This window comes from Mytilus californianus, unplaced genomic scaffold (genome assembly GCF_021869535.1).
Source record: "Mytilus californianus isolate M0D057914Y unplaced genomic scaffold, xbMytCali1.0.p SCAF_6, whole genome shotgun sequence".
Taxonomy (NCBI): domain Eukaryota; kingdom Metazoa; phylum Mollusca; class Bivalvia; order Mytilida; family Mytilidae; genus Mytilus; species Mytilus californianus.
Window position 1 is genome coordinate 104,104,905 of NW_026262712.1, and position 72,089 is coordinate 104,176,993.

At 31.7% G+C, this 72,089-nt stretch overlaps 1 protein-coding gene and 1 long non-coding RNA gene across 2 annotated transcripts; one reads left to right on the forward strand and one right to left on the reverse strand.

Annotated features, from left to right (window-relative positions):
* Window positions 1-3,838: 3,838 nt before the first annotated feature.
* On the forward strand, window positions 3,839-10,437 carry LOC127706263 (uncharacterized). The gene is made up of 2 exons (XR_007984343.1): window positions 3,839-4,071; window positions 9,830-10,437. It is a non-coding gene; the product is annotated as an uncharacterized LOC127706263 (long non-coding RNA).
* Window positions 10,438-27,005: 16,568 nt separating this feature from the next.
* Window positions 27,006-37,025, reverse strand: LOC127706256 (uncharacterized). The gene is made up of 7 exons (XM_052210762.1): window positions 36,959-37,025; window positions 33,972-34,219; window positions 30,527-30,582; window positions 29,916-29,972; window positions 28,802-28,973; window positions 27,549-27,598; window positions 27,006-27,217 (listed from the first exon to the last, which is right to left on the reverse strand). Exons 1-7 carry the CDS (start codon window positions 36,961-36,963, stop codon window positions 27,173-27,175), a joined length of 633 nt encoding a protein of 210 aa, XP_052066722.1. The 5' UTR covers window positions 36,964-37,025; the 3' UTR covers window positions 27,006-27,172.
* Between the last annotated feature and the right edge of the window lie 35,064 nt (window positions 37,026-72,089).

The following is a 72,089-nucleotide window of genomic DNA, read 5'->3' on the forward strand; positions in this document are numbered from 1 at the left end:
AAAAAATCATATACAGTATAGGTTAAGAAACGTACCGTATTCCGGTAAAAAAACAAAAATTATGTGGAATTGTTCTAATGTATTGATCTGTATTAATATAACTTACTTTATAGATATACTTTATTGAATATCTTTCCCTAGATATTCAATAACTAATTTAAAGGGATACTTAATTGAAGCTGTAGATTGAGTAAATTGTTAACAGCAAAGGTGCAATAAAATTGATTAATTAAAAAAAAAAAAAAACTTTCATTGAGTGAGATGCTCTTAAATGTAGTTTGTATGGATACTGAAACTAACGCAACATGTCCAAGTGATGTTTCAGAGAACCTAGTTCTTAAAAATTTTAACTCTAGCTCTTCATACACTCGAAATTGTTTTTGTTTTTTCTTGTTTATATGAATGGGGTGTGTGGATGGCGGCGAACGATTCATCATCATTTGAACTTTTACTGAATGTTGAATTAACATCAAAATGATTTCTGTTTTCATTTTTTTATGATTGTTTTTTTTATGTAATTGAGAATATACATATTTCATACTATTGACAGAGTGCTTTGTCTTGCATTAAAAAGATACATTAAATGTCGATAACTTCTTTTTTCCAAATCAAATCAGAAGACATATTTGTGTAGCCATAAGGAAGTCAAATCAACTCTAATATCTGATTTACAGAACTACCTTCTATTGATAAAAATGAAAACAAACTATGACATAATTTATTATATGTAACGTACCTGCTGTTCTGGTAGGGGTAGTACAACTGAATCCTCTTTCCTCAGGCAACTTTTGACATACCAATCGACAACAAAAGCAAACAAGTATAACACACACAATCACTATTGTCAGAAATGTGATTATTAAGGCTTCTAACCACGGCTCCATCTGCTATTTCAACATATGTACTTGCTAATGTCATGCTCACACATATTAAGGCATCATTTTATACTCCGAACTACGTCACTAATTAGCACCTCGGTTGAATAAAGAAGTGTTAACAAAAATACCGACCACCAAGGTAAATTCAATAAGGGGAAGTCCATAAAACTGACAAAATCAAACATTAGACTACTGTATTTATTTGGAAGTCCTTTTATAAACATTCATTCAACACAAAACAAGCAGTAATACTGTCGAATATTTGTTTATTTTACATAATGACGGCCATGAAGACAGTTGCCATATGAAAGAAAGGCTAAGGACGAGTATGATGTGATTGTTCTGGATACAAAGGATATGTCAAAGGAACAAGCCGTTATCTGTTGTTTTATTTGTTTATTCATCAAAGTAAAGGGACTTGTTTATAGAAGCTCTCCTAGTATCTGCCCGAAGACATATCATAGGAATAAATCATGAAAGATATTATTAGGACCTACTTGCGGCAGTTCTGAGCATGCAGGTTGGAGCTATCTTAGGACTATCTAAGCTAGGATTTCGAAATGTTGTCCCAATTTCTGGCGTTAAAAATAAAAGGAAATACAAAATAGGAAATGTTATTTAAAAATAAAAAATGTATCGAATTTAACCAAATATGATAATATAAGATTGATAATTAAATTTATTATAAGTATCTTTATAAAGGTAATAAATAATATTTACCCAAAAATTGTGCACTTAAACTTGACGGAAAAAACAAAAATATAACTACGTTTTCTAAAACAATTAACACATTATTTGTAAATAGTGACAACTTAATTTGTACGAATTTCCCCCCAGCAGTGCTATAAAAAAATGTACATTAATGGGTGTTACACGGACTCTTTTTATGAATAGAGTCATGCGTACATTCAGTGATTTCATAAGCATTTTATCGTACACCTTGTAACAATTATGACAAGTCTGATAAACCAATATTGGACAGAGATATGTCCTAGAGCATCCTAAGATGTCTTAGTCCTTCGAACGCTTCGATAAACTGGCCCTAATGCGAAAACAACATGTAAAGGAAAATATAATTTACTACAAAAGTAAGAAATACTTAAAAATCAGACTAAGTATTAATGTGGGAGTGATTAAGCGCTCGTTCCAGAACAAAGAAACCTCTCTGTAGGTGAATGGTAAGTGTCAGTTGATGAGATGGGCAAGTGTTTGGATGGAAGCAGGTGGTGATACAACATCGTAAAATTCTTTACCAAAAATTGAAGCAGGCACTGTCTTTACGCTCTCCACCATGAACACCCAACAAAACTCTATACTAATAATATCATGTTGTTGAGCAAACTTTCGAATATTGGCCTCAAAATTAAAGCTGAAACAAATCCATAAGGATCTGGTCCGAAAAGTCTGAGCGATGATCGACTCTCGTGCGAACAGTCTATGGAGCATCATTCGGTCATTAAGACCTTTTGTTAATTCCCAAAGAGGGTTGTAGCATTTAAAATTAAGTAATATTTCTCCCTCATGCAAAGCTCCGATTCCTTGCCCGGCTTTGGCTATACATTTTTGTCCATTTTGGCATATATGCTCTTCATTTTTTTTACTAAGGTTTGGATTTTCAAATATTTTGGCCTCGAGCATCACTGAAGAGATATGTATTGTCGAAATGCGCATCTGGTGCAGAAAAAATTGGTACCGTTTATGTTATTGACTTATTCAACATATAGACTGCTTAACATTCAAGTTAGCTGTTTTGAAGATGTTTACTTCAAACCGTAAAATGCAGTTTTATTGACGGTTTTAGTCTTGTTTTGTATGTTATTCCTTAACAACACATAACAGATTTAATGACCAACTGGAAATTTCAACAACAATAATAAATACTTGTGACACTTGCATACCTGTCTGTGACACCTGCTTACCTGTCTGTGACTAAAAAGGAAAATAAAATCAGGAAACAAGAAACCAAGCAATAAAATTATTGTATTGTATTCTATTCAACACCAACACATACAAAACAACTAATAAAAATGTTGACAGTTATCAAAGATGCCTTAAATAAAGGAAACGTGCAGATGGAATGTAATATTTTTGAAATTTTATAAACATAAACATGCAAAAAAATAAATGCGATGACTTGAGGTTTGGCAGGAACTAATTATATGATTATCAACAATTTATAACGAAAATATAAAACACATGAAATAAACTACCACGGTAGAAGTATTGAAGATTTGAACAAAAGGAGCTCGACCTGAAATGATTTCAATATATATATATATATATAATGTAAAAAAAAACTGTTTTGAAAAGTCAAATAATATGTTTATAATATTTTCAGCATTGGAGATAAAGTAATATGTGTATAAACATGGGCATTAAGTAATGTAAACTACTGTGAAAAAAAATAATTTCACTAAAAAATTGTATTTGAGTGGTTGTTTTTTAATTTAATTTATTTGTCGATATGTACAACATCTGAGCATCATTGGTGTTTTACTTTAATGGTTCGAACATATCTCTTTCTGTTCGATATGACCCTCGTTTGAATTATTTAAAAACAATAATAGTAATAGTGATTGACAACTAGAGGGTAAGTTTTTTTTACAGAAGCTTGCAGAACATTTTTTTACAATCAACCATAGTTTTAGCAGGAATCTTTACAAACCATATTCTATAGCTGTGACAATATCTATTTATTATTCACATCTAGTCTAGGATGCGGGCGATTTAGAGTTTGACATAAGTTGTAGATATTTACTACTTTAACTTCGAAAGGCATTGTTTTTCGAATTGTTTGAATACTGTTTCATTGATGTATACCCAACAGTTTATTGTGTCCAAATCCTTCCTGATATGTTCTTTTTATGCCTGTTCATACAAATAATATAAAATAATGTAGATTATTTATACCTCTCTAAATATAGCTGACACAAAACAAATGCGCATGCTTATCAGTTTTAAGTTTATCATGTACAAGGATGTTTTTATGAAAAATTAAAATGTGTGATCCTATATATATCAGTTTTATTGGAGAGAAAGCAGTTGGTAAGAGCTCTATCATTGCTACCTATGAGTCTGGAAATTACAATCCTGATTTGTATGCAACAGAGAGTGTGGAGACGCATATCATAAATGCCACTTCTGTTGGGAGTTTAAGAGTTTACATACATGACATGGCAGGAGAGACACGTGAGTAAGTGCAAATATTTACCTTATATAGAAAATGTATTTCAAACAATCGTAACATAATATTTACTATTAGAGATTTACAATAAGTGTATGACTCCGACCCGACCCAGAGTTTATTATAGTATTTATCTAATTTTGACTATAATGCAATCGTACAACAACATATAGTAATTGGCTTATGACATGTCATGCAATGTCCAATATTCGCTAAAAACATGTTCAACGGAGACTTGGTATTTCGTTATGGGATTGATGAGTTTCTTATACTCTTTTTTTCGTGCTATCTATTAAATCAAACAAGTAACAACACCATATTATTCATTTCGAATAATTAGTCTAGACATGATAACAGTTTGTATATATTTTATACCCGAGTGAATATATTTTGATCGATGAAGGAAGGTTTTGAATAGCCAAAGAAATTCATTCACTTTTGAACCATATTCTTTTAACCCAATTTCGTCGCTTCTGAACAGAACATGTATTGTTTTGTTAATCATACATTACGTTACTCTCAAGTGTTCTTGATTGGAGAGGGAGGAATTGACATAGTATCAACATATCGTTAACTACACTTAGTTAACTAGTAAGCTGAATTATAGTTGGAACTATCTTTATCAGGTGTATGGTTGTAATTCAATATAATTGGATATTCCAAATAATTTCAACGGTCAACTTAGCGGTTTTTTTTTAAATTTGAAAAAATGCCGTTTAAAATAATGCAAAAAAGATGATAGTTAGAAAATACCAAATTTCAAGGAAAGTTGAAAACGGAAAGTCCCTTATCAAATGGCAAAATTTAAACACATCAAACGAATGGAAAACAATTGTCATATTCCTGACAAAAATATTTTGATGAGAGGAACCAAAACAAATATGTTTGTAAGTTTTTAACATATAATGAATGTTGTGAGATTCTGAAAAAAGAGCGTGCGTGCGTGAACAAAGTAACGCCTTCCCCCAACAAAAATCGAATCATTGGAAAAAAGATGCTGAATCCTCCATTTAAATAAGTTAATCATATCCCTATTAAAGAATCCAATTCCGAAACAGAAATTAAGCATGGTTAAATTACTAAGCCTCAATAAAATTTGAGATCGCCCCTATTGTTAACCTGTATGATAGGAACTCTTAGCCGTACTCGAATTCCGAGTCCGACATTTATTGTAAATCTCTAATATTCTTGTTGTGCATGTTATTCTTTTATTATATTCACCGAGAGAAAGTTGGAGTATTGCCGAATAAAAAGTCATCCAGAAATCATCTGTCGCTATTTATTCCAATCCGGAAAAGTTCTAAAATTACACAACTCTTTCAAACCAGTTGAGTCTATCTGGGGCCCTGTTTAAACAATGAACTGTGCTTAAATTTTTTCAAAGAGTTATGTTTAAACCATTGTAAATACTTCAAACAAACCAGTTTTCTTACTTCAATTTATGTTTAAAGAATTGGACCATAAACTATACAAATTTCAAAATGTTCACTTTCTACACGTTTTCCTCCCTCAGCTCATTACTGATGACCTTTCTTCTTTCGTCACCTGACCCAAACAGGAAGTTGTCTAAGTGACTGTTTTTTCCGGATTGGACTAAATAGCAATAAGGTGTATCATCTCTCATCAATATATGGAAAAAAAGGTTAAGAAGCTGAAAAAATCCGGAGCCGATATTCAAATTATTCCGAACCTCTTAGAATAGAAAATGCCTGTACCAAGTCAGAAATATGACAGCTGTTATCCATTCGTTTGATGTGTTTGAGCTTTTGATTTTGCCATTTGATTAGGGACTTTCCGTTTTGAATTTTCCTCGGGGTTCAGTATTTTTGTGATTTTACTTTTTGGATCTGTTTTTGTTTACAGCATAAACGAAACATAATTTATCCGAAAAGTATATCAGACAGCCATCAAAAAATCATCTATCGTTTTCAGCATGTTTAACTATTCTCTATCATCGATATATGGAAAAAATGTTATGAAGCTGAATTAATTTCGACGCCGATAGTCAAATCATATTGAACTTCTTTGATCGGTGTCTTTTAACTATTTGTTAGTCCTTTTTGTGCTTCTTTCCAATCTGATGAGCCAACGAATCTTTACGGTTTTTTCTTATGTTGTGCTGTAACCCTACTGTTCCAGGTTATGATGCTGGTTCAACTCTCTCAAACATGTTAAATCCCGCCACATTCAGTGTTTGCCTTTCATAAGTCAGAAGTCTGTAATTCAGTGGCTGTCATTGATCGCTAGCTGCCATATTGTTTTGTATGTTGTCATTAAGCCTAAAAATGTACCCGGCCCTCTATTTTGAATCATGCCATTTCATGACATCATGTTGTTCTGTTTTTCTTCGAAATGAATTTTAGGAAAACTATATGGATATTTTAAGGGACAGCTACGATATTACATCTTGTTATCATAAATGAACAAGGATATGAATCATGAATTATACCTATTTCTTCTAGAAAAATATGTTGTCTAATAACTCTAAGACGGGTATCAGGGGCCTGTTTATCGAAGCATTCTTAGGATTAGACATGTCTTAATACCATATTAGGACATATCTTTGTTCTAAATGGGTTTATCAAACGTGCCGCTATTTAGGATTTTTTCCTAGAAATTGTCCCAAGTTTCGGAAACCAATTTAGGTATCTTAAGATGGTTATACATTGCAACTTCATGATATAGACCGATTTAGGACACATTGGATAAACAGGCCCCAGATTTTTTTTATAAAACAAATATAGCGAAAGCAAGACTGAGTGAGATAATTTGCTATGGTTTTTTTTCTGTCAAATATATAACCTGAAAAACACTGATTTTAATATATTTAGGTTTATATGTAGTTATAAAAAAATATGATCTTCGGTATACGTTTATACGTCTATACAAACCAAACGGGTTAAAAAAAAGCCCCCGACTTCTAGGTATCTTACTTTTATGTGACTTTACAAGTCTATGAACTAAGAATTTACCTGAATGAATTTTGTAATTGAATCATTATGAATTACTTCACTTCACTAGAGTTTTCGACTTAAAATAAGTATTTATATCCGTTCAAGTTACGTTTATATTTCAATTTAGAAATAACAACATTGTAAATAATGCTTTACTGAAATTTGTTTTTACATTTCTGAATATGTCTTTTAGACATATTTCACTCACCACATGCGCCTTTAAGTTATGTTGGTGGTGTCCATATCATAGCTGTTTTACAGAAGACCTATAGGTAAACTCTATTTTCATTGATGAGAAATTGATTATATAAGTCAGTCATTTTAAAGTGATTTGGTTGATAGTTGAATTATTGACAATATAACCTTATTATCTAGATTTTGAGGTGAAGTTAAAGTAAACGGACTTTATTAACAGCAATAAGTGTCCTTTCCTAGAATAAGTCATTTCAGTTTTACATCAGAACACCAGAAACTCTACAAAAAAATTTACGACGGAAGGGATGATTTCTATTTCCCTATTGTTCTTTTCCTTTTTTTGTTTATTTTTCTTTTTTGGACGGTGATATTCCTCTGGTACCATCTTACGGTGTTTATATATCCCAACTCGTTTGTAATGCCCGTATGAAGTGACGTTTTGGATTTAAATGAGCGTAATCTATGTATCACTGGTAAATTATTAAGTCATGGATTTCGTTACCACAAATTACTTAAAACCTTTACTAAATACTTCCATAGATACAAAGATTTGGTTTGCAAGTTTGGCTGTACCTGTAAAAAACTGATTTCAGACGGAATAGCTAAAAATTTTACGGTGATGTTGTTTTCTTAAATTAAAATCATACTAAATAGTTTTGTTATACACATATGCATTTTAAAGTTACTACAATCTTTCGATACCTTTATTTTGGCATTGCACAAGGTCATCTTTTTCTCTGACTGTTAATTACGTCTTTACACTCAATTCATTTTGATGTTGGATGTGTACTGATTGATATTTTAGTCTTAGATACATGATTTTTTTTTATTAGTTGTTATTGGCTTTGAACTAGCTGTCAGTAACTGCGAGTACTCTTAGATCTGTACTTAGTGTCCTTTTTGTTGTTAGGGATGAGGGATGGATAACTACCTGAAACGTCCGGTCTGTGTTTATGTTTGATGTTTTTCTGCTTTGTATCGATCTGATGAGTTAAGTCTTTTTCCACTTGAATTTTATAGTTTGTTTTCTTATGTCGTGCTGTTACACCACTGTCCCAGGTTAGGGGAGGGTTGAGTGCTCACAAACATGTTTAACCCCGCCATATTCTTTATCTGCCTGTCCCAAGTCAGGAGCCTGTAGTTCAGTGGTTGTCGTTGGTTGACGTCTGTCATATTTGTTTTCCGTAAATTGTTTTGTTATAAATTAGGCTGCTAGTTTTCTCAGTTAAATTGTTTCATATTTATCATGTCGCGGCCTTTTATAGAAGAAAGTAAAATAACAAAAATACCAAACTCCAAGGAAAATTCAAATCGGAAAGTCCCTTATAAAATGGCAAAATCAAAAGCCCAAACACATCAAACGACTGGAAAACAACTGTCATATTCCTGACTCGGTACAGGCATTTCTTTATGTAGAAAATGGTGGATTAAACCTGGTTATATAGCTATCTTAACCTATCACTTGTATGACAGTCGAGACTATACGGTTTTTCTCATTGTTGAAGGCCGCCCGGCTGTCTGTAATTGTTTACATCCACTTTATTTGAACTATGGTGGATAGTTGTCTCATTGGCAATCATACATACCTCATCTCCTTATTTCTATATTTGTCAAAAAATTTGGTTCGTTGAACAATGACTGAAAATCGGAAAACAAATTTATCAGTCGTTTGCATTTTCTGAAATATTACTGATTGAATTCTTTCAAAATAACCGAACATTTGTTACAAATCAAGCCGCAAAATCACCCGAAACATGCAGAGAAATATATCACTACTCACAGCTTACACTTAAGAAGTTAGACTGGCATCCCATTCATGTACACCCAGCACAAACTTCAAAGACTGCATAGGCGACACAGACTGCAATCAGTAGTTTTTCCCGTATTTGAAATATAAATGCAATAGGCCTGTTCCCTTATTTTAGCAACTGAATTGATTAAAACCGTACTGTCTAAATAATTACATATGGTTTGATGTATAAATATATAGATATAATATAAATATGATTATTTATAATGGGAGTTTTTTTTTATGTCGCATTGCATTTCCCCCGACAAATGAGATTCTGTAACAATGAGGGGACCCCGAAGTTGCTTCTCTGGATAATTAAGGGTTTATGTAACAGGTGATTATGAATAAAAGATGTTTAAAATTGAAAAAAATCGTATTTCAAACGGATTTCATACACTGCAACACGTAATCGACAAACATTTTTCTTGAAAGCGCTGAAAGGTGAGGAAGAGGTGGGGTACCAATGAAGAGGGACAAGGGATGGTGATATGCATATAAGATAAACCTTTAAAATGAAATGCTGATGTCGACCTGGTTTACCCATAAACTAACGATTTGATTCAGTTAAAAAATATATTGTTGGAATGAGATCTGTTCATGTCTTTTGTCCTTACTTCATGCATTAGTAATCAAGAATGCTGAAGTATGTAGTTATTTTTTTATTGAAATTTTCCACTGATTCGCCAATTAGAAAATGCATAGTAAATATCATGTTACATGCAAAATGTATGAATGTGAAATGTCAATGTTATTTTGATGTGTTCATTTTATAAGCTACAGCAAACTTTAAGTGGTATTTTCCTAAGTTTTGTTTTCTATTTCATAGGGCGACAGTTATAGCGTTATGTGCCACATGTAACGTAATTGTTCTTGTTTACGACAAGACTTATAGACAAAGTTTCGGTAAGATTGACGATTTCCACAAAATCATTATACAACATATAGATTCAGAGAAGGTAGTTGTTGTTCTGTTGGGAAACAAAATAGACGAAACACACAAAGAAGAGGTGACCACAGACGAAGGTTATAATAAACACAAATATCTGAAGACAGACTTTTTCATAGAAACATCAGCAAAGACAGGACACAACATAAATGTACTTTTCAAAACAATTGAGGAAGAAGTAAAAAACAAGCGGGAAAAGACCATAGAAGTTTTCCAGAAAGAGGAAACTGAATATTTGATAGACCCTCAAATTCAAACTTACATTTGCCCTTGTACATGTAAATGCATTTGTCCATCTCGCCCGTGCTTGTTTTCATGCCATTGTTGTGTATGTACATTATTGTAGACAGTGATATGAATGATATAAAAACAATAGATGAAATATGTGAATATTAAACACACACTTTTCTGATCTCATTCAGCTGCAGCAAATGATGTGAAGCACTGCATCTTGAAGTTTATTTATCAAATAAAGATAAATATTGTAACTGTTGTTTGAAGTTTTGCATATATTTGGTTTAAATTAATGCAATTAATTGTCGTTCCTCTAACTCCAAGCATTTTCCCATATATTGTATATAAGATTTAAAATCAGTATATGGTATTTCACATTTAGATATTGGTTCGTTTAGGACATTCTTTGCTTCCTGGTCTAAAACTGTGTTTCCGTGGACGCCGGTATGACTTGACACCCATAGAAATATAATTTCTTTATTGAGAATTTTCAAATGTCTCATTACGTAAAGGATTTTTAGAATTAACTGGTTTTTAATTTTGGTATTTTATATTGCTCGAAGACATGATAGCAAATCCAAACATATGACAAACTTCTCAGAAGTAGCAAAAAACTGCAAGGCCAGAATTATTGCCTTAGGTTATGCAGTGAAGATGGATGCAGCAGGAGGCAAGCAAAGAGCAACAAAGACAGCAACAGACGACACCCTGTCTCTATCCCTCGATCCATCAGTATAAACAGTTGAAAAATCAGATTTGCTGGACTTTATTTCAGCAAAATTTTGCTAAATCAAAAGAGGATTTGATTTGGGGACATTTTCAAGTTTGAACTGAGTCAACAGATTTCAAGTCAAAGGTAGTTAAAAGTGGTTTTAAAAGAATGCCTAATGGATGAATTTTATTTTCATAAATGGGATTGAAAACACAGTTGTAGGCAGGGTTGTCTGGAAATGCTTTTAGCTTGACAGCATACTGAAGATCAAGCTTCAAACGTCTATGAGAGAGTGAAAGCTCGCCGGCGTCTACATATAAACTCAACTGGCGAGGTTATTTTAAAGGCACAAAGACATAGACGAAGACCTTGGTTATGCACAGTAACTAGAATTTCTATTTGTTTTCATCAACCATTTTAATCTGGTTTCCGTTTAAGTAAAGGATCAAGATGCAATTTCCGTTTGTCGCAGAAATGCATCCCGACGGTTTTTGAAGCAGAAAATTTATAACCATTTTCAGAAGCCCATTTTTCAATTCTACCAAAACTTTATTGTAATTTACGTTCTATATCACTCATATTTTGGCCTCTGTAACAGATTAAGAAATCATCACGTACACAGCACAGAACCTTCCATATTGCTTTTTAAAACTTCAACATGACTGTTAATTTTCAAACTGAACAATATTACAGAAAAATACTCACCTGAGAGACACCCATTTCCTGATCATAAAGATCAGACATGGTTGAATTTACTCTCTCTGTTAGAGCGAAAATTCGAAATGAAAAACTTCAAGCGAGGTATCTGGTAATTAAGTGTTTTAACAGTTGATAGCGGATATTATCAGGACCACAAGCTGTATCATGGGCCTGCTTTATATAAAGATGTTTTAAGTTCTTCCAACGAAAAGAGTTTATTGTAATTTTCTCCATTTTTCGATTTAAAGTTCAATTTTCTTTTTTCTTTTTAAATTTCTTAAAATCTTCTTTGCAATTGTCAGAGGAAAAAGATTTCGAAAAAGTTTCTCCTAGCTTGTTGGCAATATCTTTTTCCGATGTTCATAAAGTATTGCCTTCCTTTTTTGATCATTTGAATCAAGTTCCATACTTTTGTCATTGGAGTGCGAGATTTCATTCCCGAGACAAACTTTTGCCAAGAAGAACGCCGAGCTTGTTTGCATATCCGTTGTGCCTTTGCACGAAAAATACGAAATCGCTAAGGTTTTCCGAAGAAGGCTGTTTATTAAACCGTATTTCAGATTTGTTTACGTAAATCATATAAGCCGATAACAGTCCATTCTGTTAAATATTGGACAGGTCTGAGGCCGCAGACCGAAGACCTGTGTCCAATATTTTACTTAATGGACTGTTAGAGGCTTATATCTTACTTAAAACATTGTTTAAGGCGTCAAAAAAGGTAAAAAAAAAACCCAAACAAATACAAACTTGTGTTTAGATTTATTTTTATAAAGTGTGTAAATTGTTTTGTGAATTAATTTTATTTACATTATCCTACATGTTGGCAGTATGACGCAGGCCCCCTCCTTCCTTCTTTGTTCACCAAAATTTATCTTGACTCGGTGGTTGTCTTGCAAGAGACGGTTATTGTTTACCCAAACCCGAATATCCCCCCTTTTTCTGTTTTTTTTTCTGCAAGGTCGTGGTGCTCTTTTTTTGTTTATTTGTATTGATTTGATGTCCCTTGTGGGTTGTTTTTAATGTTACCGAAACATAATTTTGTCTCTCGATTTCCCTTTGCAAAACAGGTGATCATATCTTTGTTCTGTGCTAAATGTATAATAATTGACCTCAATCAATTTTACCTCTGAGATCTAAACTAAAGTGAAGTGTCTGAAACTGTTTGGAAAGAAGCAATTGAATTAGTATTTTGGTGTTATATTACATTGTATATATACAAGACAAATATTTTTATTTATCCCCCCATTTTCAATCAATTCGATGCAGTAAAGGGTTTTATGTTCAAATTTATATAACACAATCACAAACTTTCTAAAACTTATTTATCAAACATATTATTAAATCTAGCACCTACGTTTATTTAATTTCAAGATAGTACATCGGTTTAAAAATAACGATCACTACGAACAAAGTGCGAATATGACACATGATGATTGATTTGTTTAACATATAACCTGCGGGAACGTGTTCCTTTATTCTGCTTCCCATATTCATCGTTGTTGATAAGCGATGTGTTGCATTATATTCATATTCAAGTAATAATATCAGATTTAAAAAAACTTGTTAATAAACGCCGACATCTGAAAATTATAAAAAAAAACTATTGTAGTCCCGTAGTTTATGAAGTAAGGTCTCGATTTGCACTTTGTACACATGTTTTGGGTTTAGGTTGTTAATCAAGTTCTTGATTAGCTATTTTGGCCAAGGAACAATATGTGTCTTGCACATCAACACTTTGTAAAACACTTACTTCAGATGAACGATTTTCTCTTGATTATCATTATACAATCATTTTACTTCTGGTCCTTGTATTGCGGCATGATATATCAAGCGTTAGAAGCACTATTTAATTTTTATTTTTCATTTTAATTGTAGCTGAATATGATGTTAGGAAGAAAAAGAGCAACACCGGAGTTCGATTATGATATCCAAAGACGGACAAGGACAAATCTTTTGAAAAAAGAAATACATTTCAAAGCAACAAAATCAAAACTTACAACGAGCATTATCAACCAAATTGGTGCAAAAGGATACAACCAAAACATGAGAAAAATGGCTATGAAATAAGTATTGGCAGTGTTAAAAATCAATTTGAAAGTGATTTGTTTCTCAACCGTCTTGATGAGTGCCAAAATTATTGTAATGGAAGGTGACTTTAATAAAAAATATTTTTGTGTTATTGTCATTTTTTTCACACGAAGAAAACAATTGTGGGAATTGATTGATTTTTTCAATTTTGAATTATCATTTACCTGTAAGTATCAATTATGCTACCTTAAGCTGTCCAATATTTTTAAGAAAGAGGAGGGTTATTCTTAAAATATTGGACAGTTGAAGGTAACATAATGGTTTCTTCCAGGTAAATGACTGTAATCACTTAAGTAAAGAACAACATTAGAATGACGTCACAACAATGTTTTAAGGTTATTTATGTATTGACCACAGTCGTCATAAAACCATGGTTTAGTGGGATTTTTCGGATTTGCAAAGGTCTTAGGAATTGTTCTGTCAGTGATTGACGTTAAAATTGTATTAAAAGTTAGAGTTGGATCGTTAACAGCGTCATACATCTTCGAATGTAATTCATCTGCACACAGAGTCTCAAACAAAGATCAATCAGCCTTGTCCAGTTTCCAACGAGGGAATCTGTTGAGCAGAAGTAAAGAGATGCTCAAGTACTATTGGAAAGTGATCACTTCCACAAAGATCATTGTGTACACGCCGTGAAAAATCTAGTAGAAGAGAAGGATCGCATATAGTTAAATCAATAGAACAATAGGCACCGTTTCCAGGATGAAGATAAGTATCAGATCCATCATTAAAAATGCACAAGGCTTCTTGAGACACAAAGTCTTATATAATTTTGTCCTTGTCATTCAAGGATTTGCTACCCATATTGGATTATATGCTTAGAAATCCCCCATCAGAATATAAGGTGAGTGTAACAGTTCAGTTTAATTTTTAAGTTTTGATTTATCAATTGTAGAACTAGGAGGAATATAAATTGAACATAAATTAATTGGTTTGTCCAAAGATAAACAAACAGCAACTGCATGCAGGTCTGTGGTGAGTTAGACCGTACTATGAATGACGTCAACTTCACAACAACTGCTGATCCTCCAGTAGAACGTTCATCTTCCTTTGAAAAAGTACTACTAGTATACATGGTATATCCCTTTAAAGAGAAATTGTTACTTTCTTTTAAGTGAGTTTCTTGAAGACAAAATACAACAGGCAAAGAAGACTGAACTAAAAGTGTTAACTCATGAATATTTATTTTAAGATCGCGGCAATTCCATTGGATAAGATTAGTCACGAACGACGAGAAGGGCGAATGTGATCAATAGATATAAGATGTGGTATGAGTGCCAATGAGACCACTCTCCATCCAAGTCACAATTTATAAAAGTAAACGATTATAGGTCACAGTACGGTCTTCAACACGGAGCCTTGGCTCACACCGAACAGCAAGCTGTAAAGGGCCCCCAAAATAACTGGTGTTAAACCATTCAAACAGGAAAACAAACGGTCTAATTTATATAAAAAACGAGAAACGAGAAACAATTTTGAACCACATCAACAAACGACAACTACTGAACATCAGATTCCTGACTTAGGACAAGTGTAAACAATTGCAGCGGGTTTAAACGTTTTAATGGTACCAAACCTTCACCCTTATCTGAAACAATAGTGTAACATCACAACATAGAAAGACATACTATAAAATATCAATTGAAATGGCTTAACTCAACCAAAAGACATATTAACACAAGTGAACATACACTGAATGAATAAATTTGATCTATGATACAATGTAAATACAAAATCAATTAAATAAGGGGTGAATAATTAAAGTAACAATATAATACCGCTGTGAAATGTGAAACAATTTCAGAAAAACAACAATAACATTGAACAAAAATCCGCCATCTACAATAATATTATACACAGGTAAATGAAAATAATTCTGTAGTTAGGTATACAGTTTAAATGGAGAAAGAAAATATTTAAGTTTGTCAGCATGTTTCCTTCGATCACCATGTGATTGTGTTTTTTCTGATTGAACAACATATTTGCATTCCATCTGCGAGTCCTCTAACGCAGCAAACTTATTTTGGAGAGAATAATTTCTCTCCTTGACTCGATTTTCTAGAGGATGTTTTCCCTCCTCGCGCGTCCAAAATTCAAAACGTATTGAATTATTAGTATATAGTTAAGCAAAAATATTGTTTCACCCCAACTTCAAAATCTAGGAAAAATAAGTTTTTTACATTTACTTATTGGTAAATAAACTACATCTTTACGCATTTCATGCAAAATGCTGGTGATTGACACTTGTCGTTGACGAAGTTGTGACAAAGTTTTATTATTTTATTATTCATTTATGATGCACAGGTGAATATACTTAAAATATTTTATTCAATAGTTTATTTTATGATTATTTATGATGAAACATACATATCAATAAGAATTCAAAATATTAATCTTTGTAAATCATGATACTATTGAGTAGTTTTTGTTTTATGTATATTTGGTTTTGAACAACATTATCACTGTTACTTATAGGTTTAAACATTCTGAAATGATGGAAATTGATAGTACGACTTTTCATCCTTCTACGAATATATGAGATTATATTTGAAAACGTACAAGAAAAAAAAAAGCCACAGTTTCAAACATTACTTACAGATTTTTCTTCTTACTCATTAAAATCCACACTTCGTTCATACTATAGCTCTGAATTCTTTATTTAAGAAAAACACGGGGTCTATGATGCTATCCTAACTTTAGGCGGCCTTCGGTAACCTACCTTTAGACTATGAAATGGCATAAGACCATCCTAAGACAGCTTTTTTTAATGACCCACGGGAACAACTTCAATAAACAGGTACCAGGTCTTCAGGTCTGTCTTTTAATAAATCATGAAATTAGGAAAGTGGTTTACATGTATATGTTCCCTATTCTCGTAATTCTCATCTAATAATAATAAAAGTGACAATACATTTTAATATGTTTATATTTTTATAGTTGATACATTTGCTATGAAATAGTCATTATCATATAATGCAAATGTCTAGTACAATTTTATAGAAAAGACAAAATATTTTTTTTTTAACGTAACTAATATATTTTATTGCACACTATTGCTGTTAACAATTTACTTATTGTACAGCATTGCACTAAGTATCCCTGATATATTAGTTATAAGGTATCCAGGGAGAATATCTAATAAGAGTGAATTGATATTACCTTACAATATTACAATATTTTAAATAATTTCAAGAATATTCCACTTCTATCCGATAATGGTTTTTGTCGAGCCTTCGACTTTTGTCGAAAAAGTGAGACATAGCGATCCTACATTCCGTCGGCGTCGTCGTCGTCGTCGGCGGCGTCCACAAATATTCACTCTGTGGTTAAAGTTTTTGAAATTTTAATAACTTTCTTAAACTATCCTGGATTTCTACCAAACTTGGACAGAAGCTTGTTTATGATCATAAGATTATATTCAAAAGTAGATTTTGTAAAAAAAAAATTCCATTTTTTCCGTATTTTACTTATAAATGGACTTAGTTTTTCTTCCAGTCAACATTACATACATTCTGCAGTTTAAGTTTTTAAAACATTTATTAGATTCATAAATTATCCTGGATTTTTACCAAACTTGGACAGAAGCTACTTACAATCAAAAGATAGTATAGAGAGGAATATTTTTATTAATTTTTTTCCTTTATTTGTTGAGCCTGCGATTAACACCAAAAGTAGGCGAGACACTGGGTTCCAAGGAACCCTTACGAATTTTTCTTATTAGTTAATATACAGCGTGTTGCAGTCATCATCTTTGATTTGATGTTCTTGATTATTTTAACCGAATTTGAATAACTACGGAATATAATATTTAGACAACTTGTCCTTTGTTAACAGGTAAGTTGACCATAATCTTCTTGTTTTTTGTATCATAAGCAAATTTTGCACTTATTTGAACTTTGTGCAGTTCTGACTAAAATATAAACAAACTACTCAGGTAGACATGATTATACACAACATCAGAATATACAACACAAAGTTACAAAAAAAGAAAAAGAAACAAAAAAGAAGAAAACAAAAAGTGTGTATTATACAACAATATGTATATCTTTTAAACATGTGTTAGGTATGGGAAAGAACGTAAAAGTCACCTGATCATGACATGCTCGCGTCATGTGACTTCAAGGATATTGGTTGGGTATTATGTAAATATGTTTTGGTATGTTTAAAGTTAAAACTTTTATGATTGTTTTATATGGTTGAGGGTTTTGATAATTAATTTGCTATTTTTTCTTTTAATAACATTATTGACTTCAACAATATACTGTACTTCTGCTTTAAATATTCTTTTTGATTCAGAGATATAATATGATTTATAGATAGACAAAAATATTATAGTCAAAAGGTAGTTAATTTCATAGTAAGCTTCATCGTTTATTTTATATCCTACAGACTACAAGATTTTACATATTTAGAATGCTTTCATTGAAACCTAAGAAGTTAAGTAGGCTTAATATTTTTGATATAAAATCATTGTTGTAGCTGCAAGAGAGAAAAAAATGTTCATAATCCTCCTTTATACTACAATGATTACATTTATTATCTGAGAGTATTTTACTAATAAATCATTGCATGGAAGAATAAAATGAATTAATTTCCACCTAAACATTTTCAGTTTATTGTCAGGTAAGTAGTGAAAGATAAAGTTAAAACAATTTTCTAGTTTAAAATATAAGTTTTTGGCAAACAATTTTTCCCAAGTTATAACTCCTATTGGTTTATCTGGTTTATTGTCATTTATAATAATGTTATATGATTTCTTTGTTAAGCATGATTTTTAGACTTTTTGTTTTTATGAATATTAACTTTGGTTTTAATTGAATTATCTTGACTTATTATGGTAAGCCAATGATTTGGTATTGCTTTTTTAATGCAAGATATCTGCCTGATCCAATTTTATTTATTTTTTAGTTTAGAAAGTATATATGTTTCTGAAATTTGACCTCTATCATCTATGATATCATTTATGCTTTTTACCCATTCTTCTAAAAATAAACATTTTCCATTTTGTCTGATAAAATTATTTCCCCATATAAACTGTTTTTTTATTTGCAGAAAGTCTTGTGGGTATGTAGATCCACCTCCTTTCACACAAATCCAAGTTTTAATTAATTCTTGGTAAAATTCTGTTAGACTTTTGAAAATTGTTTTATCTAGATCATTTATATTTTTTAGATTCATTTTAAAAATTATCAAACTATTACCTAATTTATTTAAATAAAATCTTGGGATAACTGTCCAATTGTCATTTTCAGTATCAAATAATTTTGTTATCCAACCTATGTGTATGGATTTTATAAACATATCAATGTCTATCATTTTAAGTCCCCCTTTATTAAACTCGTTGTAAGTGTTGATCTTTTAATTTTATCTCTTTTACCATTCCATATAAAATTGTATATGAGGATTTGAATTTTTGTAACAAATCTTTTGGTATGACAGTATATGATACTATGTATGTTAAGTTTGGTAGAATTAAAGATTTAGTTATTACTATTCTTCCTAATATACTTAGTTTTCTTTTCCTCCAGTTAGCTATTATTTTTTTCACATTTCAGTATTTGTTTTTCAATATTTAGTTTCTGACATTCTGATTTATTATGCCCAAAATAAATTCCCAAACTTTTGATTGGATTATTACACCAGTTAATATTTTCATATTTTTCTTTACAGTCAATGTTTAAATTTGCCAAGTCATATTCCTTCAGTTTTAGTTCTATTAAGTTTAAGACCAGAAAAGTTGCCAAATGTTTCAATTAAATTTAATGCTACTGTGATGTCTTATTTAGATTGTAAGAACAGAGTGGTATCATCTGCTAGTTGACATATTTGTAGGGTATTAGTGCTACTATCTAGCTTAATTTCTAATCCTTTAATATTTTTATTTTCTCTAATTTTTATCGCCATTATTTCTACAACAAGAACAAAAAGTAACGAAGATAACGGACAGCCTTGTTTAATTCCACAAAATGCTTTAAAACGACTTGACACCCAGCCATTATTAGTTATGCATCCTTTAATGTCTGAATACATTAGTTGAATCCGTTTTAGAAAACTTTCTTTAAAACCAATTTTTTTTAGTGTTTCAAACATAACGATCCACTCAAGAGAGTCAAAAGCTTTGCTAAAATCTAGAAATAAAACAGCTCCATCTATTTTCTGAGTAGTCAATAGCATCCTGTATCTGTCTAATATTGAAACCAATGTACCTATTTTTTATATATCCTTTATGATCAGAGTGTACAAGTTTATGAAGTAAAGGTTTGAGTCTTTGCACCAGTGCATATGCCAGAAGTTTCACATCATAGTTCAAAAGTGGTATAGGTCGATAGTTGTCAAGCGACAAAGGGTAATTAATTTTATAAAATAATGATTTAACACCTTTTTTTGTGTGTTTGACAATTCTCCTCTAGTATAGCAATAATTAAATGTAGATACTATTAAATTTTTTAATTCCTCCCAAAACTTTCTGTAAAATTCAATATTTAGTCCGTCTAATCCTGGGGCACGGTTTAGTTTCATTTTAAAGATAGCGTCTGTGCATTCTTCTACAGTTATTTCTCCTTCGCAAACGTAACTTTCACTTTCACTTAATTTTTTATGTTTTTTAATATCATTTAAATAATTTTGTGTTTCTTCTAAGTTTGGATTTCTTGACGTGTATAAATCTTTATAATATTTTACTTCAAGGTTTAATATTTTTTCCTGATCTCTAGTAATCTTTCCTTTTTCATCATATAATTGTGTTATGGTTTTTTTGCTTTGCCTAGATTTCTCAAGACCTAGAAAATAAGCTGAATTTTTTTCACCCATTTCCACCCATTTTGCTCTAGCTCTAATTTGGTTACCCTTTATTTTTTCAAAGTATAGCTTTCCTAATTCATCTTCTGTATTTTCTATTGTTTGTAATAATGTTTTTTTAGTTATATTATTGTTTATAGTATCAGCTAGGATATTAAGTCTTTGTAAGTCTTTTTCTAAAATGTCTATTTTATCTCTTTTCTATCTAGCTTTGAATTTGCAATAGTTAATTGAAATATCTCTTACCTCTGTTTTAAAATTATCCCATAGTTTGTCGAGATCGGGATTGTTTGTACTTTTATTTTTATAATTGGTTATCAAATTAGAAATTGTTTTCACATAGTCCTCATTTTCTAATATACTGCTGTTCAATTTTCAGTACCCCCTGCCTTTAGGACCTTTATTTATATCTATTTTTAATGAAACACAATTATGGTCAATATATTGCAGAACTATAGGCCTTATATCGCATGAAGTGGAGTTTTTATAAACTTCAGGTCCTATTAGAAAATAGTCAATTCTTGTTGCTTCAGATCTATCTTTTCTACAACAAGTGAACTGCGTTCTATGTTTGTTTTTCTCTCTGCAAACATCTTTAATTAATATTATCTTATTAATTTGTTAAGGTTGCAAACTGGTTTTTTATTTTTTTGTTTAGTTTTATTTTTTGAATCTATTTGAGCTAATATGTCGTTAAATCACCTCCCATTATTAGTTGCCCAATGCTATGTTTATCGACTAATAATTTAATGTTTTTGAAAAAGTAATTTCTAGTGTGTGGGTTATTAGACGCATATAAATTAACTATAGTTAATATGTTGTCATTTACTTCAATGTTTACAAGTAAAAATCTACCCTCTTCGTCTTTATAACTGTCAATTGATTTTAAATTTGATTCTTTTTTTAGCCAAATAGCAACACCTCGCGAATTACTAGTTCCATTACATAGTATAATTTGACCCTCATCTTTTAGTTGGATTGACATATTATTTACGAAGTGAGTTTCTTGCATTAAGATGATAACACATTTTTGTTGTTTTTAACATTCTATCAATCTTTTTCTTTTTTCAGTTTTTTGTAATCCTTTGCAGTTAATAGAACAGATGTGAAGATTTTTCCCGATAGTCATACGATATGTGAGTTTGATTTAGTTTACCGGTTTGTTTATTTTCTGAAAGTTTGGGAGTTTCCACTTTTAAAATAGGTATGACCTGTTTCTGACCTAGACCGATATCGATCACGTGATATTTATATTTATAGGCTACAACGTGGATGTAACAACATATGTCGGAAATATTCTTATATATGTATATAAAAGTGGTAAACCTTTTAGAGTTGAATTTTCTATTTAAACATCCGTTTAGTAAAAATCATTTAAACAATTCATTTAGTAAAAAGCATATACACAATTCATTAATTGCACAACATACTCTAAGGATACAATATAATGTATGCATTTTTTCATGTGTCAATATATGGGTCATCTTGGTGACTTTGTTTACAAACTTTGAATTGCAATACAATGTACATTCAAAGTTTGAAAGATGAAATTTACAGTCATAGCAACTTATAGAGATGGAAGTGTGCAATGAAGAAAAATTATATAGAATAAATATACAGGTATATACAATAACATAAGTCAACAGTTTAATTGAAAATAAAGCTGTATTTGAATTTTTTTGGAAGGCAGCTCAGGTCCAAATTTTGTAGTGTATTACAAGTGTGAATAATATTTATTTTCCAATATATTATAATTATGAGCTGATGATAAATAACATAAATACTGTAGATTCTATATGTGTCAGAAGTATTATCATTAAAAATAGACAAATTTTGTTTTGCTTTTAAACTGTTTTTGTAAAAGAACTTATTTCTCTCTTTTAGGTTTGGTGTTATGTGATGTTGAATGTTGTAACCATTCCAGTTACCAACATTTGAATTATTTGAGACATTTATATTAATGGAAGAAAAAAAAAAAAACAGTATGAGAAGATGCTTTTGAAATTTACACATAGACTTACAAACTCATAAGACAAAATATTGTGAATAAAATCATGACACACAATCCCTATTATATAAAACTAAAGCTGCATTATATAAAATAAGACGAAAGATACAAATGAAAGTCGAGAGAAACTGACAATGCCATGATACAAGTATATAAGTATTTACATATGCCTGCACTAATTCGATGTACAGCAAATGATAGAATGCACTTTGTGTAAAACGTACACTTCCCACAAAAGTTGCCTTATTTTCAAACCAGAATGGCAAACATTAGGCTGTTTATTTTCTAGTTCAGCATACATATCTTTGTATCCCCATCCCCCAAAACATTGTCATTTATTTAACTTGCATTAATTCAAAAAGGTCTAACTGTGTATCGCCGCGATATAGCCCTTTTTGTGCTGATGCGGCGTGTAACAATCCCCTATCAATCAATCAATCTAACCGTATAATGTAAAAACGGTAGGTTGATTTCTCTCGTTGACCTTATAAGGTCAGAGTTTGATTTATTTTGTTATCTTATTATCTTACATAAATAAACATACTTAAAATGTTTGATTTAATATTTTATTGTATGAATGTATTGTGTCTTAATACACATTAAAAAAATCTATAAAATGTTTTGATTTGATTCAATTATTTATATATATATGTATGAATATGTCACTTTTAACTAGTATGTCTTCAAACATGTCTTTTTAAACAAAAATAGAAACATTGTACATATACCCCCCCCCTAAAAAAAGAAATAGAAAAACCAGTAAATATAATAAAAATAATAAGTATAGAAATGATACACTTATTTTTACTTTTGACACTTTAGCTTAAGCAAATGTAAATAAAAAAACCAATAAATGTATCAACTCTACGTACTATTTGATGGGAAAGATGGAATAAAGACTAAGCTAAGAACTATTCACTATTCAATAGAACAGACTAACTTAAGTACCAATAGACTAATCTAAGTACTATTCAGTACAAAATACGGTATATATACTAATTTAAGTACTATTTAGTAGAAAAGACGAGCTACTAATATAGAATAATCTAACATACTATTCAATAGCAAAGACGGGATATAGACTACTAGTAATCTAAGTATTATTCAATAGAATTGACAGTTTATAGACTATGCTAAGTACTATTCAATATCAAAGACAGGATATAGACCACGCTAAGTATTATTCAATAGAAAAGACAGGATATGGTCTATTGAATCATGACACACTATCGCACTCAACAAGCCATTTGCAACGAAACGGCGTGTTTGATACTCCAACGACACTTATCAAAGAGGAAGTATTGAACAATCATAGGTCTGTTTTATGTTCCCTTTGAACGGAGAACTGAACCTTTCTTCTCTGTACTGGATACCAAAATGACATAAGTGTTTTACAAACAACAATATTTTGCTGGGTTTACCAAATGCTCTATGAAACTTCTTTCGGAATTAATTATCATTTATTTTATCAGCAATAAAATCAGGGCTTCTAAGCTTCTTTGAAACTGTTAGCATGATTGCTTTGATAGAGGGTTGCTGCTTACAAGAAAGCTTTTAAGATAAAGGTTGGTTCCTGGTGGTAAAGTTGAGGTCGTCATCTCAAAAGTTTTACGGGCGCCATCATGAGTTGGTTATTAAATATCTGTGTCACTGAATGAGACTTAACAAAACACATGAGCAACACGGCGGATGCCAGAGCAACTTAGGTCAATCCCGGTTTTGGTGGGTTTCGTGCTTCAAATCTTTATTTTTTTGTATGAAGCGTTTTGTAGATTGTGGTTTGTCTTATCGTAATTTTTTGTATTTTGCCATGATTTTGAAGGTCTCTTGTAGACTTTATAAGTTCTGAAATCTCTCTTTTGTATCTTCCGCCTCTTTTTACCTGCGTCGCTAACGGGAAAAACAGGTCTAGTAACCACTTTACACCGTCCGTCATTCCGTCCGTCAAAAGGACTTTGGGTAGAATACTTTCGTCAACGTTTTCTAGGATTCTTTGAATTATTTTATATTTGGTCTGCCGCTTGAAAATGCTGAGTTGTAGCATGTAAGCAATTTTAACATCTGACGTACAGCCAATTCCTGTTTATCGATAATTTTAAATTCTACAACACTAATTGTACATGGAAAAGTTGGCTTCAATGATTTTATGGAATGATAAGTTATGCTTTAGTATACATGTTACCTCAATCAATTGCATACAGCGACGCAGGTCGAGACTCTGGTCGTCTTGTTTTCAAAAACACTTCGTCAAAGTTAGTCAACTGAGTTTTCTTAAAATATATTTATGCTCCATAAGATCTTCTTTCCAAAAAAGAACCACTTTTATGACTGTTCACACGATTAAATTTAGTCTGTCATTACATTTATTTGTAATAACATATCTTGTCAATCGTAAAAACTTATTAAATTACGAATTGTAAGCCATGTATCCATGTTTTCTTCAAAGAAATTTGTAATTCTAAAAATGTGTTGACTGCTACAAATTTGGGATAGACAGGATGGCTGTTTGTCGATTCGTCTGCCTTCCTCTCCTTTTTCCAACTCTGGTTTTCATGGTTCTTTTTTTCTTCTATAATCCTTTCCTTGTATGTTTTGTCTCAGATTTTTGCTGCTGTTTCTCCTGTCTTACGCTACTAGACTGAAATGTCTGATGATTTAAGTAAGTCTCAACACAAATGTATCAGTCATACAACTGATTGCGACGAGAGTGTATTTTTTCTCTCACTCAAACTCATTTGATAAATTTAATAACTTTTGTCGTTACCTTGATGATGTTGTTTTCTTTAAATATTCAATAATTCTCTTATCATACTGCTAAAATGTAACCAAGGGAATACCCTTTAGATAAATCTAATATAAACAGCAAAAATTGTCCTTTTTCTATATTTGTATATTTCAGTTTCACACGTGAAAATGTGTACACAAAATTACGTCAAAAGAGATGATTGTTCGATCTCTATTGTTAATTTTTCTTTTTTGGACCTTGGTGTTCCTTGGAACCCGCTTACTGCGAATATATATCCCAACTCGTTCAGCATGTCCTTGTCTGTAGTGACGTTTTAACTTTATACTTGTTTGGCTTTCTAACTATTTTGATCTTAGTGTCAATGATGAGTCTTATGTAGACGAAACGCGCGTCTGGCGAATCAAATAATTAGCCTGGTACCTTTGATAACTATTTGAATTTCAATGAACGAAATTTATGTATCAATGGTAAATTACTCAAGTCAAATGAAACAAGTTTCTGGTTATTATAAAATTATTGAAACGATGCATGCATATATATATTAAACTATGCCCTCTATGCAAGTTTAAAAAGAAACATTTTTAAGGAATCAACCAAAACAAAAAAAAACAAACCCGTTTTATTCTTTGATTGTAAATCGAAAACATTGCCTTCTGATCAACATTCGGGTGTTCGGGTGTTGGTGCCGAGGTTTACAGATCGTTATCTATTGATGAATAAAAAAAACACAGAATCTTTGAGCAAGTAAAATATAAGTGAAATGACAAAGCGAAGAATAATTGTTTTTATTTATATTTTCCATGCGTTCCCATTTGTTAATTAATAATTCAATAGCAGTACATTTCTGAAGATTTGGATATAATAGAAATTATATGTACAGGTGCTTTATAGTAAAACTAAGCCATTGAAATACATAAAACATATTCACCTTTTTATATTAGTATCATATGACTTTAAGTCAGGGATTGCGTTACCATAAATTACTTAAAACTTTTACTAGATTCTTTCGTATATACAAAAATTTGGTTTTGAAGTGTCACTGTAACTATAGAATCCTTTTCAAAAACGAAATATTACTTCCCAATGTTTACAGGACGTTGTTTATAATGTACGTAATTTCAAACACGATTCATGTAAACTTATTGATTCTTTGAATATCATTTTAACACTGTAGAAAGATGTGTTTATCGGCAATGACATTGGCTTTGTATTTGATAGACTTTTAAGAACCAGAAGCTCTCATCTCATATAAGTTTCAGACACCGGTTTTGAGCGAAATGTTTTGCTAGATGTAAATAGCATTTCACCAGCTATTAGAAGACTAACATAACTGCTTGGTTATATTATAAGTTACAGACTGTAGGGGGCAAAGACAACACATACCCTCAAATCTATAAAATAAAATCAGATTATCCTATAGCACATCAAGATATTTGTTGGATAACTTGACAGGAAATAACGTATGAACAGGGGGAAATTAAAAATACCAGGATAGACTGCATAGATATGACAAATTCGATACACATTCATTGTCCCTTCGGTATCTTTCGCCAGTTTTTTTTATTTCCAACTTTTCACGATTAGTGTATTTAATGGTTAAATCGGCTAAGAAAATGTTAGCAGATAGGTTCCAACTTAAAACGACAATTTTATTTATGATGTTTAAGAATTTTCAGTCAGTTTTCACATTTTTAAGCATTGTAAAATCAGTAATGTTAGTAGTAACAGAAAAGTTCAATAAATATATATAATTATATAACGACATCTCTTCTTTATAAATTTGAATTTAATTTAAAAAAACATTCACTTATGGATATGATACTGTTTATATGTGAAATGAAAGGTAATTAGAAGAAAGTATTCTATTTTTATTAATCCAAAGTCGTTTTTGTGTTAAGCTTATCATTTTTAATATCCTTCAAATCCAAATTTTTCTCATCCAAACCCAGGTTTTTGTCCAGATGCCTCGGCTTCCATATGCTGAAAAGAATTACAATATAAGCTCTTTTATAAAAGAATATTTTATATGATATAAACTTCAAATAAATTTCTGACATCAAATAATAAAATCACCTTATTAACAGAAATAAGATACACGCATTTTAATAAAATTGAGAATGGAATAGTTGTTCTTCAATTACCAAAAAACACGAAATTTGCGAAACAATTTTATATTGAGCGTGACAAAGTTCTTTCACAGAATTTATTTGAAAACAAATATTTTAAGACCCACATTTAAAAACTTAACTCACAGTAAAACTTTTACTTCTTGTTTTCATTCAATATTATAAAATATGTCTTCAAAACTTACATCAACTAAGTAAATCAAAAACTGGTGTGTGTCCCTAGGAGAAGAAATATCTGAAATACAAATAATAAATCTTCAGAAATATATTATGCATTTAATCATTTGATACAACGAATAACAAATTTCTCTCTATATATATTATACAAACAGGAGATCATTATACTAGTCTGAAGATTTGAGCACTAGTACATGACTGCTTAAAGTAAGTTTATCCAAAGGATCGATATCTATAAACATGATCACCGTAAGATGAGGATGTAATATCCATATTGTAATAAGTTTTCCACAGATACAGTCAAAACAGTATCTTTGTACCTTATACAAGAATTTAGTAAAGGTTTTAAGTAATCTAAAATAACGAAATCCCTGACTTAATAATTGACCAGTGATACATCGATTACATTTATTGACAGATAGAACGGCATTACAGACACGGACAGAGCGAACGCGATAGGATATATAAACACTTAAGATTGAACACATCTCCGTAAAAAGAGGAAAATAAGCAACATGAAACGATAAATCGTCCTTTTGTCGTAAATTTATGTAAATAGTTTCACGTGAGAAACTGATTTATCTTAATCTATAAAAGGACAGTTATTCCTGTGTATGTTTTATTTTCAGTAAGTTCCCTAGGGCGAACTTGTGAAGTATAATATTTACGAGTTTCTTGATATTTTAACGCAAACATATCATCAAGGTAACGGAAGTGTTGTTGATTTTTTCAATTTAATGGAACTAAGACGGATCTATACTGAGTCTGCTATTGACGGGTGCGATTTTCATTAATTAAACCGTTACGAAAGAGTATAGTTTATATGTAAAAGGTATCTTATTTTTTTCTATTAAGTAATTTTAATATTGAAACTACCAATGTCCCTGTAACTCTCACGAAGCATTACAATATAACACTTGCAACAAATCATTGGGAGGGGGGTCGGATTTCTGTCCCTATATACACCATACTTACCAGTGGCAACATAAATTTCCAGATCTTCATCCAGGTTGAGCTACCTTGCTGAACCTATCTAAGTATCTACTGATAATATGTTCTCATCCAAAATATGCATGAAATATATGCATCTAGAAGTTGTTAAATAAACAACTAACGTGTAAGATGACATATACTCTTCAGGCTATAATCGCCCAGAAATAAATGTGATGGATACAAGTCATATCATATGTTTTTTTTTATTCTTGATATAAAGTCATCTGATTTTATTAATAGCATACATTTTTTAATGAGAATTACGTACGCTCAACCAATGCTAGGACTTTACTGTATCCAATTTTATGGATAAATTCTGTGACGTTGTGATGTTGTGCAGCAACAAATAAGTCAACAATCAATTGTTTGTCCTGCTGATTCATAGAAGTATACAAATGTGTCTGCATAAGATTATTAATTTGTGACTGGAGATCTCGTGCCTGCAAAGAAAACAAAACATTATATATATGGAGCAAAAAAAGTTTACCTTGAAAAAAGGACAAAAGCACTATTGTAATTCAAAGTAGAATAAAACGACATACAACAGTTTACAAATTATACATTTAAAACTAGAGATTGACCTTCACGAACCTCACTACAAACCTCTTGTCATCCAAAAGGCTATGTCATTTGTTCTCAGCCTGGGACATCTGTAATTGCTTTGCTAACAAGTTAAATAAAGTTAGAGCTAAGTAATATTCGAAATCAAGTGGTAAACGGTATGGAGATAACAGGTCTGTGGCTTGGAAAAAGTAACGGACTATTGCATTGTACACTGCAACGGTCTTATTTGCACCGGCAAAATGCATTGACTGTATCAACGTTAGCTTTCGATAGTCACTTAGCCTTGCTTGAGTGTATTACCGGACGTCTTACATTTATCGTATTTGTCATGTGTACCAATTAACAATCTTATACACAATAGCAATCTTGCATGTACTGTAAGTAATCTCTATATACACATTTCAATTAATAAAATAAAAGTGATTTTGCATTTTAATGGCATAGGAGTTTGTTCAAATGTTGGAAATTATATTTATAGCCTGGTATGTTCGATGAGTTCGTTTTCAAGATTGGCAATATAACGCGAGAACAACTATTCATTGTCTTATTAGAAATATATGACAGCCATCATAGTCCATTGATGGTTTGGTCGTATATATAGTGCTACGAATGCTTAATCCCCTATACATCACTATTACTTTTCACAAAAGGGATGAAGAAATCAAGGGGCGATCAAAAGTCGAGAAATACAAGCGACCAAGACAGTACAAAATAAACGCCCAAAAAACCCAAAACAGAACAATTCACAAAAACTTAAAAGAAAACATTTATTTCAATAAAAACCAGGGCCGAATTAAGGAAATAAGTGATATCTTTACCTGGATAACACTGTCATGTGAATGATTTACTGCGGCAACTGTCTCTTGATTAAGTTCCTAAATTAAAATAACAATGTTGTCTTTACTTATTGGCAAATAATTGTGTGAAATATTTAGGTTCTGTGGTGCTACATTAATTTTCTAAATGGCAGCCACATCAGAAAATCGTAATTTCGGGGAATTGTTTTATAGTTTTATTTCTATACCCGTTCATGAAGCATGATTGCAGCCAAAAACTTGTATTTTCAGTCAGCGCTTCGCACTTTTGCATTTTCTGTAAATTTACTGTTTATAAAATGTTGAAATATTCAAAACACTAAGGTTTGTCAACAACGGGTAGGCATTGTTTTAGCCGTATTTAGCACAACTGTTCGGAATTTTCGGTTATTAATGCACTTCAACTTTGTTTTTGATTTGGCTTCGCCACTATTTTGATTCGAGCGCCTTGATGAGTCTTATATAGATATTATATAGCAAGAAAGAATTGTCACTGATCTGTTCGTTCTATCATGATAATGTTATCGCATGATTATCAGCGATCACTTTTATGAATGCCAGCAGTGAATAGTATGTGAAAAAAGTGTTATGAATGTGATTATATTTATATAAACCTGAATGAGGTAATGTTCCAGAAGATTTGCCTCCCTTTGGTCTATCTTCGTTACATCTGAAATTAAAATTTGTTTGAAGTAACATAGAGAAACATTTTGTTCTCATTAGATGAGCGTAATTACCTTGGAAACAAAACAATAATTTGTCTTTCCTTGTTTTTATTAAATATATTAATGTAAAAGAACGGTAAACACAGATTTTTTTATGTCACAAGTTTTGTGGAAAGGTTTGCATACAACTTTTACATGTTGAATTCTTATTGAAAATCGAGATATAGTTCATTTAACTGTTACACTAGCTAAAATATTAGTGAATGCAAAACCTTAAAACATTTAAATATTTGTAAAGAATGTACATAGAAAGTTATAAATAAAGGCAACAGTAGTATACCACTGTTCAAAAGTCATAAATCGATTGAGAGATAAAAAAATCCGGGTTACAAACTAAAACCGAGGGAAACACATCAACTATAAGAGGAAAACAACGAAATAACAGAACACAGAAGTGTAACAAAAACAAACAACAATGCAACATTCATAGAAACGAACTATTAAATAACAACTGCCATATTCCTGACTTGGTACAGGACATTTTAAGAAGAAATGGTGGATTGAAACTGGATTTGTGGCTAGCCAAACCTGCGCGTTATGGCAATGTTAAATATACCGCTAAAATGACAACATTACATGACGGGAACAGAGTACAAATAAATGCAAAAACACCCAAGACAGAGACATACATAAATAAATAATGTAATAGTACATTTCGACATGTTAACCACAGAATAACAACGAATAATCAAAATAATTTAGGACAGTACACAAAAAACAGCTTATTAGAATTACGAAGTGTGTGTCTGTAACATGAATGGATCAACGCCACAAAAAGTAACGTCACAGGTAAGTTTCTAAAAATTGGATATAAATCAAGATTAGGTTTCTAATTATGTTATTTGATGTATTTTATAACAATTACAAGAATATTAATATAGAATTGTGTTAGTAAAAGTGCAACTAACTATGTCGGCCTTTCTTCCAAATCAAACTGTGTAAAACAAATAAATCCTGTGCACATAGTTGCTTTAAACTAAAATTATACAAATGAACTGGGTGATTAATTATCTTTACTTTTACATACGAATAGAAAATAAAAGATAGAATCACAACTACTAACGATAAGACACATATCCGATCAGAATTACAAATAAAACTTCGTAACTAAATACATGAACGCTGGATAAACAAATACCGAGACACGTCTTATAGCAATGTGAATTGACATTCAGTAAAACAGTCATATTCGGGAATAGGTCACGTTCGGTACTTAAAAGACAAGACGACGTAAATAGTAAACCATAATCTAAGACGTGGAAAACATGTCCTTAGTTAGTTTAGACACAGATACATCGAATGGATCAACCAATTCGTGATGGTGTCCATAAAATTGTCATTTTTAATCTTTCCTCCTCATAACTTTGTTGGAGCAGTTTCTGCGTAAGGAGCACACTCCTGTATATGAAGTCCGTATATTGTGAACATGCACGAGCATAAAGTATCAACTGAGATATGTAAACACCATACGAGGGGGCAGAGGGTATGTTACTGCTGAGAAATGGGAAATTGATAATTGGGAAGTTGAAATCGTTCCGTTTGTCATAGATTTTAGTGTGAAGTCGTCCATCTGTGTCAATATTGAGGAAGCGATCAAGGTATGAAGCAGTCCTTCTAGTATCAATAGTATCCTTAATTTCAAGTTCACTGGGATATATGAGATGTAAGTACTGGCTGAAACATGGGTTATTCAGTGATAGGACATCATCAATATATCTGAAAGTAAAATTGAAGAATTTCGCAAGGTGCTTTTTCTTTTTGTCTTTTGGAAGGTTCTGAATGAATTCTGCTTCATACGATTACAAAAACAAATCGGCCAGTAGGGGTGCACAATTAGTACCCATTGGAATACCGACTGTCTATTGAAATATCAATCCTCCAATAAAATAAAGGCAACAGTAGTTTACCGCTGTTCGAAATTCATAAATCGATTGAGAAAAAAACAAATCCGGGTTACAAACTAAAACTGAGGGAAACACATCAAATATAAGAGGAGAACTACGACACAACAGAAACACAACATTAAAATGTACACACACAGAAACAAACTATAATATAACAATGGCCATTTTTCTGACTTGGTACAGGACATTTTAAGAAAAAAATGGTGGGTTGAACCTGGTTTTGTGGCTAGCCAAACCTCCCGCTTTTATGGCATTGTTAAATATAACATTAAAATGACAACATTACATGACAGGACTACAATACAAATAAATGGGAGAACATATAGGACAGAGAAACATACGAATAATAACTAACAAAAGGTACCAGGTATAAAATTTAATACGCAAGACGCGCGTTTCGTCCACACAAGACTAACCAGTGACGCTCAGATAAAAAAAAGTTCGAAAGCCAAAACAAGTACAAAGTTGAAAAGCATTGAGGACCAAAAGTTCCAAAAAGTTGTGCCTAATACGGCTAAGGTTTTCTGTCTGGGATAAGAACATCCTTATTATTTAGAATAATTCATACTTTTGCAAACAGTAAATTTATAAAAATGACTATATAATAGATATACATGATAACACGGAAGTGGTGACTAACTACAGAATAAAAACGGATACATAAAACAACATAAACCAGCACATAAAAATTCACAGCCGAGTTAGCCAAAGAGATCAACGCACAAAGTGACGTCACATTTAAAATTTCTAAAAATGTCCCCAAAATAGGATAGAATATGTCTATAAAACGGATTTTTTTTAGCAACAAGAAATAATTTTTTAAGATAATTTATGTATTGTTTTAAATATTTGATGTTTTTTTAATCTGTAGCATAATTCCAGAGATACAATAATTACAACATTGTGAAATTGATCTATAAATGTATATTATAGAATGTACGTAAAATGCGGCTAAAATATGCATTTGTGTACTTTAACTTGCAATGTCTGGAAAATCCTTCCACACAAGTTTAATTAAAAAGTACATTTTTTTGCTATTAACATATCCGTTGTTAACAATATGGAATAATTTGCCTTAAACTAATTTTTTTAAATGACATCCCTCTATTTCACTTAAAAATTGGTGTGATTTGATTTTGAATACGGATAATGTTGTTATTGATGTAGTTGTAATTTGTATCAACTGTACATTATTGTAATATTATATAATTAACTGTTATTTGTGTACTGATTTTTTTTTTATTATAGTATTACATCCTTTTATGTATCTTTTGTTATTCCACTGGTCCAGATTAAAATGAAGATGGTAGAGATCTACAAAAATACCGTATATTATCCTCTAGATATCTTTCGTTTTTTTTTGTATTTTGATGTGCTGTTTCATTAACGTATATCCCAGACCTTTTTTTTATTCATACTTAATTACATACGATCAAGAAACTGGGCAATTCGAGCGAAGCCAACTCTGTCAATTAAATGTGTGATTTGGTCAACCTCTGCTGCAGCCAACAATTCCACAAGTAGAACCCTCTCTGATGATGGCAGGGAATTGTAGGAATGCGATTTGTGCATTGCTTCTAAAATCTGGAGTAGATGATCGGTTGAAACTGACACTGTAGTTTTTAGCGTTTGTGCAAAAGTGCACATTACGATCGTCAAACCAATCAGTGCTATTACCCTGGAATATAAGTATTTATCTTACATCCTATAAATTTCTTGGAACATCATTGGTTAAAAGCGACCGCGTTCAGACTGTGTTTTGATATGGTGTTAGTAGGCGTGGTTTATTTTAATACACGGTTAGTAGTGGTGTTAAGTACGTCACTTTATAAAAACAATACGACACCTTGAGGAAAAATCTGAAACGTTTTGCCCGGCCAACAGGCGAAGAAATTGATGATAAACGATTGAAACAAATGCAGAAATTACATTAAAAGCTAATAAGTTGTTATTGTTGACATTTGTTTTTATATAGACCAATGGAAATAATTTCTTTATTTTGAAGACTTGATCACTTTGATAGGCAACTAGTCTAAATGCCACATGTTAAGATAGTCGGTAAGATGAATTCGTTACACAGTGTGCTAGTGACCAAATACGATATATATGGGGTCAGTAAATTCCATATGGGGTTCTTCGCTCTCACCCCATATGGAATTTACTGACTCCATATATATCGTATTAGGTCACTAGCACACTATGTAACTAATAGTATTGTGACTTCACTCTTACATGTCTTAACGACAAAAACACGGTGTGATATAGTCTATTATTACAAGTTTGAGAAAAACTTCCTGTTGAAATTGTAATATGATAGACAAAAATAAGAATTTCCAGATAAAAAATATACAAATTGGTATCAATATTTTGACAAGATATTTAGAAATAGAATGCACTCCACATATGTCAATCATAAACGATGCTATATTGAAAAAAATCAAATTTTACGAGAACAAGATGATAATTTTCAGATGGTCACTGCTACAGTATATTATTCCTACAAAGCAGTAACTATTAGAATGGAAAATTTCTAAAGATAGTAAATGTAATCTTTATAAAACATGTTATTTTAAGAAGATATCTAACTATTACTAAAAGTTATAAATCATTAGAATATGCGAATAAAAAAAATCAAGGGATTTAAAAATATTTAAGTAAGAACAAGCTATTTTCACTGTGCCAAGCTATATCCTTACCAATTTACGCAGAAACTAACTGCTTAAATCTAAATAATCATTTTGATAATTTGTATGAAAATATGAGATCGAATATGTTTAATGGGTTCATAGCCTCTCTTAAAAAAACATGTTTTAAAAATCTATGTGAGATAGATAATGAAAAAGGTAAACAGGAAAGTATCAACCAATAAAAATACTTCTTACAAAATTAAACAAATGTGTTGTCTCCATTTGACTGTTAAATTTTTATCAGATGGGGTAAAATATGAAATCGAAATCATTTGCCAAATTGTTCATCGAATTGTGTTTCATCATGTAATTTGATAAAAAATAATTTAAATTTAAATTACCTACGAGTTGGTCATTTCTATTGCTGATAGATTTCAGTCCACGATTATATACAATCCGTCAGTATTCAATCGAGCACTTGTTATGATTTATTGATATGATTTGCGGGCAAAGGGTTTAGTTTATAAAAAGGGTTTGCTACCTCTTCTCGCAAAATATATTCTGTTCTGTTTGCTGCTACTCATTTTGATACCAAAACTTTTAACTTGATCAAAAATATCCAGTTACATTGGTCGTGCGTACTGATATTATCGGTTCTTATATTATATTGTATAGACCTATTTTTGTTGAACTTCTATTTATATGATAAGTGGTCTCCTTGACTCTCTACCAGAATGTCACTTTCATTTATATTGACCAATTTATAACGCACTTCTTCAAGAGTACATTTATAGATGTCAGGTACAATATACATTAGTAATATATATCTAAGCTTAAAATCAGCGTAAACAAACTTTTGACCTAATGCATGTCAACCAACTTGAAGCATCTTACCGTTTGTTTTTCTTTTTTTTAATTTATTTAACTTTTTTTGTTCGCAGCGTTCTATTTTCAAATGGCTTTAAAACTCAGAACAGGCTGTCAAGTATTATACAACGACTTACATTGTAACGACAGAACATTGTAACTTTTAGATATAGAATATCGTCATTATTATATGAAGGTTATTTTAAAGGCATTAGTTGATGTGTTAACTCACTCAAAAACTTGATAAACTGAATGTCTTTAAACTATAAGTTTTTGAGTGAAAGACTGAGCTTATATATAAATGAACTCAACAAACATACAGAATGCGGCGGGCTTAAACATGTTTGCGGGCGTCAAATCCCCCTTTTAAACCTATATATATATATTTATATATAAATTGCCTAACAATGTAATTTTAACACATTGTTTAGTATGTAAATATTAAAATGTTAAAAATATTTACAATGCGATACAAAATCTACGCAATATTTTGCTAGACAAACTAGCTTCATCGAGCATGCATCTATCTAGGTGAAATCGGATGCAGATAAAAAAACTGTTGCTATCAATTAATTCAAAATTTGAATGATGTTCAAGATTTTTAATTGTTGAGGTAAAGGCAAGTTTGCCAAGTCCATTGGCCAATATTACAGAGATGTTAAGGACGATGCTACATAATAAATTATTCTTTATCTTTCCTGTATCTTTTCTCGTCTTTTTCATTTAGACCATCAGGTTCTAAAGTGTGGAATATATATATATAAAGAAAGCCCACTTTATGTTGAAATGACATTGAACTATTCGACATAATAAGTCCTTTGAAAGTATACACATATACAATGTAGTCATATATATTTCTCATTTCATACTATTCTAATATTTGAGTATGTGACATCTTTTATATGTAATAATGGAATACTTACTTCATGATGGTACCTCCTGATAGAATGAATTTAACCTAAATATTTTCTTATCATTTGACGATAAGACAATTTCATGATAATTTATGACCAGGGGTAATACTAACAATGTGTCCTTTACGATCACCCAACTGATAACTCAAATAACAAAGATAGAATATGAAAAGATAGGTCATTTACATGTAATAATACTTAATGCATTGTCATGCGTTACATTTTGTTTAATAAATATTGTTTTTGAGGATAAGGGTCGACGATGATGCTGAACCGATTTCATTTTTGATGTTTTTTTATTCTTCCAAAAACAAATTAATACATTATTCAGTTATCATTCAACCTTTTTTAATTCCATAAACAAATTACTTCATTATTCATCTATCATTCAGCTTTTCTTATTTCGTAGAGATCCGTTGAGTGCGCAATATGAAAATAGAGCACTAGTTGGAGTTTGTGCATCTTTATTGGATATGGTGCGTGTCTCTTATTGCTAATCCATTTAACTTTGTTTTCTGCAAAAAAAAACTAAACTACGTTGTTGCCTAATATGCCTTCGACTATGAAATATATGACAAGAAATGTAAAACTACATCAATCAATAAATAGTATAGAACTCGTTGATAGAACAGTGATAATACAAAGAAAGTTATCTTTATTTTTTGCATATTAAAATTAAATTCCAGCTATAAAGTAACTTATCAAAGATTTGAAATATCGAATAAAAAAAATATCAAAGAGTAACCAAACAACCCGTAACGCATAGGTGGAGCATCACTGTTTTTTGATAACGAGTTAACCAATTTAAGGAGGTACATGCATATTTTATATTTATAGTTTCAACAAGGATCAATTGCGCATGCAGCCTTTACTGTCAAATTGAATGAAGTAAGAATTTTACACGACTTATCTTGAAAGTCATGAATTACCGACGTAAAGTAAGGCTTTAAATAGAAAACGAGAATGGTAACCATTTCATTTATGATCACATTACATATGACATTCTCATGTAATTGGTTATTAATTAAGGATAATATTTGAAATATTTCCCGCTACCTATTTACACGTATCATCAATACAATGACGATATCAACTAGGAATTACACTTTTTGGTTAAACGAACGAAGGTTAAATATACTTTCCGTTAATGGAAATGACCGGCTACAGCGTAACGAGTCTTTTTTTATCATAAAATTGAGAATGGAAATGGGGAATATGTCAAACAGACAACAACCCGACCAAAGAGCAGACAACAGCCGAAGGCCACCAATGGGTCTTCAACGCAGCGAGAAAATCCCGCACCCGGAGGTGGTCCTCAGCTGGCCCCTAAATAAAATTGTGTACTGGTTCAGTGAAAATGGACGTCACACTAAACTCCAAAACATATAAAGGACCTAAAATTAAAAAAACATACAAGACTAACAAAGGCCAGAGGCTCCTGACTTGGGACAGGCGCAAAAATGCGGCGGGGTTAAACATGTTTTGTGAGATCTCATCCCTCCCCCTATACCTCTAGCTACTTCCATGTTTTAATTAGAATATACGAAGTGATGCGATTTTTTCAATATCAAGATTCATTCCTAAATATATAGTCAGACAAATGTATAATCGATACGAATAAATCAGCAATTTGACAGTATATGGCCCTCAAAAATTAATAAAAGTAATATATTTTACTAGATAATAGGACACTGTAAATACCCCCCCCCCCCCCCCCCCCCCCAAACAAAAAAGAAAAAAATCAACCAGTAATACAGATTGAAATAGTTACATTGAATAATATATATGTAGTATGCCAAAAACAAAAACAAAAAGATATTTTGATATTACTTGTGGAAGTTGCATTGTTTTTTTATACCAACTTCTTGGTATCTTTTGATCAATCTCCAGTCCCGTATGACCACGACTCCAATGGTCAGCTCTCAGTGATCAATTATATTATATCTATACTCTTAAGAACAAAGTAATTGGTTTGGTGTCAACTTTGTTCCTCGTGATATTCAAATGATGTATACTTAACGCTATCTCCAGAGAAAGTAAGCGGCAGATAAAATTAAATAACAATAGTTTGTTTAGTTATGTATATTAAATTCTATACTGGTCCACTTCAGAGAATGACCTTAATCAAATGTCCAGTTAGTAATCATCACCGTATCTGTCCACTTCTGGGGATATATCATACATCTAGATTGAATCAGATTATGTTAATAACTGAGTGTTTACAAGATCAACGTTTTCTATAACAATATTAGTATATATGTCATGAACAGCAATAGATTGGACTAATAATATTTTTCACAACACTTACGATTGATAGGACGTTTGGTTCATTGGTGCATTTTACAAAATAAACAAATACTACACACAAAGTCAATTAAATTTTAATCTTTATAATTATAACTGTATGGTGTTCCGATAAATCACATTTTTGTCTTTAGATCAAGTGTTACATATTTTTGTCTTTAGATCAAGTGTTACATATTTGAAATACTCGCATAATCTCCTAAAAGTCAGTGTTCATTCATTAAAGAAATTGACAACAGGTTGAAAACTAAGATTTACTCTTTTTTTGTGTATGTGTATATGTCTGATTTCGATTGTATTTCTGTGACTTTCTATCTTCAAAATAAATCAAATTAAACATGCATTTTCGAGAACGATTGGAGTTGGAACTTCACAATGAATCCAATAGGTATGTTCTGCAAAGTCGATCGACCGGGATGAATGTAACTGAATTTCGATAGTCATTTGAAAATGAATGTATAATGGATAGGGCAGACAATTTTCATTGCCACAGGTTACCTACTGGTCCTTCGATAAGTTGTCACAGGGTTCGTTTGCGCGAAGAAACCATGGCACTCTCCCTACATGAGGCCTCCGATCGGACGTTGCTGCGTATTCATACCTCCTCCACAGCATTAACGGAAGCTCCTCTTAGGTATGGGTTTTACTGCCGGATACAAGAAGTCAAGGGATGACAATATTTCTATACCCCACTCAACCCTTGATATATATGACTGACTCATCAATAACATTTATTTATTGATACCATACTCTTTAATTATCACCTACATGTAAATAAATTTGTTTATTCCATATTGATAGAACTTTAGTAGGTTTTTCCATATGAATTGAATGTTGAATAACACAGCATATTCACCTGCAGAAAAAGTATATTCATCGCGCAAAACGTCTCGTGCTTTTACGTGTTATGGTAAAATCGTTTGATGTTCAATTGGTTTTGGTAAATAATTGTCATTACATTCCATTTTCTCTCTCGGAATACGAAATAAAACAATGAGTTTCCTTGGTTCGATAAATATGTGGTTTTAATGACTTTTGAAAAACTGATATTCACTGCGGCCTTTGACCAAAGTGAATATCATTTTTAAAAAGTCAATAAAACCACAAATTTACCACATAAAAAAACGAACTGTTTGCTGTACTTCGGAGCAAATTTCATACAGCAATCTCATAAACAGCAGGACTCCATATTTACCCTGTTCAATACCAAGAGCTCATAATTGCAATACAGAAAAATAAAAGAAACATTAAAATACTTTATTTGATAGATCTGAATAGCCCTTTGACATGTTGTCCCGAGTGTACACATGCCTTTTACAATAAATTACATATGTGTACTCAGAAGACACGTATAGCATTGATTCTAAACTTTAAAGAGAATTATTCATTATTATTTATATGATAAATTGAATATTAGGAAATTTAAGACTGTTGCAATTATACTTATTGTATTTAAAATATTTACGTACAGTAGTTTAATACCTAGAAGGCAACTATGGCAATTATTAAAATTAAAAAAGAATTATTCATAATTATTTGTATGATACAGTGCCATTTCTGACAACAGAGTATTACAATCATAATGACTGATTTGAAAAAAAGCACAAACATTAATATCTAATATCAAAAGGAGAGCGAATAAATGTAATACTTTCTCTATGAGATTGAGGCCTTGATCAATTTTATAAAGCTAAAAAAATAGTTTATACGAAACGTTGAAAAACACACTTTTATGTATAATGTTTATGTGGTTCAAATCAATCCATTGCTATGACGCGGAATTAGGATAATAAATATCGAATTTAGCATATGCTTAAATCATTTTAGCATCTGCTATATTATAATTTAGCATATGCTATATTATAATTTAGTATATGCTAAAATGATTTTAGCATATGCTAAAAATTATTTTAGCATATGCTAAAATCATTTAGGGTATGCTTAATTCATTTTAGCATATGCTAAATTCAATTCAGCATATGCCGAATTATTAAGCTTATACAGAAATGTTGGCGTAGAATCAAGGTCATAATTATTCTACAAATCTATTTCAGCATAAGCTTAACGCATTTCAGCATAAGCTAAATTCATTGATCGTATATGCGAAGTTTAATATTTATGACCTTGATTCCGCGCCAACATTTCTGTATAAACTGAACATTACTGCATATGCTAAATTGATTTGAGCTTATGCTAAAATTAATTCAGCTAATGCTAAAATGAATTTAGCTTATGCTAAAATGAGTTTAGCTTATGCTAAAATCATTTCAGCATAAGCTTAAATGGATTTAGCCTATGCTAAAAGCGATAATTTTGACCCTAATTCCGCGCCATACATTGCTAACACTTATACTTGTAGTGGATAACACAATAAGAATAAGAATCATTTATTCAATGTTAAAGAAGATTTTGTAAACTCGTCGTTGATGGCCTTACGATGACCTATCGTTGCTAACTTCTATGTCATTTGGTCTCTGGTGGAGAGTCTTTTTTTATTGGCAATCATACCACATCGTCTTCAGTTCACCCAATACCTTTATTAATACAAACTGTCATACCACTTTCTTTATCTTCTATTTCTTGTTTAACCGTCTCGGCGGTCTCGTGGTAGCTTGCTTGCCTTGAGTGTGGGAATTCGTGGTTTGATCTCCATGCAGTATGGTCAAAGTAAGAACCTGCTAATTTGTATACGCTGCTTCCGCGCTAAGCACACGGTGGTAAGTAGTAAGAATAAAGACTGATCTTTTAAAAATCAGAATAATAATGTGTACGTGTATTGTGAATTTTTCAAGCTATCTTGTGAACTAGCACATGAAAAATCCGACTCGTGTCGGTCTTGTACAAAGCATTGTTCATATTCATATTACATTATCATGCCCTCATCATTCTATATAAAAACACAGACCGGACGTGGCAGGGTATTTATGCAATAGTTGCCACCAAAACACAAATCAATCATCAACCACTATCTGTTGTCATATATGTATAAATCCATTGATAGTCTTCTCTGCTGTTATTTACAAACGTTTTACTAGAGCCAATTATTTTTTGTTTGGTGAAGTTGAGCCATCTGCTATGATTTCACCCTTTCAATATGATCTGAGATTATCACGATTTTACTTAAGTCCAGATGTTTCCATGACAATGTAACTATTTTTTTTGTAAAGTGGAGATGACGGCTTTCGAAATAAATTTTCAGTAGTTGACACGAATATTACGTTCTGTCCCAAAATTTTCTTAACGATGAATACTTCTACCGTTTTCATTAAAATGCATTTCCTTTTGAAGCGAGAAAAAAAAACCCAAGCCATTTATGAAACAGTTCTGAACTAACATGCCCAATAGTTATAGTTGTCTGTTTAAAAATTTAAAACATAAACATATTCAATTTTTATATTTCTGAGAAGAGAGTGCAAAGTGAAAAAAACCTATGACAATTGGTAAAAAATTAAGTACCTAGCTGTCGAGAATAATACATAAAAAATTTACTCGAACTAATCTGATTAAACATTAAAGTTTTGAATTTTCTTAAGATATTTCGATATACTATATCGAGTTTAATTAACATTTCACAAACTTTCTTGAGACTTCTTTACTTTCAATAAAGACATGTACTGTTGGATATTTTTGTAATAGACAAGTCAACTGAGTTAAGCAAGTTATTTCTTTTATGTCTATTTAATTTAAGGTATACCGATCAAGTGTCAATTGAGTGTAAATTGTGTTTATATTTGTCATTCCATATTCTAGTTTTAACTGTGAATACAAGGAACCAGGAATAAACGAATCTTCTAAAATTCATAAAATATAGGCTTTCCTATGGAAATGGAAATTGTTAAGTCAGGGATTTCGTAACAAAAAATACTCAAGACCTTTATTTTATTCTTTCATAGGTGCAAATATTTGTTTTAAAGTTTGGCTGTACCTGCAGAACTCTTATTAAAGCGGGATATATCAAATCCTAATTTTTTACGGTAGTGTTATTTATAAAACCCATAAATTCAGATACGCTCCATGTAAACTTTTGATTATAGTTAATCTAATAGATTAAAAGTTTAACACTGTGGTAAGATTTTTTAATAATGTTTCCATCAATAATTACATTGTTTTATTCTTAATAGATTAAAACATAATTAAGGTTCCACTAAAGTCAAAATATAGGACACTTCATAAACATGTAAAGTTTGCCTGTATTTTTCAACCTATAATGAGTAAAGTCCTAAACTATGAGAACATATGTTCATTCAAACATACTTAACATAAACACACTGTGTAAATTGTAAATAAACTTGATTTGTCACATACATATGTTTTAATGGCATATTTGTCCAATTTCTGTATTGTACCTTCGATATCTGTTCACCTAGATACATGCAATTAACTGAAACTCGAAAATCAACACATTTTCTGAAAAATCAAAATGAGCTTGCCCTGCGTTAGATATAACAGTATACGTCCATACCAATTTTAAACAAATTAAGTCGTCTCGCTGGCCTTCAGATTTTTTTGAAAATTGAGTGTTCACCCCAAGAACCGGTTTGGCCACAACATAACAATTTCAAGTTTATATACAATTTACACAGTGTGTATATGTTAAGTATGTTTAAATGAACATATGTTCTCATAGTTTAGGACTTTACTCATTATAGGTTGAAAAATACAGGCAAAGTTTAGATGTTTATGAAGTGTCCTATATTTTGACTTTAGTGGAACCTTAAATGAGTATTTCTATACAATTATGAATACTTATAAATATTCATGAAATATTTGCCACTATACGTTTAAGTTACAGCAATCAGGCAATTAATTTATAATGATTTTAGACCTAACATGACAAACGCTGTCTTGATTTTCAAGGAACTAATACGTCGAAATATGAGACTTTTTTACATACTCTTTAGACATAACGTGAACTGTATTATTTTATTTTCGACATCAATGCGTCCATGACCGTTCATTGAACTATAAGTTTTAACCATAATCATAGTTTATTGGTCTTTGCTGCAAATTAGGTTTTTGTATTTTGTGAATCTTCACGCAAAAATAACAAAACGCCTTATTAATGTAGTAATTTGTTGGATGTATAAAGTGACAAGATGTAATAATTGTTTGGAGCGCAAGAATAATTTCTTATGCGATCAAAGGTTTGTATGATGAATATGTCCCGACTCAGTATCTCTTTACAAATCATTGTGAGTATGATAATTAATGAAATCCGCTTTTAAAAAAAATTAAGCTGTTTATTGACATATACTGTTAAGAAAAAATAATAGAAACTCTTAAACACGCCCATGACAGAAAACAAAATAAGTTTGAAGACAAGACACTGATTGAGAAAACAAAACAGAAAATATTCAAATTACAAATTAGAAAGCTAAAGTTATTTCATTTAATTTGATATGATGGTAAATATTTATAATTTACATATTATTGAGCTGTTTTTACCGTAGAAAGGTTTTGATTTTATCTTTTTTCCTTTGACTTTTATCGAATGATATAATTCTGTTTTTTAAAGACATACGCGACTTTTAAACGAAGTACCAATACAGCTCGAATTCGATGCCTGTAACATGCGTCTTATTACATATTTGTTATCAAAGGTACAAGGCACTTAGACTTCAAACGTAAGACGAGCAGACGACTGACCGTAGATAATATCCTTTTATGATGACTAAGCCATTAATTTGTTTTACTTAATTAATTTACTAGCTTGCACAACAATCATTTATCAAATTTTATAACGTTATAGACAGGCTTTTTCCAGAATGGTACATGCAACACAAAGAAACGATAACTTCAATAACCTTTCCCAAATCAAATATTAACAATTACACCATATCGATAAATGTTATGTTCAAATTTTGTAAGTGTTGTTCAGTCGATATTTTTGGGGATAAATTCATGTAGAGAATATTATAGGGCTTTTTCAATATCACATCCGTATCAACCCGAGACATCAATATAATCACAAGAGCTCTGCTCGAGGGATTATATTGATTGAGGGTTGATACGGTGTGTGATATTGAAAACGCCATATCATATACACTTAAGGAAGATTCATGGTATACCGCCATCTTGTATTGTACAATCTCAGTACAAAAATGGTCTAGTTATTTGCCCAAATCTGCAAATTTGGAGACAGATTTGCAATTTAATGGTTAGATTGTTTATTTATATAAAGAAAATCTGGTGATTTATTGTATTATACAAAATATTTAAACAAATATCAAATTTGGTGTTTTGAGAATCATTTTTTTCAAAAAAGCCATTTAAGGGGAGATAACTCTTTTAGTAAAAATTATATACTAGACTGATAGGGAAGTTTATAATTTTTACTTGTAGCAAGAAAACAAGTTCGGTGACACCATTTTTTCTTTTTATTTTCTTAAAACATATTATAAAACCTATCTTCTTACAATTTATTTCAAAATTCTATCACATAGAATTTTTTTTATGCATACAAATGTGTTTTTTCATGAACATTCTAACCAAATTTAGGCAATTTTCAACGACTCATAGCTTGAAAAATAGTACGGTGACCCATACTTTTTATTACATTTTTGAAAAAAGCATAGTAAAATCTTCATTTTGGCAAAGTATAAGAAAATTCTATCTCAAAAAGTATATACTTATGATCTACCTTAATTATATATCTCAAGTAGTTATTTTTTTATGTGACGTGACGTCATACAGATTAGGGGTTTGATAAAGTCTTTTCAACCGTGAACCGTGAATGATATCGATATCATCACGGATGCCTGATACAGCACGATTGCCATTGATCGTATTACACATACAATTTACATGTATTTACTACTAAGTAAATAATAAACATCAATAATAGCAAATGTAAAGCATGAAAGTAAAGTGTTTGTGTTTTAACTTTTTGTGCGTTGAAATTCTATACTAATTTATTCTGGACATTGCGCAAGATTGTTTTACTTCTATACGTTTCAAGACATTACTACATGAAATTTATTCTGAACCACTGATAATAAAATGGAAGACAACACATTTTAGATGTGCCTGTCCCAAGTCCGGAGCCTGTAATTTAGTGGTTGTGATTTATTGCTGTTTCGTACATTTTTTTGTATAGAGTGTTTTGTCGTTGCACCATTATCCCAGGTTAGGGGAGGGCTTACGCCTTCACACATGTTTAGCCCCGCGACATTCAGGAGCCTAAAGTTCAGTTGTTGTCGTTGGTTCATCTCTGCCATATTTGTTTTTCGTAAATTTTTTTTGTTATAAATTTGGCCGTTGGTTTTCTCAATTGTTTTATATTTTGCAAGTCGGTGCCTTTTATAGCCGACTATACGGTATGGGTTTTTCTCATTATTGAAGGACGTACGGTGTTGTCTATAATTGCTTACATACACTTCATCTCTTTATTTTTATACAATTTAATTGCAATATGTTAATGCAGATTCTTAAATGGCTTGCTTCCAGTAAATGCGAGCGTTCTTTGGTAAAGTACTGTTAATAATTGTATTGCTTGTATTTCTAAGCTTTTGTTTGTGTTATACCGGTATTGAAACGTTATATATATATATTTTTTAGGTAACGACATTTATCGTGCCTTCTTTTGTTTATATTTTTGATATTCTACTGACTTAATTCGAGGGGAATTTAAAATCTAAAAAGCAAATAGTTAAACCCTGCCACATGTGCATATGCCTGTCAAGCTCCAGAAAACCTCGCCTGTGATTGTCTTTTGTTACATCTTTGTGTTGATGAAACTCGTTAAACTTATTTGCAACTTTCTAGATTGGAACGATATGATCTAAGAGTTTGACAAATCGTATGCACACTCGACTAGTGCTGATTTCTATATTAACCTTAAGACATTCTTTATTTGTTATGAGTAGTTGGGAGATGTCTTATTGACACATCTCCCCAATTTACTTTTATTTTTTTGTATTTTGTTATATCTTAATGTTTTTTGGTGGAATTTCATATAATTGTAAAGTCTGTCAATTTTAAACAACTTTCTTTGGTTACAAATTTTTGGATTACGTTTATGCATCTTTAGTACTTTGAATTACAAATTCAGGTGTTATACCTGGGGTTTGATCTGTTGGTTTAGTTTGATATGCAAGCAGATACCCCTCTAGAAAATTAGGTAAACATATTACGGTAAAAATATTATCCAAAGTTAAGGAACAAGTTGAATCGCATTATAGTCCTTAATCAAATTGTATGCCGTCGACGCGGCGGAGGGGGCATTAAGTTTTACCCTTGTCCGTTCGTCCTTCCGTCCGTCCGTACGTCCTAAACAAAATTTTCGTTCTCTTACTTTAGTTTGCCTTAACCAAATGTTGTGAACTTTGTACACAATGCTTATTTCCACAAAACACAGATCAAGTTCGAATTTGGGTTGCGTCATTTTTACCGTTCTTGAGTTATGTCCCCTTATAACGTTATATGCTGTGGCATCATCTGTGTCCCATGGAATATTCTCCACTTATTTTTAGAATGAATTGATAGATTGATTGATTGGTGTTTAACACTACTTTCAGCATTATGGAATATTTCATGGCGGTAAGTTTTTATTGGTGGAGGAAGCCGGAGTGCCCGAAGAGAACCTACCTTTCGGCAGGAAAACTCGTCAATAATTAAGAAAAAAAAAATGAGCAAAGAAAATTAATAATGTTTAAAAATAATGAATTTATGAGAATGTTTTGAATAAAGATTACATCTAGAAGTTAACATGTTACTTGGATCTTCAACTTTAGGTGTCTTAAGAAAAATGTCCTCAATTATAACCAATGTTTTATCCATACACATTATTTGTTCAAATGATTACTGTTTCCAAGTTGTAGATCAATCAAAGTGTGAAAATCTTGATTGGCAACTGACATATTTAAAATGAATGTATACCTGTAAAGCAATTATTGTTTTTTTTTCTCTCAGGCATTTCGAGATTATGTTAATGTGATTTTGTGCTGTATGTTTCACTCCGTCAACTACGGAATTTCTACTACAGACAATTTAACTTCAAGTACAAAAACAAAATTTCAACTATGAGCTACAACATATTTGTAAATATATTTTTGTTCTTTTGTTTTTTTTTTCAAATATAAAGTGACTTGCTGAATGTAGATGTTACTAGTCAAGAGAGAATGGGAAGTAGAGCAGTGACATTCAGAACGTCTAGTAAAACAATTGTTGAAAGTAAATTCCTAGTCCGTTCGGTTGTCTTTGCTGAAGGTCGTTTGCAGTTGAATTGTGCATTCCCTAAACAACTTTCTGACACTTTTTCGAATTTTCATCGCAACTTATCGCTTTAGAAAAGGAAGTCTGGTTCTATTGTCTTACCACAGCGGGCGGACTTGTTCCTCTATTTCTAGTCTTATTTTAATTACAATTCCCTCCTTAACTTCGTGTTATACTTGCTCCCTGAACAGTTGATTCATTTTTATTCGAAAATTTTGCTGAAATTTGTCTTCAACTGATTCTAATTATAATTTGTTCTTATGATTTGCTGTTTAACCACTGCTTCAGGCTATGAGAGGATTGGGCGCCCGCAAACATGTATAACCCCGCCACATTATGTATGTGTCTGTCCCAAGTCAGGAGTCTGTAATTCAGTAGTTGTCGTTTGTTGCTGTATGTCATATTTGTTTTTCGTTTATTGTACAAATGTTAGTTTTCTCGTTTGAATAGTTTTACATTTTTCATTTCGGGTCCTTTTATAGCTTTCTCATTGTTATGGGTTTTGCTCATTTTTGAAGGCTGTCCGGTGATCTATAATTACTTACCTCTATGTTATTTGGTCGCTTGTGGAGAGTTTGTCTAATTGGCAATCATACCACTTTTTTTTACTTTTTATTTTCAATCTAGACTGCAGATATTTAATACGAATACGCAGAAATATGGAGTGTACATGTACGTTTTGAGAACATAACCTAACGAAAACAAATCAATACATAGAGGGAATAATATACGTTCCCGAACAAAACCTCACGAAAACAAATCAATGCATAAAGGGAATAATATACGTTCCCGAACAAAACCAAACGAAAACAAATTAATGCATATGAGGAATAATATACGTTCCCGAACAAAACCTAACGAAAACAAATCAATGCACAAAGGGAATAATATACGTTCCCGAACAAAACCTAACGAAAAAAAATCAATGCATATAGGGAATAATATACGTTCCCGAACAAAACCTAACGAAAAAAATCAATGCATATAGGGAATAATATACGTTCCCGAACAAAACCTAACGAAAACAAATCAATGCATATAGGGAATAATATACGTTCCCGAACAAAACCTAACGAAAACAAATCAATACATATAGGGAATAATAAACGTTCCCGAACAAAACCTAACGAAAACAAATCAATACATAGAGGGAATAATATACGTTCCCGAACAAAACCTAACGAAAACAAATCAATACATAGAGGGAATAATATACGTTCCCGAACAAAACCTAACGAAGACGAATCATTACATAGAGGGAATAATATACGTTCCCGAACAAAACCTAACGAAAACAAATCAATGCATATAGGGAATAATATACGTTCCCGAACAAAACCTAACGAAAACAAATCAATACATAGAGGGAATAATATACGTTCCCGAACAAAACCTAACGAAAACAAATCAATGCATAAAGGGAATAATATACGTTCCCGAACAAAACCTAACGAAAAAAAATCAATACATAGAGGGAATAATATACGTTCCCGAACAAAACCTAACGAAAACAAATCAATACATAGAGGGAATAATATACGTTCCCGAACAAAACCTAACGAAAACAAATCAATACATAGAGGGAATAATATACGTTCCCGAACAAAACCTAACGAAGACGAATCATTACATATAGGGAATAATATACGTTCCCGAACAAAACCTAACGAAAACAAATCAATACATATAGGGAATAATATACGTTCCCGAACAAAACCTAACGAAAAAAAATCAATACATAGAGGGATTAATATACGTTCCCGAACAAAACCTAACGAAGACGAATCATTACATATAGGGAATAATATACGTTCCCGAACAAAACATAACGAAAAAAAATCAATACATAGAGGGATTAATATACGTTCCCGAACAAAACCTAACGAAGACGAATCATTACATATAGGGAATAATATACGTTCCCGAACAAAACCTAACGAAAACAAATCAATACATATAGGGAATAATATACGTTCCCGAACAAAACTTAACGAAAAAAAATCAATACATAGAGGGATTAATATACGTTCCCGAACAAAACCTAACGAAAAAAAATCAATGCATATAGGGAATAATATACGTTCCCGAACAAAACCTAACGAAAAAAATCAATGCATATAGGGAATAATATACGTTCCCGAACAAAACCTAACGAAAACAAATCAATGCATATAGGGAATAATATACGTTCCCGAACAAAACCTAACGAAAACAAATCAATACATAGAGGGAATAATATACGTTCCCGAACAAAACCTAACGAAAACAAATCAATACATAGAGGGAATAATATACGTTCCCGAACAAAACCTAACGAAGACGAATCATTACATAGAGGGAATAATATACGTTCCCGAACAAAACCTAACGAAAACAAATCAATGCATATAGGGAATAATATACGTTCCCGAACAAAACCTAACGAAAACAAATCAATACATAGAGGGAATAATATACGTTCCCGAACAAAACCTAACGAAAACAAATCAATGCATAAAGGGAATAATATACGTTCCCGAACAAAACCTAACGAAAAAAAATCAATACATAGAGGGAATAATATACGTTCCCGAACAAAACCTAACGAAAACAAATCAATACATAAAGGGAATAATATACGTTCCCGAACAAAACCTAACGAAAACAAATCAATACATAGAGGGAATAATATACGTTCCCGAACAAAACCTAACGAAGACGAATCATTACATATAGGGAATAATATACGTTCCCGAACAAAACCTAACGAAAACAAACCAATACATATAGGGAATAATATACGTTCCCGAACAAAACCTAACGAAAAAAAATCAATACATAGAGGGATTAATATACGTTCCCGAACAAAACCTAACGAAGACGAATCATTACATATAGGGAATAATATACGTTCCCGAACAAAACATAACGAAAAAAAATCAATACATAGAGGGATTAATATACGTTCCCGAACAAAACCTAACGAAGACGAATCATTACATATAGGGAATAATATACGTTCCCGAACAAAACCTAACGAAAACAAATCAATACATATAGGGAATAATATACGTTCCCGAACAAAACCTAACGAAAAAAAATCAATACATAGAGGGATTAATATACGTTCCCGAACAAAACCTAACGAAAACAAATCATTACATAGAGGGAATAATATACGTTCCCGAACAAAACCTAACGAAGACGAATCATTACATATAGGGAATAATATACGTTCCCGAACAAAACCTAACGAAAACAAATCAATACATAGAGGGTATAATATACGTTCCCGAACAAAACCTAACGAAAACAAATCAATACATAGAGGGAATAATATACGTTCCCGAACAAAACCTAACGAAGACGAATCATTGCATATAGGGAATAATATACGTTCCCGAACAAAACCTAACGAAAACAAATCAATACATATAGGGAATAATATACGTTCCCGAACAAAACCTAACGAAAAAAAATCAATACATAGAGGGATTAATATACGTTCCCGAACAAAACCTAACGAAGACGAATCATTACATATAGGGAATAATATACGTTCCCGAACAAAACCTAACGAAAACAAATCAATACATATAGGGAATAATATACGTTCCCGAACAAAACCTAACGAAAAAAAATCAATACATAGAGGGATTAATATACGTTCCCGAACAAAACCTATCGAAAACAAATCATTACATAGAGGGAATAATATACGTTCCCGAACAAAACCTAACGAAGACGAATCATTACATATAGGGAATAATATACGTTCCCGAACAAAACCTAACGAAGACGAATCATTACATAGAGGGAATAATATACGTTCCCGAACAAAACCTAACGAAGACGAATCATTACATAGAGGGAATAATATACGTTCCCGAACAAAACCTAACGAAGACGAATCATTACATAGAGGGAATAATATACGTTCCCGATCAAATATATCTTTGATGAGTTTTATTGATACATTAATATTACGCTCGCAATCTTAAGCTGACAACAATAACTGAAATATCCGCGTTTGTAAATAAATATATATATTGTTTTCCGTTGACAATTAGCTTAAACTTGAATACCAGCAAATTTAAATCGTTCAGACTCTTAAAAAGATTTGATTAGATCTGCCACCTCATATTTATTTTAGTTTAATAGACCTGGATGCCTCATACTTTGCATATAGATGCCTTGTGTTATGAAGTTTCTGTCTGTCATATGTCCATTGTCCTTGACCTCATTTTCCTGGTTCAGTGACTACTTGAAAAAAAATTAAGAGTTTTTGTAATCCTAATTTCTCTCTTATTACTATGAGTAATAGGATAACTATATTTAGTTGTTGGTTGAGTGGAGTATTCATTAACTAATTCTTATAAAATCATAAGGCGTAAATTCATATTTGATTTGGTCTTCCAGCTGTTTTGCTTAATTTAAAACTTATACCATGTCGATATAAGACGTTCTTCTTCATAACTCTGTTTTTGTGTCAGGACGATATCCCTGTTAATGAAGTCCTCATATTGTGACAATGCACGAACATAACGTTTTAATTGAGATATGTAAACACCATACTATGGGATAGAAGATATGTAAAAAGCTGAGAAATGGTAAGTTATCAATTGGAAAGTTGAAATCATCACGTTTGTCATAGACTTTAGTTTGAAGTCGTTCATCTGTCAATATCAAGGAAGACTTAGTCTTTGAGATCAATGTATTTGAAAGTGAAAATAAAGAACTTTCCAAAATGTATTTTCTGCTTTTCTTTGTGAGGGATTTCTATGAGTTCTGAATTAAGTAATTAAGTCGGTTGAGTGATACAAGAAAATAGCTGAATGAATAAGTAAGCAGGAATTGACAGCCATTATTTCGCATCAATAGAATAAAAAATTAGCAACGAAATTGATTTATATTGAATGGTTTCTCATAATATGTGTTAAAATGTTAAAGTAAAAATTTAGACATTACATTTTAATTCTTTTATTTACACTCCCTTTTATGGTGTCTTTAATGAAACATGTTTGCTTTACACATGTCTTGTGTTACATTTTAACCTCAATAACATCTGACTGTAACTGATTAATTTAACCATTAAGCCTGAATGATTTGAATTTTGTTTAAATTTCTTAAAACTTAGAAAATAATTTAATCGACATAAACAAATCTTTCCTTCTAAAATCTAATAAAAATGGGATTTTATTTCCCAGTAAACAGAAATTTGTTAAAAAACACTTCCAGCTTAAAGCTATGTTTAGGTACTTCCGTTTTCATCTAGTCAAACGTTCATTGATTTTATCGTTTAAACATTATTTTATATTCTTATTTGTTTTTTAATATATTATTTTTGAATAATTATTGGTCAGCGTACCTAGTCGTTATATTATATAATAACATAAACGGTAGAATTTTTACTACACCATATCCGCATTTCGACAATTAATGCCTCTTCAGTGATGCTCCAGGACCTAACTATTTCAAAGTCTCAAATCTAAGATATGTACATGTACTAACGTTGATGTTGAATGACATTATAAAATATAATATTATGGTACGGTATAAAGGTTAAGAGAAAATTATTCAGCCCAAAAGTTCTAAACAGTTTTACTAACAAACATCAAGAATCTACTATTAACAAATTCAATATAAAAAGTTTTGCTTTTGACATTAAAACCTAACAATTTATTCAGTCGATGTCACCGCATATATTCAAATAAGTTCCACCCAGCAACCCACACGATTTTGTATGTGGGTATTTATCTAAATCTAGTTGGTGCTTATAACCAGATTCAAAGGCGCAGATTTGGTCAAGTCAATTTTTTGGTCCCGTCAATTGGAAAATCCAAAAGTATTATAAATCTAGGAAATACAATCTTTTAGAAATTCTGAAAACATTAGTCTCTGTCGTATCAGTTTTTACATTTTTGAAATTGGCATTAGGCTTTCAAACATCTTGTATTTTGGTCAAAACTGCAAAACCTCCAAAAATAGCCTCATTTTGAGATCTTGTCATTTATATTTAGATATGTGTTTTATAAAGATGTTAATAGATATAAAATATGCTTTTTCAATGGGCTTGGTGAGTATTGTTTTTGTCTAAAAAATTATAAGTGAAATGGTAATTTTAAGAGAAATACGTCAATTTCGACAGGTTGTGACGTCATAGTGACATAACAAGTGGCCGAATCGCTTTAAATTTTCCAGATTATACCAACCGGTTCATTTATCTATAACATTAGATAAAATAAAATATGTTTATACCGCAGTTAAGTATAAATTTCACCAAATTTAGAATGATCGTTAAATTCATTAATGTGAATTTTGAAATAGCGTGTTTATTTGAAATTTTCCCGTTTTCTCATTTGTTAAATTGCAATTTTTATTGTTAATGGTAAACCCTTAATGTTCTAAGCTTATGTGAATTTTTGAAATAGCGTGTTTATTTGACATTTTCCCGTTTTCTCATTTGTTGAAATGCAATTTTTATTGCTAATGGTAAACCCTTAATTTTCTAAGTCTGCGTTTCACTGATGTGTGGCGCTTCTATGTTAGACAGGGTTCTCGAATGCAAATTCTGGAGCACCAGAGATCACAACTGGCATTTGGTGGGATTTGTGTTGATTTAGTTTTCTATGTAGATTATGTGTTTATTTACTGTTGTTTGTCCTTCTTCTTTCTTATTTTTGGAATGTCAGTTTCTGTTCTACTTATGAGTTTTGATTGTCTCTTTGGCACTTTCCGCCTCTTTTTATGTACATTATGGATTAAATAGTAGCTAGTAATTCCAAAAGTGCAGATATTTAAACATGTATTTGAATTTATTAAAAGGTCTGAGAGATTTCTTGTCATATGATACTGATTAGTGTATTTGCGGTACATTCACATCATCCGCATCATCACCAATTTTTCCGTTATTATTGTTTCATCTTTTTTCAATAGCTAGAATTGTAAAGTATTGTATACTTTGAATATTGCATGCTCATATTAATATTGTATTGTTATATATTGTGTAATTTGGAGCGGACTTCATAAGTATGGTTTACTTGTGCCCAATCCATTTTACTCTGAGTAAATAAAATATGTTTAAACTAAGTAATTCCAATGTACTCTTTGCACAAATATAACTAACTGTCATATTTCATTTCTTAATCTCGTACTTAATTACCACTGCATTGTAAAGATATCCGTTTACCTTACTCATGTTAAAAAAAACCCAGACGTACAAGCAAATACTGTTACCCTTTTGTTAGACTGTGTGCATTTGATACCTCAATTTGTTAAAATGTAATTTAAGTTATATGACTAAAATGTTTAACGACCCTCTTATTTTGCTCAATATCCAGAAGCTAACATAATCCATCAAAAATTCTAGGCACGTTTCGTCTATAAAAGACTCATCGGAGAGGCTTGAATTAAAAAAGTAAAATGTAAAATTATGTACGAAGTTGCAGAGTATCTTTTAGGGAAATTGTCTCTTTTAATTTGCAGAAAAGAAAAAACTTCAAGAAAAAGTTTTTTTTTTATTTTGTAAAAATATCAGCTCCATACAAATACTTCTACAAGTACAATATGCTTAACTTTGTCCATTTATGCAAAGCTTAAATGAGGCTGTCCTTCTGGAAACGCACATGACTTTGATAATTGTGAATATTGTAATTGACTGATTAAATTCAGGTCAGTTTTATTCATAGAATATATATATACTTACTCATTTGTTTAATATTCATCTTCATTTTTTCGTTCGTGTGTACGAAGAATTCATTCAGCAATTTTACACAATATATGTCTTCCTTGTTCGTTCCTAGACTGTTTATTATATTATTTAACGTGGTAATGGATCACAATAATTTGTTTCTGGGGATAGATGGAAAACCGTATTCAAAAGAATTAACTTCGGCGAAATCAAATTACGATGGCTTATAATTTTGTTTTCATGTCAATAATGCAATATTATTTGAATAAAATATTAGATGGAGCTAGCTGATATATTCATATTTGTTATGTAATACAATTGTACCGAAAGATATATCTCCCCGTACTTTTAAGGTACACCTTTTTCATATTTCATCATGTGTAAGGTACATGTCAAAACATGATTAATTTGATTATGAACAAGGCAAATAGGACAGTAAGACCGTACTTTAAAACTAAAATGGTGCCAATTACACCGTACTACTCAGCAATTACAGTCAAAAAAAGTAAAATGAATGAATATAAAAGAGAAAAGCAATTGTCACAAACATTATGAAGATTACATAAAACAAATGTTCTTCACATGTATCAAATGTTAGTGTCTGACTGAAGTAGTATGGTTCAAATTAAATATTTTCGTGTATGTTTTTTTCCGCAATGCAGCGTTATATAACATCCCATTTAAGATAGCATGTACCAGCAGTCATTTTTATCGGATAGCACTACAATGTACTACTAAGATTGTAATTGTGATACGTTTATACCGTTCTCACGATTGATGCAAGTCTATGAAATTTACTGTTCTGTTCAAAACGAATAATCGACAAGTTATTCCCATATCGTAACCCATTCATCTGGCTTTCGTATGATACAGGAATAAGAATAGACCCTTCACGATCTTCAAGGGTCGGGACAAATGACTTGCGTATTTCTGACTTAAAGGAGCATTAGCTACGAGTTCGACAAAAATTTAAAACACGTCAAAATAGGCTCAAAAGCATCGCTGATGTACTCTTCACTTGCAAGTGAATAATTCGATCTCATGTAAATCCGCATTCATGTGAACTTCAATTTAGCTCCTTAGTGGAGATGGGTTACGCATGTAATAGGCGTGTTCGGCTATTTAAAGGAAAAGAATGTCAACATTGAAAGTGAAACAAAGGTTTCGTTGAATGATTCGATCCACAAAATTTCGTTGACTGATTCGATCCACAAAAAATAGGAAATGGTTTCATAGCTAGCCAAACCTCTCACTTGTATGACAATCTTATAGAATTCCATTATATTGACAACAATTTGTGAGCAAAACAAACACATAATAGTTAAACATTTTAAAAATTTGGGTACAGCAGTCAACATTGTGTTATAATCTTAATCACTATAAAAACAAATAACTGTTTCAACAAAGTAAAACAAAATAGCATTTAGACACTCTTTAGAAAAAGTACATAAGCAAAAATGAAAGACAAAAATACAAAATTGACCATAATTACAATAACACAATGGCGGGATGTATAAATACCGAGCCACTACAAAAATATACTACCAAATACGGACTAAACAGTAAAGGTAAAAAATGTACAAGGACAAATAAAAAGAACACTTTAACACGTAGTCAAGATGATAAACAATGTCTGTACCTAGAATCTATACATACTTCAAGACCATCATGTATTATTTGTGAAGTTGATACGGAATATTTATCAACAAGGTCTTGGTATCTTCCAATGAACTTTTTTTAGGAAAGAGGACGAGACGTTCTTTGACATAACCCTGGTTCCTGAACTTTCTGCTCAGATACTGGTGACGTTTTATAAAGTCTGAGTAGCAGCTGCAAGTTCTTGAATACCGAATGAGTTGAGAAATATATATCCCATATTCAGGAAAAGTTGGTATTTTGCTGCTAAGGTAGAGGAAATTTATAATTTCAGAATTAAAATCATCTCGTTTGTCATAGATTCAGGTACTGAGATGACCGCTTATGTCAAATTCGAGGTATAAGTCTAAAAATGAGGCACAGGAAGCCGTGTTTGTTGTTTCTTTAATTTCTAGTTCTGGCTGAAGGATACATTAATGGAACCCAATCAGAAAAGTTTGGATTGTTAATGGAAAGAACATCATCAATATATCTGAATGTGAAATTAAATGATCTGGCTTCTTTGATCTTCCCTTTTTTTGACAAGTGTCTGAAGGAACTCCGACTCATATGAAAATAAGAAGAGGTCGGGAAGGAGATGCGCACAATTCGTTCCCATAGGAATGCCGAAAATTTGTTGAAAAAGTCTACCTCCGAATTCCACAAATATGTCGTCAATAAGACACTCCAACATACTGATCATTTGTTCCTCTCTTAAGCGTGGTTTGCTTTTTTGTTCACTATTAACAAAATATGCCGAATGGTATCCCAAAACAATAAATTTATAGCCGTATGCTACCATTTTTATATTGAAAAGCATTGTGGATTAGTTTTTAAGACGATTTTTCAATTTCACATGTGGGAATGGTGGTATATAGGGTTAAAAAATCAAAAAATTTGATAGAATTAATTTCAGAGAACATCGATATTTAAATTATCCAGAAGTTCTTTAGAGTTTTTTTAGAATCCACATATGATTAATACAACTACGCGAGGAAACAGTTTCACAATATTTCTGAAGACCATCTTTCACTGCGGACAGAATTTTAGTCAATTTAATGGACAATTCCTTTGCAGAACATACAGATGAGCTGACAATGTACCACTGTTTGTAAGGAATTTTGTGAAGCTTAGGTATCCAATACAAACAAGGTAAGTCCTCAGATTTGCTGTAATGTTCATTGAAGCCTTGAAGCACTTATGATTCGCCAAAATCTCTTCCTGTCAAATGATGTTTTTGTATGTGGGATTACCTCATTGCTCATTTATTCCTAATTCTTTTACAAGGCACTCGTAGTAGGACGATTTACTTACAAAGACAATATTATTAGAAGCTTTGTCCGCAGGAACAACAACATATATATCGTGAAAAGATGATAAACACTCTTTTTTGTCTCTGAAAACGGACTTTGGTCGATAATTCACATAGTTTTTCAACTTATGAATTCGACGATTTATCAGAGACCTGAGTGTTTTAACCCATTCTGACAAAGTGTTCAAGGTCAACTTCTTTTCATTTAGCCCATGCTCTGGCGTAGTCCTCGATGGAACCCATAATTATTTTGAAGTTATGGTTCCAATTGATGTGTTGGTGTTTTCTGAACTTAGGACCATGAGATATCATCTTTTGGAGATGTTCATGTTGAATTATGTTTAGATCCCCGATAATAACATGACCAGAGGGGCTGTAAATATAAGGCGAGTGGGAACAGTCACATGTCAGAGTTTTTTTTATGTTTTCTTCTAAATCAAGGTCCTACAATGCTTGCTTATAGTTAAATACCTTAGGTGCAATGGTTTTAGTGTTACTGTAGGATACAATAGGATAGGAACAGAGTGATTTTGAAAATAAAGTGAAATTTTAGATGTTACCGCTTTGTGATGAAGAACGTTGCTGATGTTGATAGCATCAATTCCTTTATTAGTAAACTGAACTGGAAGGAATTTCCTCTTTGCATCATGTAAAGGTACTGATCTTACTGGTTTAAAAATATGGAAAAGAGCTACATCCCAAATCATACTGAACAGTCAGTATATTGGAAAAAATGTATTTATGCATCCCTTGTCAAGTGCATAATCTCTCAAACATTTAAGAAAATTACCTTGCAGTGAAAAAAAGAATAGTTCTAATATATATTATCGAGTCCATGCATTGTTAATTGTTTATTTTAGACTAGTTGTATTTTTGATTTACGTTTTAGTATGTTATACATCAAATATGAGAATTTGAGTCAAATCTGTGAACATGAATTAGACAGGTAATGCCCCTTCAAGTTGTGCGAATAGAAATTTTGTACAAACAATCACGTGTTGTAAATGTTACATACTAACGCTATATAAATGGTGATTACATATAATAACAAAAACACACTTGTAATCATTCAATACTGCTTCATATGTGCTTGTTTTTGGCGTCGTTCTTCTTTCTGTGAGTGATGTCAGATGTCCTTTTTTTTATCTATGATACTTGTTTGCCTATTTGTATGTTCTCATTTTTGAGCATGGTATTAATTTTACGGCTTTTCTCCTATAATCGTTCTCAATATGTTCAAGTAAAATTTCATTTATTTAGTCTGGTTCAAGGTGATTATTTTCGTCAGTGCTTTCCAGAGATGCTACATTACACATGACCACTGAAAACAGAGTAGTTAAAATACAATGTGTGTTTTTTGTTTGTTTCAGAGATCAGTGTTAGTACATCCTTAAAACAATGGTTTAAATTTCCCTCCTTCGGTAAACGTTTATGAATTAACCAGAGAAGTGTGTGTTATCTTTATCTTTGGAAAATTGAAGCATACAAAAAGAAAGTTGCATATAATGTGATTTTAACTTTAACTCCATCAACCAGTCCGGAAAAAAAATAAATTATCTTCATAATCAGAAAATATGGAAACTGAAATGTATTTTTCCTTGAATAAGTTATAATCCTTATTATAACACTATAGTTTTATTTTTAATGTTTGAAGTTAACGTATTTCAAATTTAATTTTCACTTTTTTTTCAAATATTACTCTCTAGCTAAACAAATATATGTTTATACTTATTTTTTTTTACCTTAACAGAAGAAATTTATAAATCGCAGATCAGTAGTAATATCTTCTCAATTTATTTTAAAAGTACCTTTCTGTTCTCAAGTCAATTTAGTGCTTGACCTTTGTGTAGAACGTGCCTATTGTTGAAGATTGTATGCTAATACTTAAATGTCGTTCTGTGCGTGGTTTGATATGCCATTGACGTATACTCCAGATTTTATTCATACATATTTTGTGATCTTATAACTTTAATTCCTACGGTGTAAAGTTTGAAGACTGAAGTGCTTTACTTATGGATGAAGTCGATTTTATCAAATGAGATGTCATGTATTATAATGACACAAAAATCCAATACTGTATCTCTTTTACTTCATTCTAAATCATCCACAGATTGTAAAGCTATGCAATTATTGACTATCCAATGTTTTCCTGGAAAGACAGACATTTAGTAAACATTGATAAGATTTAACGTTAAAGTGCTAATGGATTTAGTGAGTCACAACTTCACACAAACATGATGAAATCCAATGGCACAAGTTGCTTCATCCATATTGTCAATTTTCTTGTTTTACTTCAGTTGTAGGAGTTCCTTTTGAATACAAATATCAAGTTGTTCGGTTTCTGCAGGTTACATAGAAAATGTCTCCCTATGGTCTCAAATATTTTCATTTTATAGCCCATAAAAAGTCGTACCTGTTTTAATTCTGCAATCTCAATTATGAACGGAGGATGTTCTAATCTTATTTAAAAGCTACTAGACGATTCGAAAGTTTAAACATATGAAGCAGAGTTCTTAAACCTTACAAAAAGTAAGATGGTAACAAAAAGTAAGATGGTAACAAAAAGTAAGAAGAAAAACTATCTTGCAAATTTCTTTAATGTCATTTTCAGATATAATTATGATGTCATGACTCAATAACCGACATTTCATTTAGTGCTTGCATCTGTTATTTCTTAACGAATTTGATATTATGAATACTACCGAAACTAAAAGGCCTGCTTCACATCTTGATTTTTTCCTCGATAATGGTACAAATAGACTTCAAACATAAAACAATTGACAAATTTGATAATTTCATTTTCCAATTGTCAACTTCCCAAAACTCAGCAGTAATATAACATATCCTCTGCCTTTCATGTATCATATGGCGTCCAACTATCGCAATTTAAGCGTTACGCTCATGCAAAAACTACCACAAACAGTCATGAAGAAGAACAACTGATATCGAGACAACATAAGTTTTACAGTCACAATTCCGAATTAGTTGACCAATAAGATGTGTCTGTGTCTCAACTCACTGGCGATATTTTTTCGCAGTCTTAGATCTTTATTTTCCGGAATAGTCGTCAAGTTTGTATTTTTACTGATTGTATCTTGTACAAGATTGCGATATTGTGACTGCATGAGATTGAGTTCTCATGAATGACAGAAGACGCTTAGTCGATCGACGCAACCGGTATCACTCCTTTTGGAGTTCATGCGTTAACCTAGTTTAGGTTGTACAATTGATTTGCCTTTTTAATCGGCTAATGAGAATTGAACATCGGTATACTATTGTTGCCTAAGTTTTGGGCCTTCCTTAATGACTTATTTGATTTCTATTGACTATGTGTGACACGTATGAATGCGGAGATGTTTCATTTTCCCGTCTTCCTATTCTTATTCAGGATTTATCTCCCTGTTTGTCTGTTAAATACCTGACTTATGAATAGTATACTACCAGTATATTTATCATTAAATACTACTTATTACCGGATTTGTACATGTCAGAAGCAACATTACGGATGCAACTATTTTAAGAAGAACTAATTACCGCTAAAACTACACTTGAGTTTACATCCTGTTTTTATAGAAATCAAAATTCCGAATGTTTTGTATCTATGTAATGCCTAATGGATAATTATTTGTATATTCATCCTCTTACTCTTAATCTTGTCTTTTCCTTTTTATATTTCATTGGCACCATGATATCTCTGAAGTCACCAGATGACTATTTCAGGCTATTCATGAATTAATACAAATACTTTTTGTTTATTTGCCAGAATCATTTTGCAACTGCAAGGGTCTAGGGATCACTAGCTTTAAAATGAGTGGTTAGGTTATACAGTCTGTTTGTTTTTACTGGGTTTAACTTCGAAGATTTGTCAAATATACACTGTAACAGACAATATGTTAAACCTTGATCATTAGTTCAAGGTTCTGTACGTTTTATAAAATAACCTTGACTTATTTATTTAAGGATTTAAACTTGTGTCTAAGAATCATTTACTAATGCCGTTCAACATATAGGTATAACCATTAAGATTTCTTAAACCATTGTGGTGACGTCAGCCTATTCATTTACCGTGGATTTTTTTTCTAGAATCAACGCTTCCTAAATCTGCCGCTGAAATGGATTCACCAAATTATATTCAATTGTTTCCTTTGTGTGTCTAATTTCATTAAGTTTGAATTGGCTAATTTACTGATTTCTGCTCACTAATGGAATTAATTTAAAAACTTACCTTTAATTTTTGTAATTTGTATATGCCTTCACTGGGAATCGAACCCTTCCTTGAAATCTGTTATGAATGACTGACATCAACACATCGACGAAACCTCTTGGCTACCAATGGGTTACAACTTAGATGTCTATTTTATATGAATAAATATATATCGGACACACAGGGGTTGTACCTTTATATATACACAATGGGCATTCGTTTAGTATAAGTTGGTAGCCGCGAGGTTAGCATGCTTAAAATCAACGAGTTAAAAGATAGGGATTTGTCGGTTTAGGTTCGATTCCTTGTATTATCTCTGTTGTCCCAATTCTGTTTTTTTTTCTAATTTTGCATGTTATAGTGGATATTTTTGTAATAATAGCGTGTTTTACCGTTTATTTTTTGGATTATTATTGGCTATTTCACATGTTTGAAACAAAAATGATTACATTCTATTTGTCAATTTTTGTTGTGTAAATATAGTATGATTTCATCTGTTTTACAACATTATTTTACAAATATGTGTTCGCAAATTCCTATGCTAGAAAATCGTGATGTGTCTCGAGTGCTAGAAATTTCGGTAACATACTTATTATATATACTTTATATATGCTCTTTGGTCGGGTTGTTGTCTCTTTGACACATTCCCCATTTCCATTCTCAATTTTATTAGAAATAAGTTCGAATATGTCTTATTTTGTAAAAACAGATAATATTCAGATGTCTGATAATATAAAGATCTTTAAAGGTAGAAGTGTTATATTTGTATTTTGTTAACATATTAATTGTGATCTGAGAATTATCAATGTATCGTTGGACACGATAACATCGTTATTTTAACTCACTTACAATACCTTCTAATTAAGAAAAGGCTTTAATTTTGAAAAGAAACTAACACAATAGTTTAAGTTATAGATACAATGGATAAGCGTTGATTCACGAAAAACAAACCATTTGCCCTCCGGGCTCATGGTTTCTTTTTCAAGAATCCACGCTTATCCATTGTATCTATATAACATACTATTGTTTGACTGATGTATTGCCGCTGACATATTCACGAAATGTTCATTATAAAATTACATTTTATCCGTCTAATAAAGATTCTTGTTTTGATTCGAAATAGTATCCATTGATTGAACGATCGTGAGACTTGTAATATTGTCGTTCTACCAAATATTTTATGGATCTTCTGCATTGGATTAATCGTGTTCATCAGGAAATTAAGTCAAATAATTGTATGACCTCGAACTATATCTTTTGATATTGTTTGACATTCTATGCGATTTTTCCGTCTGAAAATCATACTTTCCAGTATATTCTTTTTCGACCGGGCCCGATTGGGTGGTGTTACATCTTACAAAGTCTATCCAAATCATTTTTGCAAGGAATTCCGCTTAAGCCGGTGCTAGGGGCCGTCTTAAACTTGCAGTGAGGTGAAATTTTTTTTGCTCCGTGTTGAAGTCTCACTGTGACTTTGAGATGAAGAACAGCAATAAAAGCGCTGTTCCTTTGCTTTTTGTATGTTTTTTTGTTATGCATTTACTGATTTTGTGTTATGAATGGATGCCCCATATCCTTTGTTTTTCTATTATAAGTATTGGTTTGTTATATAGAATATAATAAAGACGTAAGATTTCGTGTATTGGTGGAAACAACATAAAACTAGAGGCTCTTAAAAGCCTGTGTCGCTCACCTGATTCTACTTTGGTTTTGGAAATCATGTAGAAATAGATTAAAATCATAACAGATACCCTTATATTGATTTTGAGGCCAAATTTGGTTTAATATTGGCCCTACACTCTAAAAAATGTGTTTAGAGCCTAAACACTTTCCTAAACACATTTATGAAACCGATTTTTGACATGTTTTAAATCTAAACATGTTTAATATTTAATGTGCTAACAGCCTAAACGTGTCAAGCTATAAAGTGCTTAGACTGTAAACATGTTTAGCTGTAAAGCGTTTAGACTATAAACACGTTTAGCTAAAAAGTGCTTAGACTGTAAACATGTTTAGCTGTGACTTGTTGTATTTGGAAACATGTTTAGCTGAGAAGTGTTTTGTCTGGAAACACGTTTAGCTGTGAAGTGTTTTGAATGTAAACATGTTTAGACCATAAAGGGTCGTGAAGAAACATGTTTATCATTTTATTGTGAGAAGCCGTTACTTCATTAGGCCCCAATTAAACTAATATTCCGGAAGTCTTGACTGTAAAACGTATGATAGCTCTCAATAAAACAGGTTTTCATACCATCACAAAAAGGAGCCAATGCATCAAACTAAGAAACTGGAATTTCCATATCAAATTGAATGTGACCAATACCTTTTCAATCTCAATGAGTTTTTTCTTTATTTCAATTCACGTCATTCGACTATTGCATTTTTTCTTCATTTCAAATATTCGTAAAACAGTCTAGAACTTTTGAAATGAAAGTATCATTATACTAATTCTAGCTTTAAAAACAAAATTACAACATATAAAACAAAGGAATTTATGTTATCATTTATTTCCAGTTTATCATTGAACACAATAAAAAATAAATTCATATCAAGGTACATGTACATAATATTGACCAATCTTCTACTTGTACCCCATCTCTACAACAAAACAATTTGAAAATGTCCTGTTTTCATTTTACAGGTCAATAAGAGCTTCTCCTTTCTTAGTACCCAACTGCTGGTCAATGGCCTGAAATATAGAAAAATATTGATAAGCAACTAAGCAGAATTAATCTTAAAATATAAGAATACGAACTACAACACCAAAAAGTAAAAGCATGATTTAAGATCCAGATAACAACATAAGGACCGTGGTATAAAAACATAAATTTACTGATGAATCAATTGATATTTTTTAATATAAAACTTCTTTTCATGCTTAATATTATTCATTTGATCAAATATATATTGGCATTTTTAAAATCAAATACACTTTTGATTCTTACCTAGCAGCATATTTGCTACTGTTCTTTTGCTATGGTCAGAAGTAAACAGCGTGGCCTTTGACTTCGGGTTCTTTGTTTCTTCTTCCCGCTCAAAAATTAGCACGTGATATGAATGCCGTATTCGGCCTAAATGTGTTGTAATTCTAAACGTGTTTAGGAAAGTGTCTAAATATTGAAAGTGCTTAGAATTTAAACACGTTTAGCTTTATATATTTGACAAAGTAGCTAAACATGTTTAGCACAGCAACATGTTTATTGAAAAGTGCTGAGAGCCAAAACATGTTTATTGCGAAGTGCTGAGAGCCAAAACATGTTTATTGCGAAGTGCTGAGAGCCAAAACATGTTTATTTTTTTATGTTTAGAAATTAAACACTTTCCTAAGCACATAAGTCTTGCAACACGTTTAAATTCTAAGCACAATTTTTACAGTGTATAATTTAATCAAAAGCAGAAAACTTCTGTAAAGTTTACAGAAATTACCAATAAATTCATTGAAATTGTAGAAAATGACTTTATAAGGACAATAACTCCAACAAGATATCAATTGACAATTTTGCTCATGTTGACTAATGTGTAGATCTTTTGCAGTTTACAGTATATCTCAATCTATAAAGATACATGTATTAAGGTATTCATCAGCACCTCATAAGGAACATTTATACCATGTTTGGTTTCATTCCATTCAGTGATCATCTAGAAGAAGCATTTGTATGTATTTCCCATAGGATCTTATGTTAAACTAAGTCACCTGCTGGCGGCCATCTTGGATGATGGTTCGGCTACAAAGTAACAACCTTTGGTCAGCACCTCAAAAGAAACATTCATACCATGTTTGGTTTCAAATTATTAAGCGGTTTTCTAGAAGAAGACATTTGTATATATTTCCCGTAGGGTCCTTTGTTAAACTAAGTCCACCATTGGCACTCATCTTGGTTGATGGATTTTCTACAAAACAATAACGCTTGGTCATCACCTCATAAGGAACATTCATGCCTTGTTTGGTTTCATTCCATTCAGTGGTTCTTCAAAAGAAGACTTTTGTCTGTATTTCACATAGGGTCTTTTGTTAAACTAAGTTCTCCGCTGGCAGCCATCTTAGATGATTGATTTGCTACAAAGTAACAATACTTGGTCAACACCTCATAAGGAACATTCATGTTATGTTTGGTTTCATTCCATTCAGGGGTTCTCTAAAAGAAGACATTTGTATGTATTGTCCATAAGGTCCTTTGTTAAACCAAGTTCTCCGCTGGCAGCAATCTTGGATGATTGGTTGGGTACAAAGTAACAACAATTGGCCAGCACCTCATATGGAACATTCATGCCATGCTTGGTTTCTTTCCATTCAGTGGTTCTCTAAAAGAAGACATTTGTATGTATTGTCCATAGGGTGTTATGTTAAACGAAGTCCCCCGTTGGCGGCCATCTTGGATAATGGATCGGCTTCAAAGTAACAACACCTGGTCAGCACCTCATAAGGGACATTCATGCCATGTTTTATTTCATTCCATTCAGTGGTTCTCTAAAAGAAGACATTTGTATGTATTTCTCTTAGCGTCCTAGGTTAAACTAAGCTCCCCTCTTGTGGCAATCTAGGATGATGGATCGGCTTCAAAGTAACGACACTTGGTCAGCACCTCATAAAGAACACTCATACCATGTTTGATTTTATTCCAATCAGTGGTTCTTTAAAAGAAGACATTTGTATGTATTGTCCATAAGGTCCTACATAGATATAAGAAGATGTGGTACATGTATGAGTGCCAATGAGACAACTCTCCATCCAAGTCAAAATTTATAAAAGTAAACCAATATAGGTCAAAGTACGGTCTTCAACACGGAGCCTTGGCTCACACCGAACAGCAAGCTATAAAGGGCCCCAAAAATTACTAGTGTAAAACCATTCAAACGGGAAAACCAACGGTCTAATCTTTATAAGAAACGAGAAACAAGCAACACTTATGAACCACATCAACATGTATATTAAACGAAATCCACCGCTGGCGGCCATCTAGGATGATGGATCGGCTTCAAAGTAATAACACTTGGTCACCACCTCATAAAGAACATTCATGCAATGTTAAGTTTCATTCCATTCAGTGGTTCTCTAAAAGAGGACATTTGTATGTATTGTCCATAGGGTCCTATGTTAAACGAAGTCCCCCACTGGCGGCCATTTTGGATGATGGATCAGCTACAAAATAACAAAACTTGGTCAGCACCTCATAAGGAACATTCATGCCATGTTTGGTTTCATTCCATTCAGTGGTTCTCTAGAAGAAGTTCAAAATGTAAAAAGTTAACGACAACGACGGACGACGGACGACGGACGACGAAGACGGACGCCAAGTAATGAGAAAAGCTCACTTGGCTCTTCGGGCCAGGTGAGCTAAAAAGGCATTTAGAAACAAAAGGTGCTTTTACAAAACCGATGGTTTGGCGATGTGTTGAGGCTAAACAAGAGTCAACTACTAACCCGGTATTCCGTGATGCCTAATCACTTGATATAACTTATCAATGTATTTTATAGGGTGTCACATGTGGAGCAGGTTCTGCTTACCATTCCGGAGCACCTGATATCACCCCGGTGTTTTTTGGAGCTCATGTTGCTCAGTCTTTTATTTTCTATATTGTGTATTTTGGATTGTTGTTTGTTGCAAGTCGTATTTCGATTTTTGCCATGTTATTGTCAGTTCCTTTTTAACTTATTAGTTTGAATATCCCTTGGTAACTATCGCCTCTCATTTACGTGTAACTGTTGAACAAAAAGTTGTTATGAAAAGGTTATTTTTTGTTCTAATAAACAAAGAACAAGCGTTAAAAGTTATAAGCATTAGACACATTCCTACTAGAGTCTTTGTTTTAAAAAGTGACATAAGCATCACGCCGGACATATGGAACAAATTCAGTTCTTAAACACATGTTAAAAATATTAAGATAGTAGTATACGCAAACGATTTACTTGAATACCATCAGAAGCCCTCGATTTTAACATGTTTTTTTTCGGCGAGAATCCGATGTTTTATTTCAGCCACCCTTAGAAAAATCAAATGTCATATCAGGCAAATCAAACGAGAGTTCCAGTGGTTCTTCTTTTGTAAGGACAAATACAGAAAAAAGTTTTACACTTCGGTTTTTTCTTGTCAATTGTAAGTTTAACACCATCATGTTTGAACAGCGCAATTGAAGCCGACGTCTAAGAAAAATGTCTTATATAATTCTAAAAAAAAAAAAACGTTTCGGATTCTCTTTTGATTGACTGATTTATCCTCAAAATCAGAATTAGCTATTATCAGAACATTGTTCGTACTCAACCTTTCCTGTTTATGAAGTACTTTATCCGTAAGTAGTCCAGAATATTTTAGCCTAGTTAATTTTTTCCAACGATTTCTCCTGGCTTTAGTAACGGCTTGATATCTAGACCAAGGTTTACTATGACGGTTAACCTTGTTTAATGGTTTTAAAAGGTATAAATTTACCAACAAGTCTATTGTAAGTATCGTTTTTTTTCAACAAGACTCGACATACTTTATCTCAAATAGTTCTTCCACTGATTCTGTTGTAATTCATCCTTTAAGTAATCATGACCCCTTCAGAATACAAATCAACTTTTCCAGATAGTGTATCGTGACTAACCGCAGGAAAACGCAAAGACATGTTAACGGACTGACAATGTATGATCACTACAACCAAAGTGTTTCCACGTATTGGTTGATATCTATTTGAGAAAGCACATTGTCTTCAATGGTGTTTAAAAAATTCTCTGAAGCTTGAATTAATTTTATGCCAATTAATTTGTATAAAGTTAAAGTCCATCGAGATAAAGTTACTAGTATCTATGTTATAAACATAGTCACACATTGTCTAAACTATAATATTGTCATCTACCTCAGGACTATTGCATGAACCAATTACAATATTGATATCAGGATAAGGATTAAGGTTAACACAGCACATTTCTGTGGCAATCAGGCATAAACCTAATTTGCTGTGTACTAAATAGCTGTGGTTCCGAAGCTATGTACTGCACAGCTCGTCTCATATTCACATCTCCAATACAAATGATTGCACTGAATACACAATAATATATTTGCCACAGGTGATGGTAATGTTATCCTCAATTCATCAAAACGATCATTCACATCAATGACAAATATAGATTGTTGTGGAAGCATGACCTGCAACAATTTAATTATGAAAATATTTTATACCAAGGTTCGTTCATTTATAAAGTTATAAGTTATCACAATTAGGAATTGTCCTTTCTTTTTGGCTGATTATTCGTGATAAATGTTTTAAGAAAACTGTTGTTCAATCATTGTGTTTGACATTTTCTAAGACTTATATCATTTTCTCATCACTTATAGTTAGAAAAATAATTAAATGCCTGTTTTATTTGTTCATCATTGAAATTTTGAAATTGTTACTTTACCAATAATACCAACCCTTGTAGTCCAAGACTGGCGTATGAGAACTACTCCAAAGTCCGTGGAGGTAGGTCGAGTGCTGGACAGTATTATTTCGTATCAGCAGAATATAATGTAAAGTTATATCTTAGAAATTTCACGAATGTAGTTTGACAAACAAATCGTTTAAGCAATAATTGAATAAAGATTGATGACATGCAGTTAAATCGCAGTACTTACAAATAAAATGGAACGTATTCAAAACTTTATATTTTGGCAAATGATAATAGAATTTATGTGGATTTTTTCCAAACGCGCCAATATAACTCCTAACATATAAAACATTAAAAACTAACTCTGCCGTTTTGTTAACAGTATGACACTCATTTTCTGTTGTTGCTTCAAGGACCTATTTTTACCGAGGGAGAGTTTAATTATAGCTAAAATAAATGATGTTGACATGATGAGATAATTATAGTAATTGTACACGAGTTGTGCCAGGAAGTAACCAGTAAACTGAATGATATCTTCTTGCAGACAAATTTATTAGTATAATGTCCATGCGTTTTTTTTTTTTATTTATGGTTTTTTTTTTTTTGGAGGTTGGGGCGGAGGTTGCTGGGATGTGTGGTTTTGTGTCATTTTGTTTTAATCACCCTTCTGGCAAAATTGCACTCTTGTTCATCCTTAACTTATACTAACTAAGTTTATGTGAATTTGACAATAACACATTATTTAAGAAATATAGGATCTGTAAAAATCTTCATATATATTGTTCATTGTTCATATCTGGCCTGTATTTTCCTTTTTCCTCCATCCAAAAAGAATGCATGGACACTTATTTATGGTTTCAAAGAAATTTATTGAACATATATTAACTCACTTCTATTTGAGTATTCTATAAATCATAAATGTTTTGAAATTTAATTAAACCATATTTTTTTACAACAAAAAATACCACAAACATAATCCGTAAAAACGAAATCATACAAGCTGCTTTACACAGGTCGGGACTAATCACCCGTTTCGGATAATAATAACCTCCCCCCCCCCTAATCGTGACAGAAATTTAGTGTGCAAAAAAGACTTTTTTGATGCAAATTATTACATAAAAGTGTACAATCTTTTTGTTAGTAATTTTACTGAATACCTGGTTGTTTCTGAGTTTCATCCGTTGGAAAATGATGTTTTTCACAGGTACCATTCTAGCCACTTCAAATTTTTTATTTGTTTGCACTGTAATTTATATAACATGTAGGCTATAATATCATAAATGGAATATTACAACCCATTTGGGCGATTGGTCCCAACCTGTTTTAAAAAAAACACAAATTACTTCATTAAAAGCGACAATATGTGTAAAATGTACATAAATTTGCATTTTAAAGTTATTCATAACGATTTCAGGTTGTAGAGGGTTAAACTTTATCACCATCCCAAAAGCGCATCTG

What these genes read in the sequence shown, in the direction of transcription:
- LOC127706256 (XM_052210762.1), bottom strand. An exon ending in CACATGACAGTGTTATCCAG is followed by an intron (nt 28,974 to 29,915) that starts GTAAAGATATCA and finishes TTTTCTTTGCAG; the next exon opens with GCACGAGATCTCCAGTCACA. An exon ending in AGTCCTAGCATTGGTTGAGC is followed by an intron (nt 27,599 to 28,801) that starts GTACGTAATTCT and finishes TTTGTATTTCAG; the next exon opens with ATATTTCTTCTCCTAGGGAC.